The following is a 72,089-nucleotide window of genomic DNA, read 5'->3' on the forward strand; positions in this document are numbered from 1 at the left end:
AGTCGTTTGGTCTGAAGTGGATGCATTTAGCCTCGATGTGCTTTCACACACTCCCACACACTCCTTACGCCAACCTCTTATCGAGTTTCCCGCCAGGCACTTCAAACGCTCTGTATATTTTTTGTGGAGAGAGAGGAGTCACATTCAACTCTTCGGTTCAGAGTTCAGGGTCAGAGCGCTTTATTTATGTTTAGGCGAGATTCTTGTTGTAACGTGATGGATCTGTAGGGCTAGAGAGGTCTGCCATTTTAAAGAACTTTGAGATGAGAGTGCCAGAGGTGAGTCAGTTGTTTTGGGCATTTCGAGACTCTCTTATGTAACCACACGGATCTTCAACATTCTGGCACTGATCACACCGCAGGTTCGTCCCGTCCTGGGAAAGCCCAGAGTGTGGGGAATTGGCCCAGAGTATCAAGGTTAGAATGAGTCACTGTGTGAGGGAGACAAACGCAGGGCCTCCCTGCTTGGCTGTTGTGATGGGAAGATGGAAAAGAAGACTCGGAGAGCTGAGCCACGGCCTGTCAGATCTGTTTCAAAACGCTCGAGATGGGTTCACCCGGAGTGCCATGGACGGATCGTTCACATTAGCTTCCCTTTTCTGTTCCTCCACTGGGCCAAAATCAACCAAAAGCAAAATGGCAGATGCCACGATGCACATATAATACCTTTTTATTCCATAAAGTCTCCAAAAACACAGCTAGAGACACTTTGTCAAATGAACTTGAAATGATTGTGATTCAAAGCTCTATTTTAAAATGTATGTCCTGGAAAAGAACATCTAAAAGGTTGATTCTGCCTTGTGAAGTTTAGGGAATGAAACAACCTTGAATAAATATACTTCAGTTTTCCTCCAAAATATCAATCGTTTTGATTCGATTGTCTGTACAAATAAACAGACATACTGTAAAGCAGCTGTAAGGTCAACCAACTAATAAACAACACAGTAGTAATTTTTCTATGGACTAGTTAGCTTATTGCAAATCAAGTTCTAAAGAGCTTATGTTGCTCTGTACAAAAATATGTGTTCAAGTAATTTTTAGGTCATTTTAGCATACATTTAAATAAAAACGCAACACAAAGTTGTGCTCTCGCACAAATACTCATTTAGAGTACGCTACTGCTTTGTAGGGTGCTACAAAAGATTCTTTCATTTATTTATAGTCTAAATAACTTTTGTGAAACAGAAAGGTTCTTCTGATGTTAAAGGCGTTTAATGGAACTATTCAGCCAAAAATATTTCTTCACTAATTGAAGTGCTTCACGATGCTGTAGGTCTACAAAAGTTGTTAACTATTAAGCAAGACAGTATGAGACTTTATTAAAACTATATGGAGGTCACTATATGTGGTCCTTGACTTCTAGTGTGTGAATGAGGAGAACATCCACGCAGCTGTGAAGATCTGGGTGAGAAACAAGCTCACACATTGACAGATTCATGCGGTCTGCATTGTCAAAAACTCGTCGTGCAGCACTCACTTATAGTTTTTTGGTAAGCCTCTGGCTCAATAAAGCGTGATTCGCTCATAAAGTTTATTTATGAGCTACTTAATTTTTTGTTAGACATAATTCCAAGTATATCCACATACAAACGCAAAATATTTTGAGTACAGTCATGTGATCCATGACAAGTTGACCCGGACCCTACATATAGCGCCAAAACTAGCGGAGTAGTCATGCAAGCCCTAACACAAAGCATCCTTTTAGATAGGCTAACCAGAAAAAAATACATAGCTGTATACATATATATATATATATATATATATATATATATATATATATGTGTGTGTGTGTGTGTGTGTGTGTTTAAAACTGCATTAGAGGTGAGAAATTGTAGCCTGGACCGCATATGGAAAAGTTCAAATATGATTTATCATATTGTGTCTACACGAAAAGCCTGCGATTCTGGTGTTTATCTTAACAAAAAAGGCTTTTATTGGCAAGCTGATACTGTGCTGATAATCTAGTTTGATTTACACCGCCTATATTAAGTTTAACACAACGACCAAAGACATTTGGGGGGGGGTGAATAAAACTCAGTTTCAGGAACAAGTGTTTGCTATTAGCAACAGTTCTTTGATTAGAAAATAGCTTAATGGCATCTGCCGTAGCACAGATGCCAAACTCAAAGTACAAAAGAAGCTCACAATTAAATTTGAAGGGAGAACAGAAAGGTCTGATATGAACCTCTCCTTTGTAAGATGTATGTTTAATTCAGATATTAAACCAAATATTACTCTCTTTCAATATCCCAAAGTGACTCCATAAATGAATTTGGTAAGAGCAAACTGTAATTAATAAAGACAAGAACACAGTTACATCTTGTGCGAGGGGCTCCAGCTGATGAGCCTCTCATGGGACAGATGGGTACTTACAGCTCCAGCTTTAGGATTTGGAAACCCCTCACAAGCAACTCAAATAACTGAAGGCTTTCTTTACGCTCAAAACTTGTCCAATTGGCAAAAGAAAAGACGGAACAAATATGGAGGAAAGGAGACCATGTGTGTTTGATACAGATGTAATCTGTTAGGTCTCGTTTTTTGTCTGTGCGTTAATAGGAGGAAATAGCGTCTCTTATTAGAGTTTTGACCCTTGGAGGGTTGGATCGCTCTTACTGTTTGGTTTTTGCTATAGTGACACTTCTTTGAGGCAGTAACTCAAAGGCAATGCCGTCAGTGCAAACGCACCTTGGTGTGGTCTGCAGCTGGTGACCTCCCAGTCTCCGCATCAGGGAGGCGGAAGGAATCAAACAACACAGCATCGAGGCGCAACAGCTGTGTGTGTGTGTAGGCATATTCCTGTTGTTTAATTTCTCTCAGTTCTTTGGCAAAAAAATTACACTTGCTATAGTAACTAATGGAATTAAGAATCTACGAATGCAAATGAGACCAAACAAAAAACAGAAAATGAGAAATAGCTAAAAAAAAAGTGAAACGGCGTTATAAAGTTCGAGACCAAACCAATAAAGCTGATAAAAAATTTGAGACCAAAAATACGAAATAAAAATACCAGAAATAAAGTCCTGTCATGGATATATGAAAATATAGCTGTCCATGCCTTATCCCTACAGTAAAAATGTGTTTGTTTGTCTTTGAAAGAACAAAAAAATCCTTGTATACTTCTTTTAATAGTAGTTTTTGTCCGGGGCCACATACATATACCATTTAAATTAACTCCTTAAAATTATTACATTGTGATATCTAGACAACAATCGAATGGAATGCAGTATAATAATACATTTAAATCAAAAACTAAATACCTAAAATGGCCTTCACATGCCAGAAAATGTGTGTAGTTGTTTCTCAACACATCATTGTCCTGCTGGAAACTGAACATGACATCACGAGATGAAAACATTTTCATGCTTGCTTCCCTATCTATCCATGCTTTCTCTTTCAACTTTAAATATTTTCTCCTCTTTCCTCTCTTTCTTGTTATCGTTCATCAAACAAGCTACAACAACAAAAAGTGGTGCACTCTGTCTGAACTGGGTCTCAATCAGACACATGAACATAAACTACGCCATCGGTGTTAAAGGTCAACTTTCAACCCCACATTACCGTCTCAAAATGGCCGACCTCTGTCTGGCCCCTTTACCTTTAATCATAACCACAGGGAAAACTATTACACGACTTTCTGCTCAGAAACATCCCTAATATGTCAGTAATTGTGTGAAACAGTTCAAAAAGGCCGGTGGGTTTGTGAAAGAATGGAATGTGGTTTATTTTCATCACTGAGAACACTTGCTCAATTCTGCGGCTTTAAAAGGTCACCCAAAAATAAAATTTGGTTATCATTTACTCAACCTCTTCTCATCTTAAACGTGTATGACTTTCTTTCTCCCGTAGAATTCAAAAGAAGATTTTGAAGAATGTGGTTAACTTGCCCCCATTCACTTGCATTGGTTTTGTGTCCCTACAATAGAAGTGAATGGGGTCCAGTGCTGTTAAGTTACCAACTTTCTTCAAAATATCTTCTTTTGTGTTCTGCAGAAAAAAGAAAGTTATAAAAGTTGAAAATGACAAGAGGGTGAGTAAATGATGATTTTTGGGTGAACTATCACTTTAATGTGTAACAAAGCTCTCTCTCTCTGTCGTTCTTACAAAGGAATGGGACTCCCAAAATGTAATATTTTGTTATTATTTTCCCACATGGAATTTCAACTCTCTACGGCTTCAGGGGCGGACTTACCATTAGGCAAAGGTAGGCAATCCTGGGGCCCCGAGCTACCAGGGGCCCCCAAAAGGAAGGGGTGGACTTAACCAATAAGCCATGTCAGCAGCCACGTAGAGCCCCAAGTAATCATCAAAATAGTCGGGCTATCCCTGTTAACGTTTTACGTTATTACATCTGTACGAAGGCACTCCCCCCATTATAGATTAGAGTGGACCATTCCATTAGCACCGTATATGCATGAGACGAGTTCGACACCAGCTAGAGAAAGTTAACGCAGCGGCGGAATTAGTAGAACTGCCCACAGCAAGAGTGTCTTTGTGTGGTACATTAGCTGCAAAACGAAGTTAAAGTCGCAGGGAAATAAAACAACAAAGAACACAGCTACACCAGCAGAGAGGAAAAAAGACGATTTACAAAAGATTGTTGCCAAAGTCTCTCCTTTTATCCCCACACAAACTCCACCGCTGCTCCTACAGCAGTAGCGCCTCTCTCTCCCGCCAGACACAGCACTCTCCCGGCCAGGAGCAATGATAATGTGCCGGTGAGTATTTCTCCATGAACACCGACAACAGTTATAATGACTGACGACCAAAACATCTGTCAAACAAAGAGCGCTGTGCGCTTGGTAGGAGAGGGCCAGTTCAAAGGTAGAAAGGTTGTTTGATCCTGCTGCGCAGACCGATGGGCACATAAAGACATAATATAATAACGTCAGTACATTGCTAACGATTCATACTGTACGGACTAGTACAGAAATTTGGTCACATTTAAATGCATGAAAGCGCCTCAATCAAATTTCGTGCCGCCTTAGACTCTCGTCAAAAATATGTCGAGTGTCTTCACAAAAAACACTGCGTGCATTATTAAACAGATTGTCATTTGTAACTGCAGTTACGAAACAATGGAGGCGCTGTTTCGTTACCAGCAGTGAGACGCTGAAAAGTTCAGTAAAAGAGCTATTAGGAGCTGTATTAGCTGTGTTTCACGGCTGTTCAGGAGTTTTACGTTCAATTTACATTTTCTTGAATTTCTTGAAAAGATTTCCTAAATTAACTTGCTGTACATCATTATAATGTTTTTAGCTGTGAAGTTGGCTCGTTGAATCAGCGTTATTCTGTACACAGCGAGTTCGCCAGTATGAACGCACATTGCGATCAGAACGACTCGCAAACAAATGACTCCTTTGAACCAATTCGTTTACACAGAATGTAAGAGATCAGTGAATCGTTCAAAGCTCAGTGAACTACAAGAGAACGCAGGGTGTGAATGAGCTTTGCTCATTTAGTTAGACTGGTTACTTATGCGCTAAAAAGTCTTATAAAAAAGGCTTATATTAAAATTTTCAACTTTTCTGTTTGATTGAATAAATTTAATGCTTTATGTAACTTATTAGTTTTCATTTCATCAAATTTTTTTAGAACTTTAATATAAGTGTTTTGTTAAGACACTTATCCCATGTTTTTCATTTGGGAATTCATTATTATATATTTTTTAATTAGTCAGTATCTGTGTTTATTAAGCTTAGTTTTCCCCTGTCACTTTGACAGGGGGTGAAAAGTTGTGTGCTTTGAGGAGGAAGAAAAATAAGGGTTGCAGTAAAGTAAAATGGTGCATAGTTGGGGCCCCCATACATGGATTTGCCTAGGGCCCCCAATTCACTAAATCCGCCCCTGTACGGCTTACTTCTGTGGAATTAAAATGTTTTTTTTTTTAATAAACACACAAACGGCATTAGACGTCCCAGATGTGTACCTTTGAATTTATATTTTAGTTTTGTGCAAGAAACAGAAATGACCTGTTTCTTTCACCTTAATGTTTTGGAGCTAAACAGATGTTTTTGGCATTCCACTCAAAAAAATACAGGATTAGACCAACACGAGAGTAAAAAAATGATTTATTATTTTCAAAAGTCTAAAAAAAGTTTAAAATAGTAACCAATATATTAACAGGCCCAGCATGAAGGTAGCAATGATTACTTGGCAGTGGCCCCCGCTGTCTATGTGTGTATGGTGTTTAGTGCTCCTACAGGACCCCACGACTCTTAAACATATTTCAAAGGGATTTAGAGACCCGATAACAACACTCTGACATTTTACACTGAAAACCAAATAAGAAATCTGACGCAGTGGCTTGTGAATGCTGTTGTTTTAACGGCGCATTCCACCTCTGTGTTTTCAGAGCAAACATCTTTACAGGTTCTCAAGCTATTTAGGTGGGAAAAAGGAAAATACATTATACGCCGGGTTTGTTCGAATGCCATTTTGCTGAGTTGTACTGCCCTGTCCACAGAAAATCTGACTGCTTCTGAAGAACTTTCCAGAAACCCAGGCCCCCGCATAGAAAGGCGCACCGTCCAAATTGATCCCGTCGTTGCTAAAACAAGTGTGATTTATCATGTTAAACGTTTCCATTTTAAACCCGGTGGTCTTGTGGATGCCTTGGTTGCCTTGGCGATGGTGGCCATACCGTGTCACATCTTCGCTCATCATTTAAAAAAAGCAACACCTCCGGAAATGCAGGAAGGAAACAGTGAATGTGTGCGAGATGTCTGGGCAGTAAAACCCCTCTGCAGTGGGCCAGAAGAACCATCTGCATCAGATCAAAGCCAGATCCTGTGTGTTCTTCTCCGCTCGGCCTCTAAACCTGGCATACAAACACACCAACCACCAGACAGACGCGAGCGTTTCTAAAAACCCTCGCTGCATGCGTGCAATGCGGATTGGATGACAGAAACGCGTGTTTGTACGGACACCGGAAAAGATGGACCGGAGCGGTAAACGAATCCTGCAGTCTGCGGTTTAGAAGATTTAGATTCTCCTAAACAGGTGTGCGGGTGGACGGTCTGCGTTTCGACCGTTTACAGCACACTTTCACGAGCGAGACGGGCTTTGATTAAGACGGGTTGCACGCTTCACTGGACGGTGCTGCGTAATGTCCGGCTTTATCAAACAATGACTTCCTCACAATTCTGTATTTGGGCATATGCAGCATTTTCAGGACGACCTGCTAACTTGTTTTTCAAAGTCATGTTGCCACACACACACATAAATTTCAAGGTAATGCAGAAGAGGTAACTGAATAAGGTTTTATAAACACATTTTTTTACTCTCAACGGTGAGTTTTTCGGTTTAATTAACTTTCCATTACACAGGGCCGAGAGAAACTATGGAAACTGAGATCGGGCCTGATAATTTCAGGGTGGCAACAACAAGAGCGAGCAGATAGAGATCTGTCCACGGCTTTTCGCCGTGAATTTTGCACACTGCCGGGTGGGATTTCCTTTCATTGGGAACAAGCAAGCACGAAACCATGACTAATCATAAAATTTCTTGAAACTGCAGCAGCAATAACTCGAAATCTGGTTATGAGGAAACGGCAGACGCCAGAGTGGTTATGGTACATTTTTATCCCGTTTAGATTAAAGGTATGGTTCACCAACCACCCACTGCAGGAATAATTGTGAAATTCATGAGTTTTGAGTTGATGGCTACAGGGAGACCCCACACAAGTCACAGAATGCCTTATTATGTATAATTTGACACATTCTCCTCTAGGGGGCAGTACTGTACAGTTTCATTGTAGTTTTCTTGCTGTAGGCTTCCGTTCCATTCTTTTCTTATTAATCCTATAACCTTTAAAGAGCTTTTGAAGAAAGAACAGACAAGAAAACAGGATACCACAGCCCATGTCCTCCATGTCTCGTGATTCTGTCCAGCAGATGAGGGGAAAGAGAGAAAAACAGGAGGGTGAGCTAAATTCTCCCATGCGGTAATTTAAGCAATGAACAGATACCAGATTTATAATCACCCTGCAAAAAACAATACAGAGCTCAGGTCTTTGATCACACAGTTCACAAATGGCTTCCTACTGTGGATCTGCCAGAAAATGAGGTATTCTGAATATAATAAACTAACAACAATTTCCTGATAGATGATGGATGAACAGATGAATAGATGGATTTACAAAATGATTATCTGCTAAACAAGCTCTGTGGTTAAACTCTGTTTCCGTCTATCTTCACTTGACCAACACATCAGCACAGTCTTAACCCAGGGTCCTAGAATCTGGTCGTTTTAGACTCCGAGCCATTAAATCATGTACTTCATTCCTCTAAAGGTTTGGCAAGTGGAATGACATGGAACGTGAATGAGCATTTGTCTGGGTCAAACGAATGGGTCCAGCTCCAAGTAAAACAAATGCACGGCAAGGTGAATCTACTCACAGCATTATAGAAGGAGAAAAATCTGTCTGCATATTTCACCCCACAAATCCGCTGAGCCTGGGCATCTACCCAAGGATCACATGGCACACTGCACCAGGTTTGGGCACGGCAGGGCTCCAAGATGACCCCATCACAGGGGTTTAAATGTGTTACCTAATACAAACATTTGCATTATTGTGTAGTTATTCTTGACCAAACATGAAACACAAAGACTAATATCAATTCATGTAAATGGTTTTCCTGAATACCGCAACCGAGCCCGTATGCAAATACGACATAACCCGACCAAAGCCAATGGCATGGATTTGATCCGGGCCATCCAAAGGAAAATCCTTTAATGAAAATCTGAGGTAAACTGCACTGCACTACATCATCCTGTCAATTACATAATTCAACCACAGAAACCACCACCAACGTTGCATTTGCTCCATTCCACCGTTTTCTCTGAAAAAGTGACACATTGGTCAGACGTCAGACGTAAAAATAAATGGTGTGGTCACGTTTAATCAATTAGATCTCATAAAAGCCTATGATAGGTGCTCGGGGCCTGTCAAAGGCCGCGGGGTTAAGAGAAGCAAAACCCAATCGGAAAACCCCAAGTCTCACGGCCTGCCAGCACTAGGACAGGATTATGGAAGGTTTGGTTACCATTTGGCTCGTCTTGCGCTTTCATCAACTGAACTTGTCAATTCTCTCTCTTCTACTCTATCTCACACTTTCCACTGGAATTTCCATTTGCTAATCTGACACATTACTAGAGATTCCTGCGCCCGACCGCCCGTATCCATCCCCCCCCAATTGCACTTCGGGTGAAGCTCTTGCAGATGTAGCGGCACATTTTCAATCAATGTAATGCTAAGGTGCTTTTACGGAACTTAGTAACTGAGCACACTGTGTTTGCTGGAGGGATAAATATGTACAGTTGAGCTTTAGCTGTATTTGTAATGTTTCAGCTGCAGTTTTATGAAGCTGACAGGGTGAGCGCTGTGTGAGAAGGGGTCAGTCTTAAACAGGAAATGCTGGTGCGTGGCAGCTGTACCTGACAGATGAATCACAGAACATTAAACTGCGTTAGGGGGAAAAGGGTTACTTCTGTTTGTCTGACTTTGCTCGTTGCTATGAAAGATCTTTCTGCCAGTATGATATTTGTATATGTTGGTTGACTTCATGTATACCCGAAAGAAACCTATATGTTTGAAAAACGCACAGTAATATTGGCACTAGAATTTGCGAACGTAAACGGCAGAAAGTCACTGTTTGTAAAACAAGCCTACAGTTAAAATCACCAATGTATTTTTCATTCCGTATATCTATCGGTTACTCGTTCTGGGGGTCACAGACTCAATTCTTTTTCTCTTAAAAATACTCAAAAAAACGCAACTAAAAATATCAGTCCCTAGCCTGAAAGTATTATGAGGTAAAACAACACAATCCTTTGAACTATCAATGACCCCCACCCCAATCCTCTATGAAGGATGAAAGTAGCGTGTTTTTAAACATTTGAGGTATGTATGTCATTTCTGTTGCGAGCATGCTGTGGTTTGGGTTTGTGGGCTGACAGGTCTCCACGTGTCTTCTGTATGACTGAATGTTTAGTTTGGTTCGTACACATCCTCGAAACATCTACTTCAGTGTTTCCTGTCTCAAATATAAGCCAGGTGCCGTGCCAGAGCAGGAGAGCACAACTCCCTGCACTCATTCACCAACATTACCACCTCCCATGTTTCTGTCTGCTTACACACACACACACAGCTGCACATGGGACAGGGGGTGGGAGCTTTAAGATAAAACATTTTAGTGTTTATTATGAGAGGAGAGCTGGAAAGAGGGAAGAGACGAGAGGGCAAGATAAAAGATGTGAGGATTGACAACAGAAGAGAAAAGACACTCGGTTTGCAATATTAGAATGGAGAGAACTAATGAAGATGAAGACAACATCAGAGTGTGTTTCTGTGTGTCTGTGTGCGCGTGTGTGTGCGTGCGTGTGTGTGTGTGTCTGCTGAAGACCAATCAGAAGGCATAAACTGTGAAGTGTCTGTCGAGAGACAGATGGTGTAAAACAATGTCTTATTTCTGACCTCTGACCTCTAAACTTCAGCCGTACCGTAGTGACGTGAATCTCTATTATAACACTCCTGTACTCAATTGAGCTTCTGACCTCAGCAGATCTGTGATCTCTCAACAAACAGATGTATCTTTACACACACTCGCAAAATAATAAAAGCAATAATTCATCTCACTCCATAACCAAATAGCATAGTGATGACGTACGGGTTAATCTTGATCAACAGGGCTCCGAGCAAGTGCTTACAGAGGAAATGATGTTCTGAAGTTGATATGCCTTCTAACAACTCCCAGACATCTTACAAAACCCAGATTCCTAGACTTCAATTAAACACTTATGTTTAATAAGTGTTGGTTTCTAAACCGTTCCAATCAGCATCTCTGGTCCACAGCATGCACTACCGGTCAAAAGTTTAGGATCACTTGCTTAATCTTCATTAATATTTTAGAAATACATTTTGGAATAATAGCAAACACATCAAAACCATGGAAAAACACAATTCAAACACAAACTCACCCGCTTGTCATTTCAAACCTGTATGACTTTCATTCTTCTGCAGAACACAAAAGATATTCTGAAGAATGTTGGTAACAGAACAATGGCGGTACCCACTGTCTTGCATTGGTTTTGTGTCCTTGTACAATAGAAGTGAATGGGTATCGCCGTTGTTCGGTTACCAACATTCTTCAGAATATCTTTTGTGTTCTGCAGAAGAATGAAAGTCATACAGGTTTGAAATGACAAGCGGGTGAGTAAATGTTAACACAATGTTTAATTTTTGGGTGAACAATCACTTTACTTTTGTAGACAAAAATATAATTATGCCAACATATTAATTTCAAACATTGAAACATACACCTTCAGGTTAAACGACTGTGTCAAGTGATCCTAAACATTTGTAGTTTTCCTGTAGCTCACCAACCTTGGGTTCAATTCTCAGGGAACACTGATAAAATGTATAGGAATGCACTGTAAAACAGTAAATTAACTTAGATTAGGCTATTAATTTGAACATTTATTCTGAAAAACACATGAATATAAAGTTAGATATAAAGAATTAAGGCTATGATAGTAACCGCAAAAAAATCTCTAGTTTAAAGTATTATCTGTTTTTTCCCTGATAAACCCCATAGATTTTCTGCTTTACCACTTAAACAAGCACTCACCAGCATTAACTAGCATAAAACGGTCTGAACCATTACTGAAATTCAAAATCTGTGTCCTCGGATCTATTCTCATCATTCAGCATTGGCCACACTACAACAAATGTAGAGTTTGTCGCCCTCCTGTGGCTAAAGGTATGAATTAGCAGTTTACACAGTTCATGTACAACACTGACAATGATGGCTTTTCTCAGAGACTTTGATAAGAATAGACCTGCTTGTTAAATCAACGTTTATTGGCACAATCCAGCCAGTATAAGAATACAACATTTTCCAACAAAATAAACACAGGTCTAGTTTAGTTATAGGTACATGATTTGCCAGCAAGCGTTGTTTTACAGGGTTGTGAGGGGCATGAATGTTTCCCCTCTTACTTGCGCAGCTACTCAGATCACTTACATCACTGTTTTGGCTGCGACTTGCACAGTAGGGGATCATGGGATGGTGAAATGTTGGCTACATCAAGCCTGCTTAAATTCATCCGCTCTATCTCTCTATCATTCTTCAACACAAACAATTAGAGTAAAGCACACCACACTTGTTACCCCAAGCCCTGCAGCCAGAGAGTAGAAATAAACATGAATTCTGGACTGTTTGGACTGAAATAAGATGAGCAAGAATCAGAGCTGCTGCATAAAATACCTCAGCGCTACTCTGCTTGGATCATCTATCAAACCCACTAAAGCTGGGAAAATAAAGGGATGTTGATGTTGGAGAGAGAGAGAGAACGAGAGAGAGAGAAAGCTGAGTGTGCAGGTGTAGCATTATGTCAGAGATAAAGAAAAATGAGGAAAGCAGACATGTGATTGAGAAGAGTTTTTTTCTCACTATTACTCATTCACATTTTTTTCCAGTCTTCCAGTTAAATCCACACAAATACAAAGCATTTTCTCCGTTTAATTCTGACGATTAAACATTGAAATCCTTTCGCTTTTTACTATAGCATGCAACAGTTGCCAGTTTAGGAAACATACTGACAAATTACACTGTTCTAATATTAATTGTATAACTGACTTATATAATAAAAAAATAATTGATCTAATCTGTGGGATTTTAAGATTTCCTCTGCTGTTTCAGGTTAGTTTACAATATACATTGTTTTGGTGCTAGCCTATCTAGTAAAACTGCTTGGACAGCGAAGTCATGCTAGATAAAAGGTCTGACGGAAACATTCCATGCTGGGGACCAACATCAACAACACAACATCTGTTAATCACCAAATCTTGTCTTTTCAGCAGGGTTACTTCTGACACAGTAGTTCTTTACATCAATCTCAGGCTTCCGTGATAAAAAAGCAGGGCGGAAATAAATACGGTTTCAGCGGCAAACATTTACATGGCCCACACTTAACTTCCGGTTAAAATTTATTTTAAATTTAAATTTAATTTAATTTAATTTAGTACAATTATTATACAATTAAACATGAATATAAATGAATGTTAATATAAATTAAATATAAAATGAATTGTTTTATTATAGCCACTACAGCCAGACCGATAACCAAACACAGACTAGAAGTTAACTTCAGGCCAGGCGTGTCCAATGAAACCGTCTATACTCCAAATCTAGCTAGTAGTATATATAGCAACAGATTTTACTAGGCTGCATTTCACCAGCTCACATTTAAGCATCCTGGTACTATAAAAACATTCGACACCAGTTTTAGTCTCAGTGGACATGAAAGACAACTGAGGATGGAATGCTAAGGGTCACTGTTGTTCGTCATCTGTACTGAGCTTGTACCTGTCAAGCGGTCCCACTGGATCTGAAATCAGCTCCCAGTTGTCTGTATGATTATATTTGTCAGGACGTGTACTGAAAAGCAATGATACCAGACCAGCATTCTTCAACATGAGAAGTTACATAGGAGAACAAAAGTGTTAGCAGAAGTGAGGAGAGGGTTAGCAAACCACCAAACACCATCATTAATCACAGCTCAGCTCCGGCCAGAGTCACTGACATTCCATGACCGTTTCAGTCAGGCAAGGCATTTGTTAACTCCACTAAAGCTGCTTTTTATTAGCTACGTGACAAACCGACTTTTATCTGTTTAACATTTTTTTACGTTCTTCACACTCATGGGAGAAGATTGGGGGATCGTGGGAATTATGCAGATTTTAAATGTTCAGTTTAGTTGAATTTTAATGCTGAATAAATAATCAATCTGGTTGTTCTAATAAATTAAGGTGGAAAACATTACAAAGCTTTTGATGCAGCCCAGCTACGTGCTCTGAATAGGATCTCACAGGGATTTGGATGAGACTTAGAAATCTGACCATCCTGTAAAACACTGTAAAAATAAAGACATTTTTGGCAAATAACAATAACTTCTATGGCTCATTTGGTTAATACGAGTTGTGAAGTATACTTATTCTGAGAAGGTCAGAGTTTGAATTTTACATGAACTTTCTATCAACCATACTTTGCTCTGGACTTAAAAAGTTAAATAAAAAAAAAACATTCAGAGAGAAAGAACGACACGTTCCATAGTTTTAGACTTACAACCATCCTCCAAGTAAATATTAAAACACCACTCCACCTGCCATACTCTGTGAAAATCATGTTCCCTCTTTACAAAAACAAAGACTTTTCTCAGCCTCATTTTTACAGTAGGTAAGAGCAGTTTGAAGAACAGCTTTTCTCTCTCTGTATCTAGAAACCTTCATTTCTTTGGCCTTAGTCACAAGTTAAATAAACAGCAGTTGCTGGCTGTGGCACAGAGGGTGTTATGTAGCGGGAAAGAGAATCAGGACTGATGACAGATATCTGCCCCCATTCACATGTAAGAGAACCCCAGGTGTGCCTCTGTGTGTGTGAAGTGAGAGATGCCCCTTAGGATTATGGGTAATTACACCATCGATCTGAGTCAAAGCATTCTCTCATTTTTATCAGAGTAAAGCTTCAATTCCCTCCATTCACACACACATACAGTACACATACAGACATGTACACAATCACCAACCACCAATGATGCAAAACAGTCTATTTACTTATGAAGATAGTAACCAGACTTACTTGCACTTCTGCTTCATTAACACTGCATGCATATTATCGAAAAATACACACCTATACCTGCAAAACGTGCTATAGAAATATGTGTTGCATTGTATTTTCTGGTTGGTAAGGTATTAAACCCAGATATAAACGCATCTGTATGCAAGATCTATGCAAGGCCCGCGCTCGAACGCACCAATGGTAACGTATGCCAATAATTTCTGTGTTAATGTAAAATCTTTTAAATAAAAGGCTACAAATACCAATCCTTATCGCAACTGTCATTTTTATTACACTTATATTTGTCACAGTGATGTGCACTACTGCTGGTGGCAGTTCACCACCGCCATGACACTTTACCACCGCGGTGGTGCGGTTGTCATTTCCACCGTCACAGCCCTGATTACAGTATGTGGAATAACTTGTTGGTTTACTCTTAACAAACAAAACAAAAAAATAAATGCCATTCATTTAAAGGTCAGATATGAAAAGACTTTTGCTTCTTTCACTTCCATTCTCTAATGCAAATCATTTAAACAAATTCAAAACATACTGTGAATCATTGTTTGCTGCCATTGAACACCAAGACTTCAATGAACACATCTGACGTGAGGTTCAGAGGTAAGCTTTCTAATATCTGTCACTTAAATTTGTATCAAGAATCATTGGAAAGTAACTGAAACTACTGCAATTTTGCTGTTGTAACAACTATTTAAAATAACCTGACCATGTTAAAAACTTGCCCCATGGAGTATTTTTGACCCATGCTTGGTTGCCAAGACACCAAGACAACACTGAACTTATCTAAATCAAATGTATGTTTTTATTAACTTCAGAGCTCCTTTTTATAAATCAAGGCTTATAAATTAAGTTATGATGTAATAAAAAACTCTTACCTATAAAAAGCCTATTATTTTATGTCCATCAAATTTTCATGTTACAATAATTACAGACTGTATTAGGCCTATCTGTGTTAAATTACACTCGACACAGGTTGAAAAGATAAACAAACATCAGTGTTATTGTTATCAATAACAAGTTGAATTGCTTTTTCACTGAAAAGTAAAGCTTACGGAATAAAAGGAAAGCAAAGCTTATTGATAATATAATATGTCAGGTGTTTTTGCTTGTTTGTTTGATTAACTATGATCAATAAATACATCTTTCATTCCATAGTAGATTATAGTAAGGGAACACATGTATGTGATGATTGTACTAAAGCCCACTTTAATCAACATACATAGCCAACACACAAGTAGCATTAAATTTATGGCTTGATTTTTAAATGGTCATTATTACTGACATCACTTTATTATAAATAATTACATGTCAGTGATTTTCCGGATGGTACACAGGATAGCTAATATAACTAACTTAAATAGACATTTCAAAACAGCACTGTGTGGCAAGATGCGATAGTGTTGCGTTGCCATTTTGCATTTAAAACCAAAATAATTGCTCTGCTACATTGACATTATTAACTACACAACACACTCGTAGCGGTTAACTGTTGTGTAGTCTATTTTAGTTGTTAAATTACGCGACGCGATCTTTAGCGTAGCTAGCGGACGTCTAAATTAGTGTAGCCTATATGGTAATAATCCATGTTGTTTTGGCATCTTTCGGCTGTTTGTTCCTAAATGGTATTTAGAAACACGCGAATACAAAAAGTGCGTCGTCATAACACATAGCCTAATCTAACTTAAATCGGCAGCGCCACTCCTTCCACCATTCTCCACGTGCACGTGATACTGTTTACATCAAGATGCGCATGCGTATGACGCAGCATGCACGCAGTGTAATTTTAAAGGTAAGAATAATGCATATTCTTCCTAAGTGCCGCAATACCGTGCATTTTTACTACCATGATGTGCCGTATTACCGAACATCGTCACATCGTCACTTTGGAATTATAAGGTTCTATCTGACATTTTTGTCCAAATTGAGTTATTCACATATTTTTATTCTCTGACAATTTATTTACATTAGCCTATGTGATGTTTTTTTTTAAGTTGTGTACATATTGTATTATTTTTTTAGAAAACAAAACTTTGTTTTTTGTTTTAACTACAAAGTTAAATAGAATGCAAAACCTTTAAAGCTCTCTCAAAACTGCTCAAAATGCAGATATAACCTAATTCCAAACATTCTATTAACAGAGAAAACATCAGTCAAACATTGTTGTTATCTTGTTACCTAAAAACTACATTTGGACTTATCAGTCAATTAAGTTAGTTCTAGCCCTTCTTAACCATCTTTACTTTTTAGATGACATCATTCACCATTGCTGTGACATCATGTGCATTATTTAACCAGGAGAGAGGAGGTAGAGGAGTAGCTTTTCCATTTGTCAAGGTAACAGAATTTGAATTATAATGTGCTTTTTTAAGTAAGGACTATATGTAATGTACAGTAAACTGGTTAATATCACAGAATAAACTTTGACAGGGTTTAACACAAAGCGGAAGAGTTTGGTATCTGACTGAAGGGGGTTATTTTCCAATAATAAACAGTTGGATGTACATTTATCTTGCTTACATGACTACCTGACCATTTAAAACTTAAGGTTTTAGGTTTGTGGCTTAATTTCAGAGGCAAAGCGATAACAATGATGTTGATGACTTAATAAATGTGTTGCTTTTTGTACCTGCAAAAACACATTGGCCAACCTCTGTTGTTTTTATTTTGCTATAGAAATAAGTTTGTATTGCATATTGTTGACTAATTATTATTATATCAGATATAAATTAATAAATATTTGCATGTGGAGATCAATTTTCACTGAGACTTTCTTTTTCTTCAAGTTTTTTAAACTACAAAAATGTTAAAAAGTCAACCAGAATTAAAGGGATACTTCACCCAAAAATGAAAATTCTGTCATCATTTACTCACCTTCGAGTTGTTCCAAATCTGTATAAATTTCTTTGTTTCTTTGTCAAAATAGATTTTGCCCCCTATTAACTACCATAGTAGGAAAAAATACAATGGTAGTCAAAAGTGCCCCAGAACTATTTGCTGTCCTACATTCATCCAAATGTCTTTTTTTGTGTTCAACAGAACAAAAAAAAGGATTAAGTATTTTTTCCTACTATGGGAGTTAATGGGGGGCAAGATCTGTTTGGTTATTAGCATTCTTCCAAATATCTTTCTCTGTGTTCATCAGAACAAAGAAATGTGTACAGATTTGGAACAACTCGAGGGTGAGTAACTGATGACAGAATTTTCAGTTTTGGGTGAAGTATTTAATTAAAATTAAATCATAATAAAAATAAAGACAGGAAGAGCCTCTGGACCAGCATTGTTTATTTGTTGTAAAACAGTCTATAGCATTACTAACAATATTATGGTCATTCTAGGCTATAAATATGGTGAATCAACATATGGATCAGGGACAAGCCAATGAAGGGCGGTTTAAAATTGTATTGATAACTACAAGCTGTCCGAAAAATGTTTATGGTAAGGACTAGAAAAGTCTTTGTGTGATTTTTCCTTTCAATGGCATCAAGAAATAGTTAACAAAAATGAAAACTGACTACGTTTATTTCTATGTACTATAAAACATTCATTCTGAAAGATGATAATATCATTGATATCAATACATTTCCAATACTATTATACTGTTGTAATGGTGTTTGTGCAGATCTGGAAATTGACCATATCTGTGAGATTACTGCCAAGAAAACACTTCTTGAGCATCTTAATGACCTCAAGCCTGTTCTCTACCTGTCGACGGACTCAGAGAGTGTAAGAGAGGCCATCAAAGCAGGTGAGAGATAAAATCATTTTGCAATTAAATTCTAAAAGTATCATTAAAGTAAACTACATTTACGTCACAAAGCAGCTTCATTGAGTTACCTTTAGCCATATCAAAGAGGGGTCCTTGTTAATGTTCATTGACAGCATCGGATTGGAAATATTGGCGGATTATTAATAAATTATTTAAACAGGATTACTACTTTTATAAAATACAATAATGGCACAGTTTAGGTAATTACACTAACTACATTAAACTAAAAACAAAAGCCTAAAAGCACAAAATAACCAGACTAACCGCAACTCAAATTCAAGAGCAAAATGGCAACAATGACAATTTCTGGGTCACATGATATGGGGATTCAGACTTTAGGTTCCAAGGTTGCAATCACACCACATACTGCTTCTGTGTCATAAACAGAATTTAAGAATTAGCTGCAATTTTTTAAGAAAGGTTTTACAGCTGTTAACCCGAACCAAAGAGAATTGCAAAATGGGAGCTACAGGATTACATCAATCCAATGCTGCACTGAGAATGTGTCTATAAAGTGCACCAGCATAATAAAACAACAAAAAATAAATAAAAATAGTTAAAAATGCTGCATTTTTTCAGGATATGGAGCAGCCATCATGTTCCAGACCAATTACACTGAGCTCAGTGATGACAAGTTACGTGTGGCCTTTGATGGCGATGGAGTCCTGTTTTCAGATGAATCGGAGAGAGTCTACAGAGAGAGAGGTCTAGATGCTTTCTTGCAAAATGAGAAGGATTTAGAAAACACAGTTCTGAAAGTGGTAAAACTGTTAGTCTAAAATATGTTATTAGTATTTTGGGTGGTAAATATTATCTTTAAAAATGATCTAAAATTGGATGTTTGTGTGTGGAATTATTTTGCAGGGCCCTCTAGGAGAGTTTGCTAAAGCATTACTCTTCATTCAAAAGAGATTTTCAAAAAACTGTCCAGTCCGTACCTACTTAGTAACATCTCGCAACGCAGGCAGTCCTGGAATAAGAGGCTTCAAGACTCTACAGGAGCATGGATTGGGCATAGATGAGGCATTCTTTCTCTGTGGTTCTCATAAAGGGCCCATATTAAAAGCTATTAAACCTCACATCTTCTTTGATGACCAAAAATCACATGTTAAAGGAGCCCTAGAACATGGTGTTGTTGGTGCTTGTGTACCTTTTGGGGTATGCAGTGATTAAGAATTAACCATGATGACCTGTTCTGCTGGTGTGATTTCTATTATGAGGGAAGATAATTTGGTGATCATTTCAGCTGTTGTGTTTTATGGCTTTATGAGTGCAGGAAATTAAGGCAAAAAAAATTGTTGGCAATATCGTCTCTGTCAGGCTCAAACCTCATAACTCCAAAACTGCAACATTTCAGGAAATGGAACAAAAGACTTAAATAATGTTAAATAATTAAACATTGTGTTGACAAGCTCTTTTTTAATACTTACTTTGGTTTAATATTTGCAAAACCCACAGATATTGGATGACCAATATTAATGATTTATGAAAAAAATGAAAACCATGAAATATGGAGATAAAAGTATTCTGCTTGACAGCGACAATATATAAATGGTCAAATAAAACAATAAATTGATCATAACCTAAATTTTATAAATGTTTTAGTATTTTACCTAAATCACTCTCTGTACCTTTTTGTTTTCTCATAATAAACATGAGCCTTGCTATTCCTCGCTATTCCACGTGTCCAGAGGTTGTTTATTCTGAATATGCGCAAAAGGAAATGAATAGTTAGACTTATGGATAATGATGATAATAATATGATGATATTTTTCTCAAAAGTATACCCTAAAGGTAAATATGATCAAGGCTGTGAAAATAAATCTGCATTGTTAATCCTTTTGATCTTTTATTTAAAAAAATTACAACAAAAAAAACCTTTCATCAGAGAATAAGAATTGGGGGAATTCACACTGCTCATAATTAATTAAACCTTCTTTTTAACAAGATAACAATAAGAGTCTTCACCTATAATGCCTGATGAGTTTGGAGAGCACTTGACAGGAATTCGAGACCATTCCTTTATACAGAATCTCTCCAGACCCTCCGATTTGCTCATGGCCGTCGGAAGCACATAAGGTGGGTCCTATGGAAGATCCAACCTTGGCCCCTTTATATGATTTAGGGGGGAGAGTCAGGTTTTGATTTTCATTTTTATCTGTTGATATTTACTAGAATCCATGATGCATTCTATATAAACAACATGGATCTCTAGCAGAAAATTAGGACCAAAATATTAAAGCTAAAGCAGTATCCTATACTTAATTTTACATATGGGGTACTTTTTATCTCTGTGTGTGCCAAATCTTTAAAAAGCTAATTTTATAGTTTAATCTGACCAAAGAACCTATCCCATTTGAAGTTCCAGTAGTGTCAGACGAAGCTTCTGCCATGGCCATCCCAGTACCTTGACCTGAACCCTATAGAAACTAAGCGGTGTGTGTTACTCCAGGGGTTCTGCAAAACCATCAGGAATTGTAGCTGTTATCTTGGCAAAAGAAAGTTGCAAAAGGTATTAAATGAAAGGGTATGATTAATTATGTTATTATATGTTATATAGTTATCCAGACACTTAAGTAAAAAAATCCTGTCAAAGCTACGTCTGCCGCGACGCCGCCACGCACTTCGAGCGCAGTTCTATGGAAAGCCGTTTGGGTCATATTTCGCCATCAACCAGATGCCTGGTGTTCAGAAGACGCCTGGTTTTACGCCGTTTAAGACTTACAGACGCCGCAAAGTACGGCGTTTTGTAGCGCATGCGCCGTAAATTATGGCGTTTTCGCCGTAGAAACGGCGTTAATAACGGCGTTTTAAGTGCAATGCGAAACGCCATTCATTTCGCCGTTTGGACTTCCATAGTACGGCGTAAACGACGGCGCTTCCGTGTATGAAAGACGCCGTAAAAGTGGCGTTTTCTATAATATTAAAATCAGCCCCGCCTTTTCTACACAGTCCAGCCCAATGAACAGAAAGACCTGTGTAGTAGAATGTCGATCTGAATAACGTTTCCTATTTTTAACTTTAATGCGAATAATGTTTAGACTTTCATTATGTAATATTTCTACATTGGGCACGTTTTTCCTCCTTTTCGTTTATCATAATGTGCACAAACGGCATATTTTTTAGAGTGTGTACGTTCATGACTCTGTGTACAACTCATGTTTGTAAAATGCATCGACTTCTCTCATGAAGGTGTCAGCCTCGGTAGCGCAATGGACCGCGGCAGCAGCATAGTATCGCAGGAGTTCGACTCCGCGGTCCGACCATATTCTTCGTTCCTTTTGAGTTGGTTTATTGGGTCATGTTTTTAAATGTCGGAACACTTCCCTGTTGCTGACAACTGATTAAATGACAAGAAACGCTTATTAACAAGCCAACCGGTATAAGGCCTTAATGCATGTAACAGCTTCGGGCTAAGTCTGCTTACTGTACAGTGGCTGTTGTGAGTATGTTTTTATTGATTATAAATTATTTCCCATACGAGCGCGTTTGTTTTTCTATTTACATATAGACTGTACATGCTGCATGCATTCAGTATAAAACGCAATAAGCTTTTGATGATCAAAAATCTAAAAATGATGGAGACTGTTCACATACAGAAACAATAAGGGAAATGCTGACAAAAAAAGCTGTTGTTGAGTTATTATTATATAGATTTTTTTAGATGACAAAAACGGCATTTTAAAAGGAAAATATAGTCCTGTTTTTATAACTTATTTATTGGTAATTACAGAACAACAAGCAGCAAAGATGCAATTAGAACGAAACGTTTTTCCCTTCATGATAAAAGGATAGCCTATAGCCTACATACAGCCATCTTAAGCTAAATTGTATAATGAAAATAAAAGCCAATTGATTAGGCTGTTTAATGCACATTTACGGATTCTCAATTACAATGAAACTCACACAGTCGGCTAACTGTGCAGAACGTATACGGTATATGCAACACAAAAGCACTGGATATACGTAGGTTATAATATGCTCCATCCACATCGAGCTGAGTTTCTTTATTGAAAAAACATGTGCTTTGTCATGTAAAATAAATCATATCGAAATGAAAGTTTGTTTCTCAGTCTGCTGAGGCCGGCTGCGGAGAAACGCGCTCCTCCGAGGCACGCTGCTTCGGGTATAGCCTATACCATATAAATACTGCCTTCTTTTAGAGGGACTGTGGATGTTAGCCTGCTGGTTAGCGTGATTGATTTGTCATCGCTGACTGAATCATTCGACGGTTCAAGGCCCTCTCGGACCACCGGCCAGTTTAGAACGATTCAGTCCGATTTGGTGAACTGGATCACTGAAAAGAACCGGTTCAAAAGAACGAATAGTTTGTGAACCGGCCATCACTAGTTAGCTCTACCATCTTCCTATTGGCTGTCCACTGTTCACGTTAGCTCTACCATCTTCCTATTGGCTGTCGCTTCTGAAAGTCGCTCTTTATTTGCATGAAGTTGAAGATTTCTCAACTTTGTCGCGTGGCTAGACACGCCCATCCGGTCGCCAATGGTTGGGACTGCTCGTGTTGCCGGAAGTCGCCAGCTCTCCATTGAAATGAATGGGATCATGTCGCTTTGTCGCTTGTAATGTGAACGATGCTTTACGGTGAATTTCCACTACAGAAGAGCGTGCTGCTGGCAATGCTGAGACACGATTGCTTTGAGGCAAGTCATTAATTTTACGCTAACACGCCTCCGAAATGAATCCACCATTTGCAAGCAGTCGGAAACATACATCATAATCTTGGCTTGCCTACTGTTTACAGCGGTTGGCTGTTGCCCGGCGTTTGTTGCTTGATATTTGCATAAAGTTAAGAAGAGCCTAACTTTTTGATGCTCCCAATGCCTTCTCCGCCCCGCTGTCGGTCCCATAATGCAACACGTGAGCGTCAAGCTCAGCTCTCATACAAATGAATTGAAAACGCTTGCTCTGCTCCGCGCCAGTGGAAAACGCACCGTTAAGCGTGCGATGTGAAACGGTATGGGATTCCTTTTGTGCCAATAAAAATGAACGCAAACTTTTAAAAAACGAACAAATATATACAATGAGAAAGAAAAAAAAACACTTTGATAGTGAAAACAATAAACTCAATTGCAAGAATGTGACATTATTTTCAAATAAACTGCAATTTTTCTTAACAATTTTCTAAGTTTCGTTTTTGCAAATAATAGATTTTTCATTTGCGCTTTCCGAGTTTTCGTTTACGCTTCTCAATTTTTCGTTCGCCTTTCTGGCACAAAACTCACATGTGGGCGGGACTTATGGCCACTTTACTCTCATTGGTTAGTGAGATTTGGATTGACAGCTCCCTGACCAGGAAGTCGATACTGAAGACAGTGCAGCGGATTAGAGAGCAATCTGCTTGCGGTTTTCTGTATTGTATTGTTTTAGTGTTTGAACTTAAATTACTTTCTTATTTTGTTAGTATATTAGCAGGGTTGCCAACTTTCACACACTTAAAAGTAGGACACGCTTCCAGGCTCTATCACGCCGTAACAACAAGCCAACGTCGAGTAAAGACAGGATAGATAGCCATATTCACATGCAACTTTACGTGGGTTTAGAGGCCGTCAAGACAGCAGTCTATAATTATAATTACAATGATACCAGGAAAACGAGATGCCTAGTGAGTTTTGAGGAGATATACAATAAAGTGTTATGCTTCCAGTTCATATTTCTAATTTATAGATTATAATCGTGGTGGCATTTTATGTATTGTTTCTATCTTTAAATGTTTGTTTATAGTTTAAGAAGTCTCTCTTCTGCTTTTCTTTAACCTGTTTTATGTAGGTGTGTAAATACATAATGAAATTGTTGTTTGCAAGAGGCAGACTATATTAATAAATCATTCTAAAGGCCTCTAATTGTGTCACCTTATGAATTTGTTTTGTTGTAGCGTTTAAAAAACATAAACGTCATTTGAATGTATTGGTAGTGTTTTATGAGGTGTACTTTCTGTGAATGTAAAGAAAGGGGTTTAATACTGTACATTCACCATGATGAGTTATACTTGACTTATAAGTGGACTTAATTCTTTAAAAAGAGACTGTATGCAAGAGCGACATGGTCATCCTCCTCCTCAGCTGGACACAAGTCACCCTCAGGTATTGTAACCGAGATAATAAAATTGTAACCGAGATAATAAAATCGTTAAAAGTTTCTCTGTACAGTAGCTATGCAGCAATGTTTTCATTTAGCACGTTAATTTCTCACAACCCAATAATCTGTAATGTGTCTTTATTGGATGTTATAATGCAAGTTGTTCGTTCCTTTTTAAGAAAATAATCTTAATAGTCCATAAAATAATACCTGACAAAAAATATAAAGCACACAATGAACGAGCTAAGTAAAGACAGAATTGCTACTGTACAGGAATAAAACTTTTAGTGATTTTCTTTATTATCTGAATTACATTAATTTATCTGAGGATGAGGAGGATGCTTGGATCCACACCGCGCGTGACTTACCAACTTCAAATACCAATTACTAATATACTAACTAAATAAGAAAGTAGTTTTAAGTACAAACAATAAAGATAACAGCGTGCAGATCGTTCTCTAAGATTCGTTGCACTGTACTGTCTTCAGTATCGACTTCCTTGTCATGGAGCTATCAATCAAAAACTCACTAGCCAATCAGCGTAAAGCGGCCATAAGTCCCGCCCACACGTGAGGTTTGTGCCAGAAAGGCGAACGAAAAATTGAGAAGCGTAAACGAAAACTCGGAAAGCGCAAATGAAAAATCTAGCAGCGAATTCAAAACTATTATTTGCAAAAACGAAACTTAGAAAATTGTTAAGAAAAATAGCAGTTTATTTGAAAATCATGTCACATTCTTGCAATTGAGTTTATTGTTTTCATTATCAAAGTGTTTTTTTTCTTTCTCATTGTATATTTTTGTACGTTTTTTAAAAGTTTGCGTTCATTTTTATTGGCACAAAAGGAATCCCATAAAACGGGCGTTAGTTCAGCTCGCGCAGGGACGCAAAGACACTCTAATTCAGCGCTTAACCAGAAATGATGTTTTATTAACAAAGTTCGGGAGAAGCCGGAGCACATAATCAAACTCGGCCGGTTCACCATTGGCAACCACGTCATCTATCCAAACGAGTTTCGTTAACAAAATTCAGGTGAAGCCGGAGCTCATAATCAAACCCGGCTGGTTCGCTACCAGCAATCACGATTTTCACCCTATCAGCTCAAGCGAGCCTCCGCATAAATAAGACCAGAATTCTTACATGCGCCTTCTCTACAGTAATGCAACATCCCTCCACCTCCCCGGCCGATCTCCCCGAACTCGCTTTCCACAGCAGGACCCCGGGGGGTGAGCTCTGGGTTCGGGCCATTTCCGAGCTCGGCGCACTCGCCCCCATCAGGGGGGGAGTGTTCCGGGGTCGGAAGGAATCGGCGAGCTCGGAGCCCGCCCCCTGGACAGCACGCCAAATACGCATATCTTACCTACCCCTGCTATCAGCATTTTCCTGACACCATTATTATTATTTGCCTAGGCGAACTCGTGAATACAAATATGAGCAGACATGAACGGGTTCAAAAAGGAGGACAGCCAAACTCCGACAACAGCGATGAAAAAGACTGGGCAGCTGTCAAAGCTTTATATGACGATTTGAAAACAACCAAGAAGCCCCGTCCGGTAAGCGATGTTTTTCCGGATACTGTGACATACTGTACGGTCTTCCGTGTGCGAATGACAGCGCCCCCAGTAAATAAAAGCACGAATCGCCTTGTTTATCATTTACTGATGTGGTGAATATTTGCCTTGATGCACAGCCCAAACCCAGCAACGCTGTAACGATTGCTGTGTCCTCTCGTACGCTGTTTAACATGGTGAAGGAGAGGAAGGTGTTTGAAGATGAGGGGCTGGAAAGGTACGTTATGCATCAGCTGGAGCTCGAGGATCAGCCGTTCACACCGGGGATCGCTTTCCCTTTCGTAAAGGTAACAGGTTTAGCTTAATAGCTTTTACAAAACGATTTTCAACGTTCACAAAACTGCTTGATCTTCAACCACTACCACCGTCACCACCTGTTAGGAACCTGATGCTATTCTGTAACGCGATACTATACAGTACAGCTCCAATCCCTGCTACAAATACTCAAATATGTACAGTAGGTGACACAACATAGTTTCAAGGTCATAGCATTGCTAGGCAATATACAGTATATGCATCTCCAGCAGAACTGACTGAATATCTGTTAAACATTGTGATGGAAAATAAATTTGTGCCACCACTAGTTTTCATACAGGGACTTTTTACTGTGAAGGCATTACACTGTAGGGCAGGTCTCAAACACAGACCATTGTCATTTTTCTTCTATGAGGAACTCACGTTTGTTTCTAATTAACAGGCACTGATGAATGTAAACGCTCGCTTGCGGGAACTGTACCCAGACAGCGAGGAGTTGTTTGATATTGTGCTGGTGACTAATAACCACGCCCAGGTCGGAGTTCGCCTCATCAACAGCATCAATTACTACGGTATTGACAGACAACATCAAGGTCCATACAATGTGGAATTCTGTTCACGGTGACTCAGAGCAATAATCCCTATCCGGTTGAGACTGATATCATTCACTATAATTTAACCTATAAACATCATTTATATTCTGGCTTAACAAACACGATCATCATCATCAAACTAGTTTCTTATTTTAAAATATTTAATAAATACCTGTATATTATATACAGTAAACAAAAATGATTTCAATTCTCTCCGTAGATTTAACTATTGAGAGATTTTGCATGACGGGTGGGGAGAGTCCAATTGGTTACCTAAAGGCCTACATGACCAATCTCTACCTGTCTAAAGATTCAAAAAAGGTGCAAGAAGCCATCGAAGAAGGTATTTTACATTCGCACGACATGCATTTTACATTTCCATCATGCCAGAATCTTTACATTCTGTAAATGCGAAGCTAAATCCTCCTTACATTTTCACAGGAATAGCAGCCGCTACAATGTTCACCTGTGACAATGAGAACGAGCTCATTGACACACAATTACGTGTAGCCTTCGATGGAGATGCTGTTCTGTTTTCAGACGAGTCTGAGATTATTGTGAAGGAACATGGATTGGACACCTTTTTTGAGCATGAGAAAGAGTTCGAGAACAAGCCTCTCGCTCAGGTAGACTAAGGCTGAAAATATAAAACAGATACTTCTGTTAACTAATTATGCAGAGTATATGAAATTGACTCGATATTTGCTGGTGTTGCTTTATAAGCGTTTATATTATTGTCCTCTAGGGTCCACTGAAATGCTTCCTGGAGGCACTGGGTAAACTTCAGCGCAAGTTCTATGTGAAAAACCAGCGTATTAACTGCCCAGTCCGCACTTACCTGGTCACAGCTCGAAGCGCTGCCAGTGCTGGAGTCCGTGTCCTGAAGACGTTACGGAGCTGGGGCTTGGAGGTAGATGAGGCCCTCTTTTTGGCTGGCGCTCCTAAGGGACCTCTCCTTAAAAAGATCAGGCCTCACATCTTCTTTGATGATCAGATGTTTCATGTTGAGGGAGCCCAGGAGCTTGGGACCATCGCCGCCCATGTGCCTTATGGGATTGGACAAAAATACCATAAAGGAAAACGCATAGACACAAGTGACGTGGAAAAATAAGGAAAAGATTTGATGGCAAAAGTTTACATCTCATCTCTTTACAGTACATACCTAAACATTCAGTGTCAACTGTTTATTTTATCTCTAAAATACCTCAAATATACCTATAAATTTACTTCTATTAATAATTAATTTGAGATCCTAGAAAGTATAATTTAATTTTACCTTTTAAGGGTATTTTAAACCTTTACAGATTGTTAAATATGTTTTCCTGGTTTGGTTTTAATCCTAAACATTATCATACAGTATCATGAACCCATAATATGCACAAAATCCACATACCAAGTGGATTACCCAGATTGTGTACTGTACTAATCCATCGGAACTGTGAGGTTATTAACTACATACAGCCTTTGTTTTTAAGAAAATGTGCAATTAGATATTTTTAACCTGTTTAATCAAGTTTGCTGTACAATATTTATTTAAATCTATTAATGAACTCAGGAAAAATACAGTTTGGCTGTATATACTGTTTAATTATATAGTTATTATATATATTATTATTGTTATATATAGTTATTATATATGGTTTTATTGTATAGTTTAAGACTTTCACTGCTCAATGCACTTTTTTGTTTGTAGCATGTGCACTGCTGAATTTGTGACCCTTGTGTGGCCTACCAGACTTCCCCACAGACCTTGCAACATGACCCCTATGTAAATGCTTTAATAGCGAGGAATGTAAAGAATTACTTAGCATGTGTTACTCCCAAGACATTTTAGACAAAAAACTTTTTATTTACCATATGGTGTGAAATATTGCTTCAGCATTTTCACATTTGTTTTGTCTGCATAACTTTCAAATGTCTTGCAATAAACACTAGATTGATTCTTGATTATAAACCATTGCCTAATGATTTATTATGTATCGTTTACATTTGATTCATTATTTGATTTGCGACCACGGCTCTTTAATGAAGATATCGATGTATATGTATCAATGCAATACACATAATAAAATAATATACACAGAAAAAGAAACGAGAAACGTTTGCGTCCACAAAGCTCAGTGCGCATGCGTTTAACTCGCCGCAATGCGCCTATGGGTAGTGTAGTTTTTAATCACTTCCACACTGACGAATGTTTACAACTACAAACCTGTTCGCGAACTCGTTGTAGATGGACTCAGAACGATCGGAATCGGATGTGAAGCATTCCCTTTCACATACAGTTTGACAAAAGCGTCGACATGTTGCTTGGCAAAACTATTATCGTCACGGGGGCAAACTGTGGCATTGGCAAAGCCACGGCCACGGAACTGCTGCGGCGTCAGGGCCGGGTGATCATGGCATGTAGAGACCGAGATCGGGCAGAGAAAGCAGCGCAGGAGATCCAGCAGGAGGCCGGGCCCGACTGCGGGGAGCTCGTGATCAAACTCTTGGACCTGGCATCGCTTAAATCTGTTCGTAGCTTTTGCGAAGAGATTCTCAAGGTATTTTACTGTGTTCAGCCTCGTAACCAGTGCTCAGTTTATCATATTAGACAACTAAACCAATGTAATAGGCTACACGTTTTATAGTACGAGGTAACGTTAATTGTTTACAACTAGAGGTCAGATGAACACCAAGGAAGGGTGCGAGAAAGCCACTCGGTCCAACTTTACCGTGAATGCGCGCGCTCTCTCGAACTTCATTAAATGCACGTGATAGGTGTAGGGATGGAAATAACTGAACTACGGTGCGGGGAAACGAGGCGTTGTGCTACTAGCTTTAAATGTACATACCAGGAGACTGAATATATTATATTCCCAACAAATTCTGCGTGTTTTTTTGTGCCACCACTTTATCATTGTCATCATATGCCTCAAATAGTAAAAAAAGCAATTAACATGATTATATACAGTCTGGTAACAAAATACCAGGTAAGGCCTACAGCCATCCACTGATACTTAGTTTTGTTTTACAAATCACCATGGTTTAATTGTAGTAAAATAAGTAACTATGAATTGATTGCCATGTGTATTACCATAATTTTACCACAAATGTCATGTTAAATAAGGGTGAATTCGTGGTTACCATGGTTTTACTAAAAATTATATCGTTACCATAGTAAAACCATGGTTAATTTTTGTTGGTAGTTCTTCCTCGGACGACCAATGTTGTTTACAAAATAATTTCAAAATATTTTTGTCATTTAATGATTAAATTAACACTGTATAAAGTTTCAGAGATACTTAGGGCTACGCTTTTTCATTCCACCGTTATTGCTGCACAGTGCACATGAAAAAAACTCTTTCTATTTTTCTCTATAATCTTAATCTTTACAATTTGCCACTTCTGTTGTTTCTCAAACAGGAAGAGCACAGACTTGATGTGCTGATCAACAATGCTGGAATCTACCAGTGCCCTTACACCAAAACAGAAGATGGTTATGAGATGCAGTTTGCTGTCAATCATCTGGGCCACTTCTTGCTCACTAACCTCCTGTTGGACCTCCTCAAACGCTCTGCCCCAAGCCGCATCATAGTGGTGTCCTCAAAGCTCTACAAATATAGCGATATTAACTTTGATGACCTGAACAGTGAGCAGAGCTACGACAAAGCCTTCGCTTATTCGCGGAGTAAGCTAGCCAATCTCCTCTTTACGCTAGAGCTCTCCCACAAACTAGAAGAGACAGGAGTGACTGTAAATGCTCTGACCCCTGGGATTGTGAGAACTAATCTCGGCAGGCATGTCTACATCCCTCTGCTGGTGAAGCCTCTGTTTAATCTGCTTTCCTGGGCTTTCTTCAAGTCCCCAGAGCAGGGAGCGGAGACTTCTATCTACCTGGCCTGCTCACCAGATGTGGAGGGTGTTCAAGGGAAGTGCTTTGCTAACTGCCAGGAGGAGCAACTGTTGGAGAAGGCCACAGATGAGGAGGTGGCCAAGAAACTCTGGGACATTAGTGAAGTGATGGTGGGTCTCACAGGCTGAAAGAATTTAAGCATTAGTCTAACGGCAGTCACTTACTAATGCACGCTGCTCCTCTCCATCTTAAAGAACTACAACTATTTCGCAGTGTTGATAGTGCTTTCAAAATACAAAGTAATAAAATCACCTTTTTTTACATTTGCCATCAAGTGTTTTGGGAAGAATGGTCCATTCAACACAAGCAAAATGTACTTAACCTAACAACCACAAGAGAGAGCTTGTTTTGCCATAATTATACACTTTAAATAATAATCCTACAGTGTTATTTGCATTTGTTCCTTAAGATGCCTTAAAGCACTGTAGCAAACTTACAGTATACATTTCAAATATATAAGAGTTTTGCTTTGCTTTTTATCTTGAGAGTAATAACTAAATTTAGAGTTACTTTACACTCAAAAAGGTTATAACCCAAATTTGTTGTTGTGTGCACAATTAACACCATTCTTTTTTCCCATGACAAAATATAAAATAAAATACTTAACCTTTGTGTCTTTTTCGACAGTATTTTTGAGCTCCAGCTGCTTTCCTGTTAAACATTGTTAATTCTTGTAATCACGGTAATCTCCTCTGTACCTTTAGATTTGTTTGTTTTTCTTTGAAAACAGAAATGCTTTTAGGAGCCTTCTTGGCCCTATAAATACATCGTTCAGATTTTAAATAGAGCTCAGCCACGGTTATATAATTGAAAAATAGTCTGATGGTTGTTATGGAGGGGCTCATTAGCAAAACAATTTTGGAATTAGATCAATAACCCGCTCTGCTTTCAGTTCACTTATCATCTAATTAACCGTTCTAGGAGTTGTTACACTACAATTCAACTACTTGCCTTCACGTAGACCCACATACAAAGAAAGTACACACTTCCCTCACACGTGTCTCTCATGATTGCCTTGAATGTTTTGCCTTAGCAGTCTCGACGGGCACCTAATGCTTTTCCCTGTGTTTGCCATTAGGACTGTTTCGGGATCATTTAGAGAATGTTCCGATTGGCCAAAAAGCCCCTGAGATATCCCAGCATTCATCTGATAGCTCCCCGTGAAACGGGAGGTCTCGGAGCGCTTGGCCGTAGAAGCTGGAGACTGTTTGTATTTGAAATAAAGAAAATTGGGGAAATTACTAAAGTTAATGGCTTTAATGACGCGTTTAGAAACGGTGCCACATCAGCGACAGTGTGCCAAGCTGCCAAACAAGTGAAGCTTTGATTAGAGTCATGTTTTTTCTATTTCATCCTATTTTTTCCTACATCAGGGAGAAGAGCCGTATAGGTTTTGGAATTCATGGGAAAGCCCTTGTATCTTATCTTGTGGTTTGGCATGATGTGAAGTATTTCTCCTGTTGGGCTTTGCTCACCTCACCTCGGTTCTGAGTGCAAACCAGCGGCCAGCATCTTTTCCCACCATTTTTGCTAGACATCACATCCAAGTCAAACACAAGAACTCCCCTCTCGTTTATTATCCTTCGTGTTTGTTTTCTGTGATAGGGGGATGGAAGGGAGATACGAACACATTATTTTTTCATAGTAAAAAGAGGTTTTACTGATTGATTCTGAGCACGATGAAGGCACCAGAACCCAAGTCCCATTTAAAAATTATCATGTGGCTTTTGTTTTGTCCGGTTCTCACCTGTTCACACAGCATTTCTGTAATGAAAACTGATTTTAATCTGATATGAACAATACATATAAATAAAATGAATGACGATGCTAAATGTGATCTATTTCAAACAATAAACAGACTGGATAGATTAAGGCTAAAAGACATCCTAAGAAACTATAACACCAGCCATACTGACTGCTTGGCAACATGTGAATAAGACCTTACCTGGGATGCAATGATAATTTAAAAATATATATTTTGGTAATTCCCGTGTCAGGTTAACCCCAACCTCAGATCAAACCTGTAACCTTTCAGGCCAGCCTGAAACGTTCCTCAGAGAAACTTAAAGTGATAGTTCACCCAAACATGAAAATTCTGTCATCATTTACTCACCCTCTTGTCAGTTCAAACTTTTATGAATTTCTTTCATCCGCAGAACACAAAAGAAGATATTTTGAAGAAAGTTGGTAACCAAACAACACTGGCACCCATTCACTTATATTGTACAGACACAAAACCAATGCAAGTGACCCAGCTAACAAAAATTTGTTAAGAGAACGTTCCTTGGAGGTTTTTCATGTTTTTGAAAACGTTTTAAAAACATTCAAAATGTCCAGTTTTTAATGTTTTAAGAACGTTTTCAGCTAACAAAAGTCACCATCATGGTGATCAGTGTTTCCTTGAGTTGAGTTCTTGTTCCTTGACTCTCATGTGTTAGGTTTTTTGGCGTGTTGTAACTGTGTGCATGTGATGTGCTGTTGTTATGGCAATGCAATGAGATCCAATGAATTTGGTTGGTGGGCATTACAAGCACCATCATGTTGCATTTTGATTCACTCAATATAAATTTTTAATTGTGTTCTTAATCCTGAAAGAACAATATAATATCAGGGAGTTTGATTGCATTTTGATGTCTAGCAAAATTGTGAAAACACGATGCAAAAAAATCTACAGCAGAATTTAGACAAACGCAGACATCAAGAATCAGTGTATGAGTCTCAACAATGGCGACAATCAACAAACTAATTCTGATAAACAGATCAACTGTAATGCATGCTGGGAATCATGAATGAGTTTTGTACTAAGATGTTACACAGCATGCATTGCAGCATTAAGTTTTCTTTTGATGATTGTCACCATTGTTGAGATTCATACACTGATTCTTGATTGTCTGTGTTTGTCTAAATCCTGCTGCGGATTAAGTTTATATTTACATCCAGATTTCACAGATCTTTTTAGACATCAAAATGCAAATAAAATTCCCTGATCTAACTATTTTCTTGCAGACTATTTTCAACAACACAGCAATCAGTCCAGATGAGATCTAACCACAAGATGATGGTGATTTTAATGACCACCAACCAACTCCATTGGATTAGATTCTCATTGCATTGCCATAACAACAGTACATAACATGCACATAGTTACGACACGCCAAAAAATCTAACACATGAGAATGAAGGGACAAGAACTCAACTCAAGGGAACACTGATCACCATGATAGTGACTTTTGTTAGCTGGGAACGTTCTTAAAACATTAAAAAAACTGGACATTTTGTATGTTTTTAAAACGTTTTCAAAAACATGAAAAACCTCTAAGGAACGTTCTTATAACAAACTTTTGTTAGCTAACATTCTTCAAAATGTGTGATGAAAAAAGTCATACAGGTTTGAAATGACAAGAGGGTGAGTAAATGACGATAGAATCTTTCTTTTGGGGTGAACTATCACTTTAACAAGAGCTTACAAAACTTGAGCGAAAACACTTTCAGGAGAACAAACACAGATCTGCTGGCACAGAAGCTGCGTGTGCACGAAACAAAAACATCTTTTCAATTTATTTATTATTCTTTATTTTAGCAGGTAAATTGATTGATTGCTTGGTCTTCTGGAGTAGTGACCTGGCCTTGGGTTGTGTGTGTACAGGGTTACGGTGAAGTTTTTCCCCTGAGGTGGATCTCTGTGTTTTGACACACTCTTCAAAACAAAACGAGTTTTTCTCCGGGTTTGAAGAAACATTTTGGTCTGTAGCAGGATAAGGAAAACATTTCAGCATTTTTCTGCATTATTCCATCACATTCACACATGGAAATGATTCTTGAGGTGTAAATCTCTTCATGGGAAATGTGTAGATTTCCCGAAGTATGAAAATGAATGTTGCCAAATTTAAGATGATAACTGAAGACTTTCGTAGACAAATCTCAGATTGTACTGGCAGCGCGTTCTGGACGGTTTCTTGGGACCTGAGTGTGTATTTATCTACATGTTAACCAGACTGGTAAATCCAAGAGTTGCTTAACATACGAACAATGTAAGGTTCAAATGGTCCCTTAGGAGGCAGCTGAGTTTCAACAACATTATTTTAAAGGCAGCTCCTGAATAAGGTGATCTGTTTGGCCTTAGCCTGCTGATTTACTGGGATGCCATGCAACAGATTCGAAGATCGCAAGCTATTTATTGTGAATTCTGATACTTTAGTTTTGTTGAATGCTTTAATGTATATGAATGGTATCCTGCACCTAAAATGTTGATCAAAAACATAAAGACACACAAATGAATCTACTACATAAAAGTTGAAAAGACCCGATTTATTGTTTTGTTATTGTCATAAACACACAAATGGATAGTTTACCCAAACGTAAAAACTCAGTCATTATTTTTGTGCCCTTCTTAACTCTTTAGGTAACTTTGAATAGCCCTTTAAAGGGATAGTTCACCCCAAAATGAAAATTCTGTCATCATTTACTCAACATCTTGTCGTTTCAAACCTGTATGACTTTCTTCTGCAGAACACAAAAGAAGATATGTTGAAGAATGTTAGTAAACGAACAACGGCGGTACCCATTGACTTGCATTGGTTTTGTGTCTGTACAATAGAAGTCAATGGGTAAACCATTGTTAGGTAACCAACATTCTTTAAATATATTTTGTGTTCTGCAGAAGAAAGTAAGTCATTCAGGTTTGAAATGACAAGAGGGTGAGTAAATGATGAAAGAATATTAATTTCTGGGTGAACTGTAATGTAATTTATGCATCAATGACGTCAGGTGTCAAGTTCAAAACAAACAGAAACTCGAAAGCAAAAACATGAATAGTAGGCTATAATAAGAGACATACCTGTTTAGTTTTCTAAATGAATGCATATCAGCATCCAAACCTCTTCTCAGAATAGCTTGGAGATACTTACAATCCAATATGGTGTGCACATCATAAAAATAGAGCGCAATTGATGGAAACCTCTAATCTGAGAGCGTGTGTGAGGGAAGAGTGTAGAAGATCAAATCATTTTACAGGAAACTCTTCAAAACGGTCTATAAAGTGCTCTTAAGTGAGATGTAAGCCATTAATATAAACTCTGGGGCACCATTTTGTCATGATTTACAAATCCTCAACATTGGTGTAGATAGAAATGGAGGGATGATTCTTGTCCAAGTGCTCATCTAAGAGCAAAAACATACGACGCCTCCAACACAAACACAACTTTAGTTTTAAATCTCAGTCTGAGAGGTGCTTATAGCAGGCCGTGAGGAAGAAAGAATGAATTTAGGGTTTTGTACGTGGTTTTGGTTGAGTGCATGACCACGATTAAAGTACAGATAACAGAATAGATGGACTGGCTGTAGAGAGCACCAAGACTTTTCCGGTGGCCCGGTCAACATGTGAGCCGGCTATCAAAATGTAGATATACAGTATTGTAGAGCAGCCCCAAAAAGCATTTATTTCTGGCATAATGTACTGCCATTGCATTGAATTCATATTTTAAAAATAATTTTGTTGGTTGTTGGTGGTTTCGTTAATTTATACTTGTAATGAGAATATATTTACAGTTTCAGCATCCAGCCAGGATTCCCCTAATTTATTAATATATATTTTTATATAGTTTGGAACCAGAATTGCACCAATATTGCAAATCAGCATCTCAAAATAACTGTTCAATAATAGACTTATAGACCAACAGTCTCCTTTGAAAACCGCAGAATCTCTGAAAAGGAGCAATATCTAAAAGCAACTCTCTGCATGCGGCTTAACATACTGTGAGCTGTTGCATACTGCCAGACAGAATCCACGTTCCACTGAAATCATGAATTACACCATCAGAAAAGCCAGAGGTGGCCAGAGCCGCAGATTAGGAGCAAAATTGGTAGCAGGTTTGAGGAAATGCTCCCAAATACCAGCAATTGTACAACTGTGGGTGGTCTCGGCTTCTTCGTTGAGTTCCACTGCTGCATTGTGAACAAAACTGTCAGGTATTTTTGTAAACAGGGGTCATTTGTTATGATTATTCCAGCTTCTGTTGTCCTAGATGGACCAGATCTTGGTTATTCCAGAAGAATCTCTCCCATCTCCGTCATTCACACCTTTCCTTGCTTGACCACTCTTTCATTTGGCCTCTCTCTGTTTCTCTTTATGATTAATGTGCGGGTTATTTATCTCTGTCTGTCATCATCTCACTTAATGTGTACTGGCCGTATGCCAGATCCACCATGAGCAGAGCGAGAGAGAGAGAGAGACAGCCGAGCATGTTTGGTTTGGCCCCCTGTCCTCCTCTTGTCCACCATCTCTCTCCGGAGTGCCCAGAAGATTCTCCCGTCTGAACTCCTCAACCTTTGGCCTTGTTCGCAACAAATTACTCCTCTCTGCCGTTTCTCATGCACTTATTGCAGCTCAGTGTTGGGTGGCCATTAATAACAGGGAGGGTTAAAGTAGACCTCTTGCTGAGTGATAGGAGCGCTAAAGCGCAGATCAGCTTCCCATCCTACAGATGCACGCAGAAACAAACGCACGTGCGCGCTTCCTGCCCTAAACACACACGCTCGTTCACACAGGGATGCACACAAGCACTACTATCCCAATGAAAACTTATAGAAAACCTTATGCAATATTTTTTTAATATTTACAGAAAGCTGCCAGTAGCATCATAGACACAATTTAACCAAGGGTATTATAGTTTATTAAAACTAAAACTATTTGGCACCGATAGCCCCGTGGTTATGATGGTGACCTGAGTTCGACATGTCTCGATGGTCATTTGCCGATCTCGCTGCCCTGTCTCTACACAACTCTTTCCTGTCTGCTTTCTGTCCTGTCCCATTAGAAGCATAAAAATCCCAGTCCCAGTGAAATAAAAAATCACTATTTTTATTTTTTCATGAAATATTGCATGGTTGATTGAAAATAGCTTATCAGTGTGGGTAATTCTTTTTTTTAAATTCATTATTGAAATTTTAAATTTTCCTCCCTCTAGTGACTATCCATTTCAATTGAGTAGTTAGGCGGCTTGGGCGGAGCATCCATTAACTCCTCCCCTTTAACTGTCAAAATGTGTAATGGCTACTTTTATACAGCCCATCAATTAGCAGTGAAAACAAATGCCACGCTCACTATTTTCTCATTCAAAATTCCGTTTTACGGAAGTAAAAACGATTGCAACTTCCGGTTCACAGGGACTTTAAAAGCCCCTAAAATATAACTTAATAAAATAAAAATTGAAGCATTTCTGTTCATTTAAATTAAATTAAATATAACCCAAATATCATATGAAAACCTTAAAGCGAAACCAAACGTCCTGATCGCTTCATGTCACCTAAATGATGTCTTTTAAGATCTGCACAAGATCTGCACACATGTCCTCCCTCTACGTGGTAAACAAACAGGTGTCCATTCACTTTTGAGACTGTGCATACGTCATTTATGCGACATAAAGTGCGATCGGGACGTTTGGCAGAAGCTGTAAACCGCTTATAATTTTATAAATGACGTTCAGTTTATTGCAAATAAAAATCGATTCGCTTCAAAAGACGTTAAGGTGTGACCAGGAACTGTGGGGATCATGCTTGTGTTGGATGCATGTGCTTTTAGAACTCTAGAACGCATAGACCCCATTTACATCCTGTATATGAAGCACAGAGAGCTGCGGATTTACCTAAAAATCTTCTTTATTGTTCTACTCTAAAATGTCACCTACATCTTGGATGGCCTGAGGGTGAGTAAATAAACAACAAATTTGAAATGTTGCCCTAATAAACTGAAATAAGTTTGGCACAAGTTGAGACACTAAAATTATTAAAATAAATAAATAAAAAATATAAATAAACTAAAACAGCATTTTATTTTAATTTTTATTATATAGCAACATAAAAAATAAATAAATACTAAAATGACCTAAGCATATATGAAAAGCTAAAATATGAACATGAAACCTAAAGAAAAAGCTAACTCAATCCCAGAATGCACTGTGACAAGCACAGTCAAAGAAATCCAACATGGCTGACAAAAGCAAGATAAACAATGAAAAATTGCTTATAATTTAGTAAAATATATCAATGAAAAATACTTGTATATTTTAAAATTTGTATGTTTGTGCTTTGTAAATTTATGTTAATATTAGTATCACGTCAATACCTAACCAACATACTAAAATTGAACTCTACTGAAATCTGTTGAGTCATGCGTGTTCTGTGCTTTTTGTAAAACTCATTACTTTTCGGTTAATCATCTCTCATTCTTCCTCATTCATTCACTACTTCTATTTTTCTTTTAAAGAACATATATGTGCAGGCGTCCGTTCTGAAACACACACTTACACATACATCATATGCTGTGTCTTCTGTACTCTCCAGAAACATCAACACACATTAATCTTCATCTGCCTGCTGTAGGGTCCTCTCACCGTTCTGATAGCCTAATGTTCTAAGGAAGCCCAGAAGAGAGAGCGAGTCTCCTTCACTGATCACTGGAATTAATCAGCTGAAGCAAACAGAAAACAGAAAACACACAAGAGCCCTCTGGGAACAGAACAACAGACCAGATGCCATCAGAGTCACTTATGATGGGACTCAGAGGTTCTGAGAACAGCAGGATGGGGGAATGTGTGTGTGTTTGGGGAGGATGTCTTTGATCCCTGACATCAGCAGAAACAAGCGTCTGTCTGTATCTCCTGTACATTGAAACCACAGGATAAATAGGTTCTTCTGCCTCTCAGGGAGCAAGACACAGCTGTTAGCTGCAGGTCTCGCCGTTTCAAACAGAGATGCACTTGCTGCTTATTTATCAATAATAGTTTCATTCTCTCTGTAGATGCTCACACTGAGCATCATCGAAACGCTATTTATTATTATTCGCAGTCAGATCGAGTCTGTCAGGGGGCCTGACTTCACTAAACCAGAGCAGCCTGCTTAGTATCTCTGTCCCCAGAACACTCCACAAAGGAGCCAGGACTCCATACATCACAGGAGCCAGACATGTAGGGTGGGAGGGGTGATCGCTTTAAACGTTTAACTAATAGTTTTTTCTTTGTCCTTGTGGTTTATGTAAGTCTGAACACACTTTCTCATTCTTCATATTGCTTCTTTTAACAGTATAGCGCGTAACAGTGTATTATAACTAAAATAACACAAATGCAGTATTGGAATTAAGTTCAAGTGATGCTTTTAAAACAGGTTTAAAGTTCCTGGGGACTCATTGGAAGTTTTTCTTCACTATCTATTCATTCCATGCATATACGCACAAATCTTGAAATAACAAAGCAAACATAGAAGAGTCATGGCACTGAACAATGAATCCAAACTCAAATGCAAACCACCTGAAATCTTGAATAAATCTAAGCTAAACATAACCTTAATTATCCTGTAAATCTACAAGATACTACAGACCAAAGGTAATTTATTGATACAATCTGTCAACATCTGAATGAATACACTGTTATCGGTCTTACGTTATTTTTTTTACCTGCAATCACCGTGTTTAATCCTCAAAATCACTCTTATTGACAACTGTGTATCCTAAATCACAGACACCTGAGTTCAAGGCAAGCACCTTTCCTATAAAAACACACTGGATCCCGCTGCAGCCGAAGTCAATGAGGTCACAAACCACTTAGAAAACGAGTGGAGAGACTAGAGGTACCTCTCCTCTGGTTTGCTTATCTTTAAAGATTTATGTCATGTTCTTTTTCCTTCTCTCCCTGTAACGCTCCTCTGTTGTCTCCTGCAGATGTTTCCAGTTTACAGAGCAGAGGGTGGGCACAGTGTCGGGCAGCAGGCTGACCTCCCACCTGCGACTCTGACCTTTGCCCCTCGCAGCTCTCGGAGAGAGCCGGAACACCTGATGACCTGACCTCTGTGCGAGTAGCGTGACAGACTGTGGCGTTGTGATTACGGTAGAAGCAGAAGGGAGCAGCTGAGGTCTATTTGATCTCTTGAGAGCAAATGTATAGCACATACATGCTTTGACTCTCATTAAATCTAGGCATGGGGCGCCCTCTGCAGGTCAGAAAAAATGAACATCTGAATATGAGTAAAAAGAATATGAGAGGAAAAGGGTATAGGGAGGGTATGGCATTTATGATTTAGGTTTGAAATTAATAAAATAAGATAATGAATGTGGGAAGAACAGGTGGAGAAAATAAAATAATAATAATAATAATATGCTTTGATAATATGTTGTGCATCTTTCAATAACCCAAAATTATAAAAATGACTACAGTACCACTTCTCAGAAACAAATATGAAAAAGAACATCAAGAAGGATCCTTTATGTCTTAAAACAATAAACATGTATGGGACATGCATTTATTATGACAATGTTTTTGGCCACCAACTAAAGTGAAATTCTAGCTAACACATTTTATCATGTACCGAAAATCAACACATAAAATTTCAAAGTAAAAAAAAAAGATGTCTGGGCCTGTTTATAACCAAGACCTATTAAAACAGATAACACTATTCATGCACACACAGCTGACAGTAAAAACACAGAACACCTCTTAAGTGAAGCCCGAGGGATTATAGGGAAAAACCTCGTTTCTGCCTGAGGAATGAAAATCCGATCGTGCAGATGGAAAGAAACACCTCATTTTTTCCATGCAATCATCACTCAAAGACGTGCCAGAGAATTCTGATTATTTGTTTATGACAAGAACAAGACCAAAAAAAGGGTCTTGGCGTGTTGTCGAGTAAATATGTGGTCTAATAAAGAACAGAATGAGTCTGAATTTGGACTTGGCCGTAATGCCATGTCTAATGGTTTGACATCAGTTTAACGGTCTGTGATGTCACGGTAAATATTCACATTACATCAAGAGGATGTGTTCCTACACCAGTGTAAACATTCCTGTTTCTCTAAACAAGTCGGAATGGGCTCAGAGCCAAGAGTATTAGCATTAAAGTGGCTGTAAAAGATCAGGCTAGTCTAATGACCTGGATTTGGACCAGTGCCCCTGCAAAAGTGTACAGAAAAATACACACACTTAGATTTAATTAATGTAAACACACCGAATCTAAACACATTCTGACACTTCTTTGACAAACTTGGTTTAATGGTGTTGTCTGGTTCTGTCTTGCAATATGAAAGAACACACACACCAAGTTGACAACAAATGCTATATGTATGTCTATGTACATACACACACAATTACTGTAGTATATACTCAACAGCCCTCAAATTTAATTTTTTAGTTTGACACAACATGTTCATTCAAGTTATGATGGAGTTTGGGCTACGTGATTCTAGCATGCATTGCATACTGTAGGACTGGATAATGAGAGTATATGAAGAAAAGGTGTTGTTTTTTTAAGATAAAAAAGTGATGTTATATTTAGTATTTTGTTGGTATACTTTAGGTTTGTGGTTTCAGAGGTCACCACTGTGCTGAAGACTATAAAGCATTTCTCAGTGAGAACAGGCTCATTAAAAATCGTATAGGCCTACGTTGCTTTGGTCAGAGGGCATTACTGTACATTGTAAATGCAAATGCTTCTATCAGCTTTTTCGTAAAAGTTATGTATAGCATGCTTGTGTGTAAAGTTGCTTGATAGTTAACCACAGATTAAATCAGTCTGTTTAGACATTTTTTAGATTGCTCAATTCATTTAGATTCATTCCAGTAGAATTTACATGTTCATTTTATGTTAAGAACTTGATTCAAATGTGTGGAACCATTCTCAATGATTGAATCAAGTTCAGCCAAAGTGTTATTTTTTAAGTGCCCTCCCATTCATGCAAATACATCACTAATACATTTTCAGTATGTTCCCTGTTAGTCAAATGCTGTGTTTATTTTATTATTATCAGTTTAAAAAAATAAGTTCACACCAGCTGATTGTCTATCAGTCTCCATCTTTCTCCCTCCCTTTTTGTGTCTGATTTATTTTCCATTTCTTAGCCTGAAAATTTGGACCATCGGTTGCTACACTTTTCCACTGCCAAACATTTAAACTCACAACACATGGAGCTAAATAGAACTCTTCCCCATACTGTACAATACACACACACACAGGCTTACTGTATAAATATGGTAATATATAATATAACAGTAATTATAAAACGGTCAGTTCTGGTCCTTGATTCTGTTTGGTTGAGATGAGTTCAAAGGCTTTACAAAATACCCCCATTTATAATGGTTGACCGCATTATATAGCCTAAATATCACTATATTTACTTTATTTTATGAAACCTCGTGCCACAACGCCCTTAGCGGTTATAAAATGCACTGTAACCCACAGTTTTTGGGGGCTTGTTGCTTAAATACAATATATATGTATAAACACTTTTAACCTGAACATATACAACAAAGGAGTATTTATAGCAGGCAGATCTTTCATATGCAGGCAAAAAGGTTTTTGCCACTATGATTTATTTAATAATTTTTTATATTTCTGTCATTTTAAAACTGGAGATGTTCCAAGCCTGTCTGAGAGATGCATTATCAGACAGAGTGGTGTATTATAGCACAATCTTTGTAGGATTAGAGGGAAAGTCTGCATTATCAGACAAAGGCAGAAAAGAGTTTTGTATCACATTTTAGCAATTTTCTATATATAATCTCATTATAAGACAAATGGTATAGGTCTAGTACATTTTGTTCCTTACTGCAGGATAACAGTGCAATGATGAGACGGAACGACAGAACATCGACAGTGTTACTTTCTACACAGCAAAATTGCCAGTGTTAAAAAATGTCAAATTAACTCTCACAGTGTATATAATCCACATTTTGATAGTGTGGATTATATAAACACTGTCAGTGTTAATTTGACCTTTTTTAACACTGCTGATTTTGCTGTGTAGGTGATGCAGCCTTCTGATGTGTCTCCTCTGTCCTGTTTCACAGCACTGTACTGTCATCTAGTGGACATTCATGGTACTTTGGTCATATGTCAACGCAGGTCTTTATTCCTCTCCATTTTGGGAGAAACATTTTGGATATGTTTGCATGTGACCTATAATTTATAATTAACTACAGTTTCTGACACAAACATTTACAAAAAGACGGAAATCTATCCATTATAGACACTTGACTGAATTTACGCTTCTCATGTTTTCGATGACCACCAACCTGCCTAATCTTGCTTTTCCTCATTTGCAACTATCAATGTTTTCCCCCCATGGCTCTCAGATCACACCACACTCTTATTGGAGCAAAAACAATGCCTTCTTCTGCCTTGCCAAGCACTCAAGAGTTATTAAGTTCAGCATGACGCATTGCCCACTCATTCTTAATCCAGAAATGGTGATCCCTAATGCAAGATGGATGAAGCCATTTCTATCAAATCAGCATTTTCTAGAAGGGGTCATGGGTTCATTCTATCATTCCATCACCCCTCACAGACACTGACACTGAAGAGACTAGCTGCAGCTGTGTGGGACATTTAAAGGTACAGTCTGTGTGACAGATCAATAGCTGTCATGCACCAACATCCTGATTAAAGCCTTTATATGTGGACACATAAGATGTGATCCTTGTTTGAAACCAACAGAACTAACAAAAGTGTTTTTTATTATTACACGAATACGTGTTCTTCTGTGTCTTTGGTGTGTTATAAGTTGCCCATGCATGTATTAGACACATAAAATTGCAAAAATTAAAGTGTCGGAACAAAAGATGCATTCTATCTGAAAGTGAATGCTCACCCAGACCTGTCTGAAACGCCTCGTGTAACCACACCCCCACAAATCTACGTCAGTTCGTGGTATGACTTTACTAAGACCGCCCAAATGTATACGCAAGTAAGGTGGGCGTACCTGTCAGTACAATTGCTTGGGAACCTGATGTTCCAAATATGGTAAGTGGAGTTACATATCCGTCACACGCTTGCAGTATTCGACCAATCACTACGCACTGGTTAACTGGCCAATCATAGCACACCCCACTTTTCAGAGTGATGAGCTTTGTAAAAAATCTGTGCGTTTCCAAAGAGGAGACACAAACATCGCATTACATCTAAAACAAATGATAATATTCAATAATGTTCGTTTTCATATGACACGGCTTTAAACATTTTGTACTGAATTAAAAGTTATAGTCAATTTCTACACAGAAATCAATCCCAGTGTGAAAAAAGAAATATGCATGTTATCCATTAATACAAAACCACCAACCAGCCCGTAAACTCTTCTGTACTTATCAGAATTCAGATCTGCTGCCACATGAGGTTTCCTGTTAATAAAGCAGGAAAAATGAACAATTGTGAACATAAATCTGAACTCTGCTGTGCAGTTTTGTGTCCCCTTTAGAATTGATTTATCACTATCAGCAAAAACACATCTTGCAATTTGATCTTGCAACTTGATAACTGCAGTGTGTTGCTCTCCACACACACACACGCTTTGTGTTGTTTTATTATTGTGAACTATGACTACATTACAATAACTACATTTTTATAATACAAAATAAGGGTTGACCATGACGGCTTAACTGGTACAAATGCTTTACCAAGCAGTTTTGTTCTTTTCCTGTACTGTTTTTTATCTCTCCACTTTTCCTTCTTTCTTCAACTGAATTATTCACCAATATCGGTTTCCATTGTAGTTCATCCTTCCTTAGTCTTTTCTCTTGTTTTTTCGGTGATTTAGTAAGTTAAACGCCTCTCTTCGGGCTGCCAGAGTCATTCACCTGCACTACATAATAAAGTGTAGACTCAGCATGTCGGTTAATCTTTTCTGAACTAAAACACACCACAGAGATTAACTCATGCTAAAGTAGCTCTGGGGCTCATGCCACAGCATGAATATATTACACTCAAATGGTGTACTCACAGGAGACTAAATGCTGTTCAGGATAATCAAATGCAATTTAATGATTACATTACAGATACACTGAGACACAATAGTCTTTCCAAATGCTGAGTGTGTATGTTCATCCCTTGTCGTTTTCTTTCTTTTTAAGTAATGGAGAAAGAGTTAGAGTATCTGGATTTTGTATATCTTCAAAGAATCATCATATGAACAGTTCTCTCCTTTATCTATTCTTTCTCTTTTGCTTCTCCATTCATCTTCACCTCCTCCATTTCTCTCCTTCAACTCTCTCTTTCTCCATTTCCCTCATTTAACTCTCTTTATTCCATTTCTTTCCTATAATATTTCTTCATTCCTCTCCTTCATCTCTCTTTTTCTCCATTCCTCTCTTTTAATTATGCATCCATTAAAAGTCACAACCAACATTTCATCACTACTATTAACCCTTTATGGAGGTCCCAATAACCACAATACCCATTGACATTACATTTGGCAGACGCTTTTATCCAAAGCGACTTACATTGCATTTTATTATACATTTGTATCTGTGCAATCCCTTGGATCGAACACATGACCTTGGCGTTGCTAGCACCATGCTCTAACCACTGAGCTACAGGAAAGCTATCCTTAAAGGTAAGTTGTTTTTTATATTACATTTAGCACAGAATTAAAGCATAATCTAGTCCAGTCTCTGTTCCGGTACACTGTAATGACAGCTGTGTAATGGCCATTAAGGAAGGTCTGTCAGCCACGATCAATGTAAAACACACCCGTACCTGACAGATAATCATAGAGTGTGATGCAAACAGGGCAGAAGGGCAATATTTATCTTTAGAGTGCAGCAGTAATGTGCATTATACCGTGTCCTGCAAACACAAACACATACTTATAGTCTTTTCTGGATGTGAACGTCAGGGACACACACATACACATTTAGATCAATCAAAGAAAACCATCCCGACCCACCTTTAATATCACCCATTTTCTTTATTACAAAGTCTTTGTGTGTCATTGTCCATGACGCCCTCCATCGTTATATTAAATTTCAATTTGAATATACTGCTCAGGCATAATCACACAGAGGACACCTTTCTAATCTCAATTAGTCATCTATTGCATCAGAATAAGTGGGGCATTATTATAATCTGAATAAACACACTGGTATGATGTGGACACGAATGAACACCGTTAAAAAAAGTGTTTCTCCTAATTTATGATTAAAATGTAATCTCTTCCAACTGACATAACTCCCCTGATTTAGATATTAATTTAAGGTAGAGGTCCTTTATGTTATTAAGATGATGAAATACGCAGCGACACTTTAGACAAACTGCATTGTAACTGCTGTCAAGTGCGTTAAACGCATGCGACAGGCGGGGCCCCGTTTCAGCGGAGAGGTCGATGGAGTCATGACAGCGATCGTCATCGCCGGTTGAGCAGGAGCCGGAATGAGACGATCTGAGCGACTTCTGAGCATATTGCGCGCTGTTACTTCCCGGACGTCCGCGAGTAGATTTACTGCGCGCTGTTGCGCGTGACCTGCGCGCGATGAAATGAACAGCAGTCGATCATCTTTACATCTTCTCAATTTGGCAAAGGAGTGGAGAGAGCGAGGATGGGATGGAGGAGATAAAAGAGCAGGGGACAGTGAATGTCTTTTTTATTGGAGGCAAAATAAACAGTGCGCGTGTTTTTTGATGACCGAGCAGGTTTCCACAAGAATAATGCACTGCCATTATTTTGAGATATCGACTATCTCAGCGACTTTTTGCTGAGATCTGCAAGGATGTATCAACTCATCACATCTGTCTCCCTCTGGTCATTACTGTAACTGCAATGTCCCAGTGACAAATATCTGACAAACTCAAATGACATTTTTCTGTGCATCAAAACTATTCCTTTCGTGAATAAGGGAAGAAATAAAGATTATATACAGATTGTTAAGAATAATTTTATTTACCTCAAGGCTTAGTTAAAAATTTGAAAAAAGTTTAAAACCTTAAAAGTGGGGCCACATCCCCTAGTTGAGAACTGATTGAGTGTGGGTATGGCTCAGACAAAGTGGCTGGTGCTATCACAGAATACTAACGCTTGAAAACTGGCATTCTGATGTGATGGATTGAAGTGATGGATGTGGATGGATTAGACAGTTTTACTCTGAGATGACAGTATATGTTTATAAAAGACAGACGATGGGTGCTGTGCCCTCAATCCATCATTGATTTATCAAACTCAAGTAAATCATGATCTAAAACTCCTCTCCTACACTCTTAGAAGAGATTGAACCTTTTAGAGTTACAAAAAGAACTTTAAAGTTCAAATATGAACTTCTAATAATCAAAAAGGTTAAAAGTTGAACTTATAAGTTCTATAAGTAACCCTTTGTTATTTGGTATACTGTTAGAAGTTCTTTTTAGAACCTCTATTGCGGCAAGAGGGTTCGAATTAGAACCTGACCTGTTACCAAGGTTCCTTTTTGAACCTTTTCTAAAATGGACTATATGGATTTATATGTTTTAAAATATTTAATATTTTAGTATCTCTTTGCATCTGATAAACTTCAACCTGGATTAAAGCTTGGATTTAAACTGTATTCTTCTATTTGTCACTTGAGAATATGTGCAAGACTGCAAAACTTTTTAGGGTTTTTAGAATAATTTCCTGAAAACCAGTTTTGTGAAAGTACTCTGTCAATTCGGTACATTAGCAGGTCAACCCAACTGTCCTTTAATGTTCACAACAAAATCGACCAAGTCAGAGTTGATGGCTTGTACCAAGATTGGGTTTGCTTTTCGTAAACACAGGAGGAATGGGACATAAGAAGCACAAAAGTTTGACTAAACAGTCTGAACATGCAGTCTTTTTTGCATGAGATAAATGAAACTAGAAACTTCACTCATAATTAAATTTCTTTAAAAAGGCCAAATCACTAAGCTGTGGAAAAAGGATGCTGTTACAGGAAGAAGAGTTGAATGTGTACTCGTACTTGAAGTTCTGGCAGACCTTTTAAAGAAACAATGGTGGCATCTGCACACGTTTTGTTACCCTGGTGACCAAATGATGATAAGAAAGAAGCAGCTGCTTTTGGCAGATGTACAGACTATAGACTTAAGTGTTCCAACCTCAATGGATCTATAAACCGTGTAACAAACCATAATAAATGAACAAATGAATAAATATATATATTTTTAATTTCATTTAAAAAATTGTGACCAAAATTAATCATCCATAACCTAATCTTTGACACATGCATGTTATGATCAAAAGTACTTTAATTAATGAATTTAGCACAGATTAATTCAGTCATATAGCACTGTAATCTCAGAAATTGAGAATAACATCTCAGGCTTTACTAGAACTCTGCATACATTTTCCGCTCCATCATGAAATGGTTTAGTGATTCTAGTGTAAAACAACTTGAATGGCCTCGACTAGCCTCAAAGCCGGAACCTGAACCACAATCAATCCCTGCAGTCTTGTTCCAACATGGTGTTCAGGTGTCTACATACACTCAGTCATGCAATTCAACATGCAACAGAAGATACAAACTATATGAGAGTTGTCACCTGACGTCACAATAAAGTGCTTATATCCATCAGTGCTCTAGACATGGTAAATACTTAGCCACAGAGTAAGACAGGCTCTTAATTTTAAGCATTGTTCTTGAAACACTTTTCAAGCTGACTATTGAAAATCTATAATGTTTCATTAGAAGCAGTGCAGGGCTAATCAATCCGTCCCGCTGTTCTGCACTCAAGCATCTCCTGAGCAAATCTGTAACTGTAGAGGCCCTGCATCAGATCCTCCACACACAGGCTTATTCAGCAGATCCTTATGTAAGCTTGATGCACAAACAGATCAAAATGTTGCTCCAAAGACAGGTTACACATAAATTCAGATGTTTAAAACAACGTTTTAAAATGAATTCTTAACGCAAAAAAGGCGCGTTACTGCACTAACTATTTTTATAAAAGCGACATAAATATCTTAATTCAACAAAGATTAAGCTAAGCCATGTCTGTGAAACCGGGCCATAGGGTGTAATCTTTAAACTAAAAGAGTTGCGTCATGCGTTTTAATTTCTAAAAGTTTTGTCCTGGCTTATTTGGCGTCATAAACAAAAGGGACATTCATAATGTTGCTGTCCTTCAAAAACCTCGAATGTCCAAATTAATTTTTCAGGAAATGGAAAACACACCATACTTTTTAAATGATTAAATACTGTGTTGTCAAAGTTGACAAGCACTTTTTGATACTTTTTATTGGTCAAATATTAGCAAAACCCAGTGACAAACATAAAGGGTGCCAATAATAATAATAAATTATGGCAAATAAAAATCACGAAATATTAAGAATACAAGGTTTCTGAAGGACAACAGCGATAAGAATTAATAATAAAAAAAACAGTTTTAAGTAGATTTTCTACAGTAAGAACGACTTTGTAGGACAAAACAAATTAGATATGAGAACATTATATAAGTTTTTTAAATATTATCAAACCTCAAATACATTACAGTGTTAAGTGATGTCTTACTGACACTCACAGTCTTTACAAAGATGGACTATTAATGGATGGTTTGATGAACTTTTAAATTACGGGGACTTTGCCTTTATGTTTAAATCCATTTATCTCCTCTGGTCACGTACTAGCTCTCTAATCTTAATGAGGCTAGAAAATACTGAACCCAATTCTTTCTCACTCCTTCTCCCACTCTCACACACATTGTGTAGCACAGAGGCGCCATTTCTGTCACATTTACTATTTCTAATGTTCACTTATGCCACTAAAAGCCACTCTAATTGACACTGCAGAGCTTAGAAATTAAATGTTACATCTGATCTAAAACCCATCGAAAGCCACACTTTGTAGGGTCAATGGACTTATAAAACTTTTCTGGTTATGGGATTTTAGAAATGAAGAACGTATCCGTACTTGGGTTAATGACTTAATCAGGTTTAATATACTGTACTTTGCAGGCACATGGTTTAGCAGTGCGAAATGTCCAAGCTTCTCTGTGACGTTTCATCTCAAATCAGAACTCTATCTGTGGCAAACTCTGCATGCTGCTTTGCAATGATATTGAACAATTTACAAATTTCTTGTTTGATCCTCAAAAATTGAGCTTACCATATCACTCAGTCAGGACATGAATGTCTTAGTAGAATGTTATTTATGTGAAGCTCTTTATGCTTTATCTATGGTTCACCACATTTGCGTAATGAAAGAAAGTATTTTAATGAACTTGCTTTGTTAGTCAATGGCCATTCAAAGGTGAGGCTTAGTTTTGTTTTTGGACTTGATTTAAATCACTAGGGAAAAAACTTTAAAAGAGGATCATTAAAAGAGGATTGTTAAAATCCAAGAAATTCTGTAAGAAAAATAGCCTCTGTCTAAATCAGATCTTGTTTAATAGAACCCTTTTGTCTGTGCCTGGCATGTCATAAAACCTGTAAAATAGTTAAATGAATTGCACTTTCAACTTTTTAACTCCCAAAAATACTAATTAATTAATAAGTCTAAATCAATATGAATAATAATAAAAAAAAGAAGATAAAGATGTGTGTTAGATCATACTGCATAAGGAATCAAATTGACCACTCTAAACCAAAATGGGCATAATCTATATTACAGTATAGAGTCTTGACAACAATTAAGCCTAAAGAAATTATATTCTCAAAAATTGACTCAACTGTGCAAACTACAAGCATATCAATTACTGTCATATGCTAAGCCCAGTCACTAAAAGAAGGCAGCATATTTGAATAAATGTCACAGCAAGAGTTTTTTTAAGAGAATTTTTTTTTTTTTTGTAATACATGCAGCTCAAAATGTTCAAATCCAAATGTTAGTAAAATCACCATATTTGTTTTTATATCAGACTAACGGGCAATTACCATCGATTCTTCATCTACATCTGGCCTTTTTGTACAAATGACAGGTTGTTCAGCTTGAATGAAGATAAACATTTTGCTTTTTGCTGACAGACACTTAATCCCAAATGCAACATGACTAACAGCCTCTTATCTTCATAGTGTACAGTACAGAAAGACTTTGTGTAGAAATTGTCTTTTTATGCTGTCGGGCACATTCATCACTTCAAGCCATTTAGCCAGAATTCTACAAAAAAGTTACAAAGCCACAGACTTTATCTGGTCCATAACTTAATGTCTCATTGTTGTTGAGTTGGTAGAAATTGCTTCACCGTTCAGACAGAACTACATAAAAATTAGTGTTAATTATGGCCACAACCAAACAAAAAACGAAAGGGTTTGTTTTGTAATTGCATCTTTAAATCACCTTTCTGACCCAAATTACCCTCAAAACCTGTTAAAAAGGCCATCCAAATAACCCACGGCTGTTTGCACACCACATAGACAATTACGCTGAAGATAAATGCAGAGCTATAATGTTTGGTTGGGAATAAATACAAAATGAGGTGCAAGTTTAGTTTCCCCTCTGAGATAATAAAACAAACTAGATAGTACATTTTCTAAAGAAACTGTGAGTGATGCTTTCGTGGCAAACCGCGGAACTCGGCACTAGGGTGATGACACTTTAAGTACTAATGAATCTAACCAACCCCCATGACTCTAAGATGTTCTGATACAGAGATATAGGTCTTTCTAAACGGTTGCTAGGCTAATGTGTTTGGTTGCTATGGGCGTGGCTTGGCATCTGCCAACTGATGATGCTTCAAGCCTCAAGTGAAACAAACCAACTCCCATGTCTCTACGATGTTCCTATGCATAAATATAGGTTTTGCTAAACGGTTGCTAGGCTAACCTGTTTGGTTGCTATGGGCGTGGCTTAGCATGTGCTAATTGATGATGCTCTAACCTATGAGTGAAACGAACCAACCCCCGTGTCTCTATGATGTTCTGATGCAGAAGATATAGGTGTTTGCTAAAATGGTTGCTAGGCTAACCTGTTTGGTTGCTATGGGCGTGGCTTATGGCATCTGCAATTGATAATACTCTAAGCTATGAGTGAAAAACTGAAACCCCTGTCTCTACGATATCTGATGCAGAGATATAGGTTTTGCTAAAACGGTTGCTAGGCTAACCTGTTTGGTTGCTATGGGCGTGGCTTAGCATTGCAATTGATGATGCTCTAAGCTATGAGTGTAACGAAACCAACCCCCTTGTCTCTAGATTTCTGATGCAGAGATATAGGTTTGCTAAAGGTTGCTTTAGGCTGACATGTTGTTTGCTATGGGCGTGGCTTCGAAAGCTTCTGATGATCCTGGGACACGATTGGTTGCCTGAGTAAAACGAGCCCACCCTTGTCTCTATGACACTGTGTTGCATTGATATAATGGGAGTCTATGGGATCGGTTGCTAGGTTGCTGTAAATGGTTGCTATGGGCGTGGCTTAATAGCTTCAAGATGATCCTGTGACACTGATTGGTTGTGTGAGTGAAATGAGCCCACCCCCTTGTCTCTACGACATTGTGTTGCAAAGATATCAACATGGACTTTTTATAATGGGAGTCTATGGGATCGGTTGCTAGGTTGCTGTAAATGGTTGCTATGGGCGTGGCTTAATAACTTCATAATGATCATGTTACACTGATTGGTAGCCTGAGTAAAATGAGCCCACCCCCTTGTCTCTAAGTGGTTGTACTGCTAAGATATTCAACACGGGACATTTTATGCCTTATATGGGCATGCTTCCTGTGATTGGGAAATTTTGGGAGGCTCTTACACCCCAGGGGTACAACTTACACCCCATTGTGAGTGATTTTCTTACAGAGCCTAATAGCCTCTTCAAATCGTGTATTATTTTCATGTTTCTACGATATCCTCACTCGGAGCTACGACCCGCCAAAGTTGGGCGCAATGTTAAGTTAATGGGATTTTTCGGGTTTTTATTCGCCCCCCTTTCGCACCCCTTCCACCCGATCGCTTCCAAAAGTCTTCACACACCATTCCTCAATGGGCCGCTCGATTTGATGTAGTCATTCATGGGTCCAAAGCGGAAAAATAACACGTGAATATATAGGTATCTAGGTTTTGAATGGGAGTCTATGGGCGTCATTATAAGTATACGGAAATTTTGGGAGGCTCTTACACCCCAGGGGTACAACTTACACCCCATTGTGAGTGATTTTCTTACAGAGCCTGATAACCCCTTCAAATTGTGTCTTATTTTCATGTTTCTACGCTATCCTCACTCGGAGCTACGACCCCTCAAAGTTGGGCGCAATGTTAAGTCAATGGGATTTTTCGGGTGGTTTTTCGCCCCCCATCGCCCCCCCCCCCACCCGATCACTTATAAAAGTCATAGCACACCATTCCCGAATAGGCCCGTCGATGTGATGTATTCATTCATGGGTCTACGTAAAAAGCTGTGGGACAAGTAGCGTGCCAAACTTTTGGCGGAACAAGAATAATTATAAGAAGTATGTATGTTCGAATAACAATAGTTATGCTTTTTCAAAGCATCACTAACAAAGGCAAAGTGTGGCCACACAGGCAGAGGGTTTTGAGATGTAAGGCCTAGTCCACACGTACACGGTATTTTTATAAACTTGAGTTTTTCCTTCTTTGCTTAAAAAAATTGCGTCCACACGAAAACGCAAAAACACGCTATTGTGGGAATATTTTTTAGATAAACGTATGATTTAAATATCAATATAATCAATAAGTGTTTTCTTTCATTTGTTTCATTAAGCTGTGTGTTTTGGTCATGTGCTTTCTATTTCACTCAGTAGAAAGTTACTGGGGCAAACAAAGAAAACAGAGAAAGTTGGGGGTTGGAGTCGTAAATTATCTAGATAAACACACACACATATAAAGAGTCACAAAGAAAAATAAATGTTATGAATCAATCCACTGTATATGTTCTAAGTATAATCATGAGTTGTGATGTGTTTTAATGAATCATAGGATTAAGAAACAACGCTATATAATTAAAAACATTAGATGATTAAGTGTTTTCTTTTTACTAAAAGAATGTTAAGAATGTTGGTGTGTTGTCCGGCCACAATAAACTGTTTTTAGGAGACCACTCCTTGGGGGAGGGTGCCCCTGGAGAACATTCCTCAATACTAGAGACCGACCACAGGATGTATGTTTTGAGAAGGTTTTATTTTTCAGGAACTACGCAGATAAACGTGGCGTATGGTGATTGGTGGAAAGGGAGCAAAAAGCAGAGGAGGAGTCAGAAGATAGAGCGACGTCACATACTTTATAAATATGGGTGTATTTGAATATTTTGGTTGTTGGCTTGTGGTGGAGAGGTGGTGATTTACTGGCAACCCAAAGCTTTGTTACCTTTTTACATCTGATAATAAAACTTCTGCTTAATTTTGGAGAAACGTCTCTTGCAAATTTTTGAACATGCAGGACTGCCTTTAAAGTCCAACACAACGCTATGAAAGCGCTGTCAAGAGCATGGCCGAACCAACAGGTGATATAACCCTAACCATAAAGCTGTTGGCCAATCAGAAGCCTGGAATCTGACGTCAAACAAGGATATACGGACGCATTCCAACGTCATACGCCAAATCTCCGGTTTCACCACATACCACAACACTGAAACGGAGTTTCTAAAATCTTCACCCTGGCGGATCAAAAAAGTTCGTTTCAGTGACCGGGGTGACGAACGGCAAACCGCAAAAGCTGCTTTTGAAAATACCGTGTTCGTGTGGACAGGGCCTAATGATCCAACTCAACTGTTATTTTTATAGGCCAGTTAACTGCAAAAAAATAAAGTTAAATGTAACTTTAGTAAAAAACTAATGACACAGGTCGTGAACAAATTTGTTCTCTTGCACTTGTACAAAGTCATTGTGTAGCTAAGAAGATTACTTCCTTCTCGCGATACAGTGTCATGTTTGGCTCAGAGAACAATGACCTGTAAGCACTGGAAAGGCCTTGTTCCCTATTATTCAAGGGCTCTCCCTACTGCCCAAGCTCACTCAACTCAACTTTATTTATATAGTCGCTTTTACAATTTTCATTGTTACAAAGCAGCTGTACATGAGACACATTGACTACAAGCAAAACAATCAAAGTTGTACCTGCAAAAACAAGAAAAGGTTGAAAACACAGAAGACAGACACACCCACACACAAAACACTCCACACACACAATATGCACACGACTAACACACAAGACATAGAGACACACACACACACACGGATGCGCACCACACACACACACACACACACCGACACAACAGTACACACAAAAACCACACACACACACGCTCAGTGAGAGCACACATTTAGGATAAAGGAGAGAGAAGCACAGGTCAAATATAACAGATAATAAATTCCTATATGCAATATTAATTAAGTAAAACTTTAAATTCTAAAGCAGCCCCCCCGGTCAGGCAGATAGTGCAAAAACAGTATGCAAACGGTGGCGAGGAACCCAAAACTCTAATCGAGAAAAAAAAACCTCAGGAGAACCCAGGCCCAACCAGGGGATTCCAGTTCCCCTCTGGCAAAAGCTGCTGCCTCTGCACAAGCTCCAGAGAGCTTGCACAACAAGGCTAAATAAAATAAATAAACTTAATAATAAAATAAATTATAGTTTAAGATTATCATTAATATTCGAAGCCAGCGTTTCCCAACCCTGGTCCTCGGGGCACACCTTCCAGAATGTTTTAGTTCTCTCCCTATATGAAACACCTGATTGATGAGTTGAATCAGGTGTTTTATATAGGGAGAGATCTAAAACATTCTGGAAAGTGTGCCCTGAGGACCAGGGTTGGGAAACACTGCCCTAAGCCCTTCGAATGGTTTACCATCCGGAGTGAGAGCTCTGAAGGGTTAAATGGTGTATAGGGGACTCAATAACTGTTTCTTGAAGTGCCCTTCTGCGTCATCATCCCGCGCCCATAAGGAGGCGGCGTCACCACGCAAAGAATCTGTGCAAAGAATCACGGGAGCCCGAAGTGACCATCAGTTGTACCCTTCGAAATCATGTTTTTATGATGTTATCATGTTTTTATTAGTTAGCTGTATTTTTTGAGTTGTTATGGCTTAAATCAAAACAAACCAAATGCAGTTTGATTGATATTAATTGGAATGCACAATAAAAAAACATGAATTTTGAATAATTTTAAAAACCAATCCAAAATGAGAGTTATCTCATTTTGGAACCAAACTCTTCATTTATACTGTATATATTGTTTTCTTCTAATTCGGCTTTCTTCTGTACCATCTAAGAAAGATGAGGGCTTGTCTTTTTCCAAACTGGATTTTTAATACAGTTAAATTCTATTGGAACTTCCATATCAAACCTGTGATATTTTTTCTCAACTTTTTTCCAGTTGATTCCGTTGCTCCCTTCGACTGCTGTAAATTAGCAGTCAGATTAAAAAAAACAATTACAGAAACGGATTTTGTTTTGGGTGTGTTTTATTCCTGTTTCACCCGGTTACAATAAGATTAACTATTATATAAAAATAAAACATTGAATAAAATAACTTTTTAGCAAAAACTTTTTCTGAAGTTTTCTGAAAAAAAAGTTTCTGCAAAAAAAAACAGCTTCTGCTTTATAGTTTAGCAAAAAAGCAAATTTCCAATGCAAAACCATGCAAGTTCAAGAACTAAAATTGTCTTCAGTGCACAATGTGAAGTGCAAAACTTTAGTTAAAAAAAAACTCCCACTTACCCAAAACACCCGAATCACATAAAACCAAATGTGCTGACATTCGCAAAGTGCCTTTTAGAAATCACTGGGGAGATTTTTATGATGTAGTGAATTCAAAGCACACAACAGCCCCTTTTCATCACTGATGAATATTTCTGAAACACAAAGAGACATTAGGAATGTGCAAGTGAGCGTAAGTGTATTTAGAGTCTCTTGCAGGTGATTGTACTCCATTTTTAAATTCTAATGTGTGCAGCTGGAGAGGTTGAGGCATTGTGTTCTGCACTAGCTGCAATATACTTTGATACAGACATATAGTTTAATAGGCTAAGGGGGAATTTCCAAGACCACCCTTTCGAATAATGACAGGATGGAAAAGTTGTAGATGGAATGTTAATGCCCCTTTACTCCCCACAGGAAGAGCACACACTATTCAAGCTTTGATTTTGCACCCGAAATGGCCACGGAGTCAAAGCGGCGCAGTAAAACAAGAATTTTCTGTCTCAATTCTGGTCCATTGGGTCCATTTCATTTCTGTTTATGGCTTCTGTCATTGCAAAGGTGGTCTATCATGTGTGCGAGTGAATACAGAAGAGGCTGTGTTGGAACTGAGCAAAAGAGCAGTTTGGGTAAACGTGTGCCTGTGTGTGTGTAAAGGCCTGATGATGGAGCTTGACTTGTATCAATATGCAAGGGCTGACACCTCTTTCAAAGCAAAGACCTAGAGAACTTCACACATCTAATTCACCTGCCATTATATCCACCTCATAAGTCTTACTGCTCACACTTCATCACACACACAGATAGAGAGATACAGATTGAAAGAGAGACAAATGAGCACCGAGAGAGAAAGAGGAGTAAGGTATACCGATAAAGGGAGAGAGGATTATATGATTATAATATCATATAATATTCTAAAGAATGAGAACGGAAAGGCATGAAATGGGAAAAATTTATGGAGAAAAGCCACAATGCTAGTGGATAAATAATAGAGTTCACATGCTGCAAATCAGATATAGAGAATTTAATAACAAGACTGATTTAGTGAGTTGCCTACAAACCTATAAGCTAAGTGATTACGTTTAACTGGATTTCTATTTCAATTCCAGTTGAATCAAGCAAGATCAAGTTTTATTCTTTTGCTGTTGTGTCGAAGGTAAGACGTTTCCTTCTCCGATTTTAAATTTTGGTTGTCCCAAAGCAGATATTGAAAATGGTGTTTAACTAATGAGGCATATAATAGAACAAAAGAACATGTCCACAAAGACACATTACCAATTAAGCCTGACATTTTACTCGGGAGAACTGATCTGTCATCGATCACATCAACTCAGCACTTTTCTTGTAAAACTTTGTCACTGTACAACACTGTTAGAACGTTCACTACGCTCGGAGCAAGAGCATGTGCACCCTAAAAAATTGTGACCTACACAGCTGTCAGTTTATTACAAAAAATGTAATATCCTGTCAAAGCACTTCCTTCAGGTCTTTAGACAAAACAAGAGAAAAAAGTATTTCATTTACACACTGAAACTAAAATGAATGTCATGGTGATTTTAAACAACAGTAAGACAAAGACAGTAAGTCCCAGAGACATATATATAAACAGACTTTTTATCATTTGTATATATTTGTATAGAGAAATATGTATTTGTATTGATGCCTCTCATTTTCCCATGATTTGTTTGTTTTAATAGATTAAACTCTCCCTGGGTAAAACCAGAGCAGCAAGATTAAAGCTATAAATTCCTAAAACAATCAACCGATCAAAGAGCAAAACTACTGGGGAGCTTTCATTACGTGCTTGTTAAGTCTGATGTCACACACCACCGCTTCTGGGTCCAACCGCTCTATTAGATGCCAAATACAAACAACAAAAATGCTAATAAACAAAAAACACTTTTGGTGTGCTGTAAAATGAAGATTCTGTGAGCCTGGACATTGTAGTGTACCGCGTGACTTTCTAAAAAATGTAACTAAAATGTGTGATATGACTAAGCAGTGCTCATAAACAGCTGTTTAAATAGTATCCTACATGAAACTACTGGAGGATGGGACCCTCCGCTCACCTTACTTGACATCATTTCATCAGCCCATCCATTAATACAACGCCCAGCACATTTAACCATTTTGTGTCTATTAAGTTTTGCTATTCAGTCAGCCAGCCTGCAGCCCAGCCCAGCTGCTATTCTATAGTTTAGATCAGGAAATTGAAGATAAAAAGACTACATCCACAGAGAGAAAAGTTATAACACTTTTAGACTAGAATCATGATATTTAGCCATGTCAGATGAGGTTATCTTCAAAAATCCATGGAAGCTTTGACAGCCTTTTGACTGGTCGATACCTTGTACACTAGGGACCTGACCTGGAATGCACTGAAGAACAGAGCAGCCCAGCAACTGACTTTAGGTAGAGAGAGAGCGAGAGAGAGAGAGAGAGAGGATAAAGAGAGATACATTATAAATATATTTTTTTTTTCTTAACTTGAAAAGAGGAAAGAAAGAAAGAAAGAAAGAAAGAAAGAAAGAAAGAAAGAAAGAAAGAAAGAAAGAAAGAAAGAAAGAAAGAAAGAAAGAAAGAAAGAAAGAAAGAAAGAAAGAAAGAAAGAAAGAAAGAAAGAAAGAAAGAAAGAAATGTTTCCTTAGCAGTCTTCATGCAAAAAACTTTGTCTGCTGAGTCCTTGACTAACTATGTAGTGAGGCAGCAAGCCAGAAGCTTCCCGTTTCCAACACAGCCAATGTAAATGTGTACGAATGCCTCGTTCTCTTTTGCTCAACATGATTTCCAGTAAAGATGCAGTCTCATCCTGACATCCCACTCAGCTTACAGTTCTCAGGTTTACAGCCAGAAGGTTGATATTTCAGTCAGCTATTTGATTGCTGGACTAAACGTATTATTTAAAGCAAGCAAATAAGGTCACTATCTCTTTATGAAATGCTGATAAAGCTTTCTTATTTCATACAGTATGTGGACTGCCAAGTACATAAATATGTACATGAAATCACTGACTTCTATGAAAACCTCTCAACCACAACTATGTATTTCGACAAAAAGAAAAGTAAATTGGTGGTCCTTTTGCATTGATTGTATTTATTACGCTTTGACAGACGAAAAATCATCTGACGACGAAGTCCACACACATTCATTATAATCTACAATGTTGTTAGTAGTACAACACTCAGATTCTCTGAGATCACTGCAGCATTATTTGAATAAGCTACAGTACCGCTTTGTTGGATGTCGGTATGATATTTAATTATCATTGATTTCAGATTTACTCATCCATAAATGTGTTGGCCAGAATAAGCTCCACTGACTGATGATCAAATGTATGCTCTAAACAATTATTGCATCTGTAGTCTGACAACACACAGGCAGTTCCAGCCATTCTCCAAACAACATTACCTACATTACAAAGTCTTTAGATACATGACACAAAAGCCAAGACTGCATTACTCTAGGTTTATTACCTCATTTAACAGTGACTGCGAAAAACCTCTCTTGCACACACACGCACAATTTTTATGACTCTAATAAAAACCTTCATCTTAATTCCAAACAATCTTTCACTGTAGTCCTCATTCATTGCACACCTGTGTAAGATTAATCAGTACAATTAATTTCTAATCCATTTCAATATCTTGCTATTTGGCTGCGGTCAGTGAGGCAGAAAAGGGGTTTTAAATTTCTGCTGCTTTTGCGCAAATGCCTATAAAATCAAATGTGAAAATTACAAAGCTGGTTATAATAAAAGTGTTGTTACAGAAACAGCAGTGTCACTAATGCTCGCTCATGAACACACAGAAAAAGACCTGAATCAAGAATATTTCTATTTTTAAAATGATCATTCCACTGTAAAATCGAGTAAGAGTTTGTGTAACTTAATACAGGATGTGCTGTGTGAATTACTCTGATTCCGTCATCATATTCATCATCATCTGCAGAAGAGAGGCTCCTACTGAATAATGAATAAGACGTTGTACATTTTCAATTTTGGTGCTGTTTACATTGAGTTATGAAAGTGCAGCAGGAAAATTAAAGGACATGATTTGGTGCTGTATCACTCACTGCCTAAATTTATGATTCATATTTCCTGAAGAAAAAGAGAGGAAAAGAATGACTATCCAACCTGCTGCTCCTGAATTAACATATTAAATCAGAGTAATGATCCTCTGTATCAGGAAGGGAACTCAGATTATTAAATATCCATCGGAGCATCACTCTCATATATAACATACATTAATCATTAAGCAACAGTCTCACAAGTTGTCACAACGGACCTTCCAAAAACACTTTCTGTTCTGCTATCATCTCAAAAGAGGCCGATGCCAATACAGATCTTACATAACTGCTAATAACTTACCCAGTATTAATTGTTTTAACCATTTTTGCAAATACGTTTTTTAAAATACGTTCACTCTTAGAAATAACAATTCAATTTATTGAGTCTCTTTGTATTAATATCAGCAATATTTGTTTGGCATACCCTTTCATATAGTCGACAGCAGCCAAATTCCTGCATTATCATTCAAATGCTATAAAAATATATTTAGAAAAAAATGAGAATGTCTGGTGCGAATCAAACTGAAACACAAATCTGGTCCCCTTAGTGCATACGTGACAGACAGAACCGTAGCAATGGCGAATTAATCTAACTAATTAGTGTTTGTTTTGGTGATAATAAATGTGATAAATCACATCCGTGACACTGATTAAAACAGACCTTTATTATCAGCCCTGAGAAAGAACAATGTGTCTTTTATTCCCAACTTGCATTCAAGCTGTGATGGTACTTTAACCAACCTTGGCATTTCAATGTGAAACAATTCACTGTCTCTTATAATTTAAGAGTAACTCTAAACGACAACATGTTATCAAAATGATGTTTGCAGACAGTGCACTCTGTCCAAAGTGCTCTGCAGTTATTCTAGGTCAATTTACAGTACAATGCTTTGTATTAGTATTATGGACCTCTGCATCCACTCTAGTCCACTCCCCATTTGTCCAAAGCCACAGCCGCTGGCTTTCATTTCTTTAAAGGATCTCAATATACTGTTGTAAATGCATCAGGAAAATAATTGCTTTCAAGACACAGGCTTTAATGTTTAACACAAACACTTTACAGGCCTCATTCTTTAAAGGGGCATAATGCTTTTACTGTGCATGCAGGGATACCAGGTTCCAAAAGTCTAAAACTACATTGAATTTTATTTTTATTTTATTTGAACAATTTTAGGATGTGACATTTTTTATCAAAATGTTGTGAAGATAAAAAGTAGAGTTAGAACGTTTATGTATGCTTAAAAAGTCACTAATCAAATGTAATAGAACTGGTTACAGTTACGGTTACTGTTTTGCATACGGTACATTTTACATGAACTTGTCCATACTCACTAAAACGCATAACAATAAAGCAAAAGTGAGGCCTATCTAATAAGTTTGTAATTGAATGTTTTACACATTTACTCATACTTATTTCTATTTCTAAAGTTTTGTAATTAAATGATTTAGTTCTAAACCCTTCTGTGTATGTACAGCAGCGAGTCAAACTATGAAAATTTGTATCAGCTTGAGTAGGGTGTCCTAGTAATAAAGGACATGTGCTACCAAAGAAAGGCCTAACATTAACCGTACGTAAGTGCAATTTAAGGTCATTGTTTCTACATCAGCAGAAATTATTTCATCTACACATTAAAGTTGGCCATACGCTCCCATTCTAAACTCATTAAACATTCAATTCAACCAAGGGCAACGTAATTGGAAAAGTGCTGGCTAGCTGGATGAAACAAATGCAATATAAGAAAATATTTCATACAATGAAGCTTTATATAAGGTCAATGATTTAATATGCGGCTTTGAATTAGCTAAATTAAAGAGCGAAGGGAATAAAGTTGGGATTTCGAATGTTTCTAAATCTTTGCAGAAGATTCCACCCTATTTGCATTATAACATCTCTTTCCAAAGATGCAGTTCCTTGCAGTACGCTAACACCAACAAAGAAATTGTATTGCATACTGTACATGTTGCTGTTTCAATGCTCAAAACAACTAATGGCATTTCCTGCCATGTCTTATTTTATCTTAACTATACTGTAGGTACAGAACAACAATTGTGGATATTAGAAAATTCTTTGCTATATCCACACCAATGATAACTGTAATGTTTAAAAAAGTAGTTCATAGTGCCACTGGACTTATTTTATGTTGACATTACTTTAAAGATTCCAGCCATTTATGTAGAAACAACTAAAACCACATCTAAAACATATCCTCGGCTGTAAAAGCGACACTTTCATCATTGCATAACTGCCGGAAGCTCAGAGACATCTATAGACATAAAAGCAATCCCACTGAGGGAAAAGTGTGTGTACTGTGTATGTGTGTGCTTGGTGTTACAACTACTGCAATGCAGCTATCCCTGACCCCAACTGACCAATCACAATCTAAAGCTTTCACAGAGAAAGCGAAGCGCAACAGTATTGCTGAAACTCTGAGTAACACCATTAAACTTCATGGAAGTACATTACAGGACTAGATGCTAATTACAAGGGGCAATATCTTTCTCTCTCTCTCCAACCTCGCTGACTGAGAAACAAGCTCATTCCCCACTGGGCAATAAAACTTATTTGTGACCCTGCCTGTGAAAACAAAAATCAAGAACATTCTGTAAAAATATATGACTATAAGACCAATCAAAGATTGAAATCACAGTGAAATTAAAGATTGAAATCACAGTGAAATTAAAGGTCGAAATCAAATTTGATTATCTCAAAACTTGATTACAAGACAATAGCCTGGTTTTCACAGACAGGGTCACATTTCAGCACTAACTGCTGATCCTAATACCAGCAAATATACTCAAATACGATTGGTCAATTATGCAATCCAATGGTCTGTTTTTTTTTAATAACCAATGCAAATCCATATTCTTTATCACAACCGTGATGACCCTTCAGGGTAAAACAACACCCCTCAGCTCAACATCATGATCCTGATCACCCTGTCTGGGTTTATTATGCAATTTAATAAAAGATGATGGTACTGTACATTGCACCTGCAAAACCCTGGCACAATAAAAAGCAAGGCCGTTGGTAATTATTTTGAAATGCTAGTTATCTCTGCACTGAAAAACAATGTACAGAGATTTGCTTTTACAAGAACAAATGCTGAATTCATGCCAGAATGAAATGTATTCATATGAAAGCCACTCAGCTATATTGCATTCCACTGTGTGGCCATTAAAATTTGGATAGGTAAATGTTAAGTACATTACTGAATATATTTGAGTTATGCCATCCTTCGCATTGCATTTCGATCTAAACAGTGCAGGAACCATGTCTCCAGGAATTGCAAACTGAAGTAAGTGGGATATAGGTTGCAAAGAATAAGCCTATACATTCAATCTGAACATCTATGAATTGTCTATTAATGTTGTTGATTTTATAGAATACAGATGTAGAGGCTCAAATGTACCATAAATGCTGTCCACAAAACGCATATGCACAACACTAAAGCGTTCTAAAGCTACACATGTAATAATATGCCGTCCACACAGGCAACAGTAGAGCTACTAAATGTCACCGATAGACCTGCAGATTGACCAACGGGGGGAAGCAACACTAATTTGTGTTTAAAACGCTGAGGTGGCTGAAAGACTGGCATCATGCCAATTACATTATAACAATATACGGCACACTCAGAGAGTGAGAGAGTGCCATTTACTGCACATGGCCAATCTGTTATCCAGAGTCATCTTTCAATAAAAACTGAAACGTATTTGAGTGGCACTGGTATTCTAGGGTGACTGCATTGGTAGTGATGTATTTTACACTGAAATAGGAAAGAGAAGTAACAAGTTATTATTAAAACGATAGTTCACCCAAAAAAGGAAATTCTGCCATGAATTACTCACTCTCTAGTTGTTCCAAACCTGTATAAATTTCTTTGGTTGAACACAGAGAAAGATATTTGGACGAATACTTGTAACCAAACAGTTCTTGGACCCCATTGACTACAATAATAAGAAAAAATATCTTCTTTTGTGTTCAACAGAACAAAAAAATTATAAAAGTACATTTTTCTTACTATGGTATTGTCAATGGGGTCCAAGAACTGTCTGGTTATAAGCATTCTTTCTCCGTGTTCATCAGAACAAAGAAATTTATACAGATTTGGAACAACTCGAAGGTAAGTAAATGATGACAGAATTTTTATTTTTGGGTGAACTGTCCCTTTAATGTAGTGTGGTGGGCGGAGTGGGGGTCCTGAGCAACGGGCTGGATAATTATAATTATTTCTCAGTACAGGACAATCATGAATGATTACAAAAGATGACACAATTTATTAGATAATTTACTTCAACCTTTTTTCCAGTATAACAAAAAAATGTAACATTTGAATGCGGTCTCAAGGCTCTCAGCCTCTCACCTTCTGTTTCTCCATAGAAACCTATTAGCTGACAGCATTTTCCACCCAATAGTTCATCCAGACGATTAGGCAGAAATTGATCGGTCTGTCTTGACTTCAGTACATCTTTGACATATCTGACTATTCTGCTGGTCATGGTGAAGACCAACGATCAAAACAGTCAATTTTGATAAACCCAGACATTTACACCTTCGATAAACGTCTTTCTTTTTCAATACAGAGGAAGTGATCATAATGCTTTGACATGCTTACAAATGACAAGAAATCGCTGCTGCCTTTGTAGGATGTGTGTGTGTTGTTAATCCTGCTGATTCATGTGTACTTTTCTCCACTTCATTACTGAGGTCTTATTTTAAAGCCTGCGAAGAAGCTGTTTACACAGATCAGCTTGATTGTTTCCATCTTAATCCAGTCTCTTGAAGTCCAGTCATGTTTCAGATGGTATGCACGGGCAGGTCTGTCTGTCAGGCTGTGAATGCATATGCTTGCAGTGTGTGGTAATGAGGTTGACAGTTTGATGGTGAGTGTAAGTGTTTCAGAGACCGAATCCTAATGGCGCTCAGTGGGTGCTGTGCTAGTGTGTGTGGCAGAAAATGCTAATTTCAGTGTGTTTTGGATCTCTTGAGGGTTTCGAGTCGAATTCCAAATGATGACCATCTCCCTGCTGCTCATCAGAACAAACACAACAGAACAGAATATAATTACACCAGGCACCCTCAAACAAAACATTGCAATGAAGAGAGAGACAGCAAGAGAAAGAGGTGTGAACCTTGCTGTTATCCGCTCTGAACATAACTCCACTGACAGATGACAGTTGATGTTCAGTTTACAATGACTACAGGCTCAAACTCTTCAGTACTCCACACACTCTGAAGCATCACACGACTTATTAATTATACACCAAACTAGCATATAAACAACAACCTGAGCTCGACAATCATTGCTTAAAAGTTTCACACGAAGAACGTTTGACAAAAAATAAGCAATGAAACAAACTACAGTGACCCTCAGCATCCCCGGCACACAGAAAGGACAAACTGAGGGACCTCAAGAGACAGACACACCAGCAGCAATGTGCACAACTTTGCCTGGATATAAAGGGATAATTCACCCAAAAATGAACATTCTGTCATCATTTACTTTCTCTCTTGTCATTTCAAACCTGTCTGATTTTCTCCAACAGAACACAAAAGATATTTTAAAGAAAGCTGGTAACCGAACACCGCTGGCACTCATTCACTTCTATTGTACGGACACAAAACCAATGCAAGTGAATGGGTGCCATCACTGTTTGGTTAACAACATTCTTCAAAATATCTTCTTTTGTGTTCTGCGGAAGAAAGAAAATCATAGAGGTTTGACATGAAAAGAGGGTGAGTAAATGATGACAGAATTGAAAATGAAATCTGTAACAGAAATGTTACAGATCCACACCAATAAGTGTCAGAACAATGTTCACCACCACTGGGACCATCGTCAGGTGTATAATGTTACACTTTTTCCACATATAAAACATCTTACTGTACACTAAAGGGGTCATATGGTGCGAATACGTGTGTGGCAAGGGGTGTGTGATTTAGCAAGGTCTGCAGCGGGAGAGAAGGCTGAGAGAAGAGTGGTGAGTAAATGGGGTGCGAAGTGCAAATGATGATCAGCTGTCCTCTATTCCAGTGATTGGTGTGGGGATGCATATAAACAGCTCGGAGACAGGAGCCGGGTGTGTGAGAGCCAGCAGAGACTACTGCGGAGACAGAGCGAGAGAGAGAAAGCCTGAGAGAGGAGTGCTTCACGAGAGGATCGTCAGCTCCAGTGGAATACGGAGGCTGGAAACAGAGACGCGCTGCGTCAGCATTGAACTGTGATATATTATTTGTTAATAAACCATACTTCTCCTCTGCAGTAGTCAACCTGTCCCCGATCTCTTCCTTCTCACCTACACGAACCTTGCTACAACGTGTTTTTATGTGTTTTTGGTGTGTTATAAGTTGTCCATCCATGTATTAGACACGTAAAATTGCAAAGATTAAAGTGTCGGAACAAAAGATGCATTCTATTTAAAAGCGAATGCTCACCCAGACCTGTCTGAAACGCCTCGTGTAACCACACCCCCACAAATCCACGTCAGTTCGTGGTATGATTTGACAAAGACCGCCCAAATGCAAGTAAGGCGTACCTGTCAGTATAATTGCTTTGGATTGCTTTGGCCTGATGTTCCAAATATTGTAAGAGGCGTTACATTTCCATCACACACTTGCAGTTTTCGACCAATCACTACGCACTGGTTAACTGGCCAATCATAGCACACCTCGCTTTTCAGAGCGATGAGCTTTGTAAAAAATCTGCTCGTTTCAGAGAGGCGGGGCAAAGAGGAGATACAAACACGGTATGTGGAAAATACAGCGTTTTTAACCTTAAATCGTGTAGATATATTGCATTACATCTAAAACAAATGATAATATTCATTTTAGCCGTCTCATATGACCCCTTTAATGTGGGCATTCCAAAACACAGGTAAACCCCCTAATAATTATTATAGTGTACAGCAAATTAATATTATTGAAAGACAAAAAAAGAGACTGTTAATGCTTCTAAACTGTGCTGCTGTTTGAATCTTAAAGGAATTTGTTTGATCTGGCTGATCTTATATGTACAGCAGACAGCTTCACCACCCACCACTGAATCACATTTATTGATCTTTTTACCAACAGAATATCACACACATCCAGATTAACACAAAATGCTAATGCGTGACAACACATGCCATCCACAAAAAGAGCAGCAAAACACAGATATCTATTGTATAATTTAGTTCAAGTTCAGATGAATACAATATGTTGTAGAAACACACACAAATACAGTTCGTACATCTCTATCAGGGCAGCTTTATGCAGATAGTGTTTCAGGAGCAAGCACAGAGCAGCTGTTTCTGCACACTCTGCACTTTTTTTCTACTGAAGGTTAATGTGTGATTTATAGAGCTGCTTGACCACCAGTACAGCATCACTCATGCAGAAGGCCATTAAGTTACGACCAATTTATGTAGACATGTATGGTATAGCTACGGTATGTATGCACAGTGGGTTTTTTAAATGGCCGCAACCCTGCTGGCTGTCAGGTGTGGCCTGATGAAAAACACAGAGACAAACCATTGATCTGTCACACATCAAGCACAGGCTTCACTTCATTCTGAAGTGACCGATGCTGGACCACTTATCTGCTTTAGTACTTTTTCAAAGCAATTCACAGTACTTATGGGGAGCAATTTTCTATTTTCTTTTCTCTTTATAGAATCAACTATACAACAAACCAAAACTGGAAAAACGCAAAACAGTGAGGATGATTCAACACATTCAGGTGCTACAAAAAATCCAAACCATCTAATCCTAAATATTCATATTTCCCATCTATTATTATGATCTATTTTCTTTGAAAACAAAGACATGCCACATGACGGTGTGATATCTTTCTTACCATACCACTGAACTGGGTGTGTTGTTCAGTTAGCAATTGACATGTTTACAATTTTACAAATGTTACCATGCGCCACAAGATTTACTCACTAAAACCCCTTGCCTATTTAACCAAGATTTACTCACAAAAACCATTTGCCTATATAACCAATGTTAGCGTTATTAGATTTTTCTTATTAGATTTGTTCCCCCAAAATCATTTTACACAGTGTCACACTTGATTGGTGTTTCTGCTGTAGTCGTCCAAACATGCATAATAACCACAGGATGTTTCTGGGTTCTCAGTCACTCAGGCTGCTCTCTGACACTATGGTTTTAAAAGCACCAAATAGCCCATTAATGTATCCCTCTACTCTCATTCTCTGACATCTCTGAAAGCATCCATTTATACTGCATACGATCGCTGAGAAGGAGAGAGAGAACATGCAAGAAAGTTATTTTTCGGCGGTCAGAAATCAGGGTTAAAAGCATTGTCTCAAATCAGTCACATTAACATTCAGACGCTTTTATCCAAAGCGACTTACATTGCATTATACTATACATTTGTTTCTGAGTATGTGCAATCCCTGGGATCGAACCCATGACCTTCGTGTTGCCAACGCCATGCTCTAACCACTGAGCTTCAGGAAAGCAGCATGACCAATACTTGAATCCAAACTTCTAAAAATGAACATACTGTAAAACTGGAGAGAAACTCACTGTCTTGGATAACTACTAAATGATTCACCCATAAAATGAAAATTATTAAAACACTCTCAAGTCATTCCTAACCTGAATGTTGTTATTTGTTTCTGTGGAACACAGAAGCAGTAGTATTAAAGACATTTTATTCTACAGATTTGTGTAAGGAACATGCAAAAATGTAAGTCGTTATGGATAATCTTACGGCTACTTTCTCTCAAATCTCCGATTCAGATACGGCAAGGAAATATGTCTTACAATGTTTCACATCACTGAAGCCAAAAGCCATTAGATCAAGCATGTGTTGTAACCAAATGTGGCATGCCAGAAATTAAGGGGAAGTGAAGGGGAAGATTTTCAGCGAATATCGAGTCCGCTATCATTCTATTCTAAGTTATAGCTTGGATTCAGCTCTTGATGTTAAGCAGACAAGTCATACAGAACACTTTCATGGTTCTTTTATCCTTTTTGGAGCAGGTAATTTCACATGGATGTCATTCACTGCCAATACAAAGCCTGACTTAAAGTACAATACACGTAAGCGGACCGACAAAGTATGGAATTTACAATGCATTAAAATGTGCAAAATGTAACACCATCTGACACATGCATTCAAAGATCTACGAGATCCATACACACAAGTGTTTTACCTCCAGAGACATGATTTGCACTCTTAATTAAAGCCAAGCCATCCGGGTAACATGGGATTATAAAACGCCTCACACGGTCGGTAAATTACATGCTATTCAATAAAGGCAGCCGATCGCACAGCTGCAAAAGTGACGCGGCCGTAAAGATAAAGAAAGTGTTAGTCATCAGTAACCGTTTCACGTGTGTGCACTACACAGTGAGCGTCAACAACTTTCAGACCCTAATTAAATGGAAATTGATCTCGGGAGGGCAAGGGAATGAGGAAGAGGTGTGAAACGTATTCTGTCTTTGTATGGCCCACAGGGACATATTGTGCATTAGACATTCGAGAAAACCATTGACCTTTCTTCCTAACTTACTCAAGAGAGAACATACTCATGCACACACACCTTGTAATTATATCAACCGAATGGCATTTACTGTTCACCTTTAATAAAAAATTGATATGTCATTTTAAGAACCTTGCTGTGTGTGTATAAAAGTGACAGTGATCAACTAATAATGCAGTTCACACACACCTGCTGACAGACACTTTGGAACATTCTGAGAAAGGCCAGCACACACATTCACACTAATTTCCATCCCTAAATGTTGAATGAAAATGCCTTCACATTCAAGAAAAATGCTTACTGTGTATTCATTTCACAGGCCATTACCTGTTTAAAATGGAGTAAACTTCAGAACCCCCCCATCTGGAGCAGCCCAGTTTTTCCTCTCACAGACTTTACCATTACCCCTCATACCTTGCTCTGGAGGTTATGTGGGAAACTCTTGAAATTACTGTGAAAGAGACACGGAAGTTAGTGTGAACGGCTTATACACACAGTTCCCTAATTCTCACTTTTTAAAACAAGGTGCAGAAAGCACAGTCACACACGCCTCACTTTCCAACTTGTGAATCTCCTCAGGAACCGTTCTGTACGTTTTTGATTTGATTCTCACATACACTTTTAGGAATTTTGTGTCCTCTACAACGTTCTTCTTATCAAACATTGGCTGACATTGTTGATGTTTGGCTCCAATCAGCCATTCTCTGATCTTTGACTCCGATAAACAAACAAGAACAATCTGCTGATAGAGCAAATGTTGTCTCTGACTCATCATCTTCCTCACCTTCACTGAAACAGCAGGAAAGAGTCTGCGATCATTAACCTTATTGGACAGCCAACAGCATGCACCTTCATTCAAGTGTTATGATTGTGTTTACATTAGTAATTTCTGTGTAAAACCAACTATTAGTCATTAGCAAAAAGAAAAGTTTGGGTGCCTTTGGCTTTGTCCATGTCTCTAAAATAGATACACTGAAAGGTTTTTGTGAATCTCAAAGCAAAGAAATTACAGATTTGAGCTTTAAGTACATTTATATATTCTTTGATAACCACTAAACAACTGGCAAGTTAATAGAAAATCATTTTAAACCACAATACAGAAATGGACGCAAGAAAAAGATGCTTACTGTATATCACCATCCACTTTTATTACATGAAGAGGAGTCGCTCAGGCCTAACATCAACTTCTGGGTCACTGAGAAAATAAAATAACACAGGTTTGGAAGAAACCTGTTATGTTTAAATAATGACAATGTTTGGGTGACATGTGCCTAAAAAATTAAAGAAAGGATATACCACAATTTGCTGTAACAAAAATCAATATATCATATGTATAGGAGGGTGACCTCCAGCTGATGAGAACTGCGAATTACAGA

The 72,089-nt window shown here is 38.1% G+C and overlaps 3 protein-coding genes and 1 long non-coding RNA gene across 5 annotated transcripts; all 4 read left to right on the top strand.

Moving 5' to 3' along the window:
- Nucleotides 1–15,075: 15,075 nt before the first annotated feature.
- LOC130559346 (cytosolic 5'-nucleotidase 1A-like) lies at nucleotides 15,076–20,099 on the top strand. 2 transcript variants are annotated; one of them, XM_057342355.1, is made up of 6 exons: nucleotides 15,076–15,238; nucleotides 16,886–16,972; nucleotides 17,974–18,073; nucleotides 18,258–18,383; nucleotides 18,984–19,109; nucleotides 19,269–20,099. In XM_057342355.1, the coding sequence occupies exons 2-6, from the start codon at nucleotides 16,886–16,888 to the stop codon at nucleotides 19,289–19,291; spliced, it is 462 nt and encodes a 153-aa protein (XP_057198338.1). In that variant the 5' UTR covers nucleotides 15,076–15,238; the 3' UTR covers nucleotides 19,292–20,099. The 2 variants fall into 2 exon arrangements, with proteins under 2 accessions (XP_057198338.1, XP_057198337.1); XM_057342354.1 differs by having other exon boundaries at nucleotides 15,077–15,238; nucleotides 18,984–19,165.
- A 5,283-nt stretch (nucleotides 20,100–25,382) lies between these two features.
- Nucleotides 25,383–28,857, top strand: LOC130559507 (cytosolic 5'-nucleotidase 1A-like). Its single transcript, XM_057342625.1, has 6 exons — nucleotides 25,383–26,051; nucleotides 26,189–26,356; nucleotides 26,767–26,896; nucleotides 27,138–27,260; nucleotides 27,359–27,543; nucleotides 27,663–28,857. The coding sequence occupies exons 1-6, from the start codon at nucleotides 25,929–25,931 to the stop codon at nucleotides 28,026–28,028; spliced, it is 1,095 nt and encodes a 364-aa protein (XP_057198608.1). The 5' UTR covers nucleotides 25,383–25,928; the 3' UTR covers nucleotides 28,029–28,857.
- A 325-nt stretch (nucleotides 28,858–29,182) lies between these two features.
- Nucleotides 29,183–31,436, top strand: rdh14a (retinol dehydrogenase 14a). The gene is made up of 2 exons (XM_057342627.1): nucleotides 29,183–29,460; nucleotides 30,323–31,436. Exons 1-2 carry the CDS (start codon nucleotides 29,218–29,220, stop codon nucleotides 30,938–30,940), a joined length of 861 nt encoding a protein of 286 aa, XP_057198610.1. The 5' UTR covers nucleotides 29,183–29,217; the 3' UTR covers nucleotides 30,941–31,436.
- A 6,822-nt stretch (nucleotides 31,437–38,258) lies between these two features.
- Nucleotides 38,259–41,023, top strand: LOC130559736 (uncharacterized). Its single transcript, XR_008963610.1, has 3 exons — nucleotides 38,259–38,515; nucleotides 40,325–40,433; nucleotides 40,525–41,023. It is a non-coding gene; the product is annotated as an uncharacterized LOC130559736 (long non-coding RNA).
- Nucleotides 41,024–72,089: the final 31,066 nt, after the last annotated feature.

This window comes from Triplophysa rosa, linkage group LG9, assembly GCF_024868665.1.
Source record: "Triplophysa rosa linkage group LG9, Trosa_1v2, whole genome shotgun sequence".
Taxonomy (NCBI): Eukaryota; Metazoa; Chordata; class Actinopteri; order Cypriniformes; family Nemacheilidae; genus Triplophysa; species Triplophysa rosa.

Excerpts from the sequence above, each read along its gene's own strand:
- LOC130559346 (XM_057342354.1), top strand. The coding sequence starts at position 16,886 with ATGACATCATTCACCATTGCTGTGACATCATGTGCATTATTTAACCAG. Across the intron at positions 16,973-17,973 it reads TAGCTTTTCCATTTGTCAAG|GCTATAAATATGGTGAATCA; the intron begins GTAACAGAATTT and ends TGGTCATTCTAG. Across the intron at positions 18,074-18,257 it reads CTGTCCGAAAAATGTTTATG|ATCTGGAAATTGACCATATC; the intron begins GTAAGGACTAGA and ends GTGTTTGTGCAG.
- LOC130559507 (XM_057342625.1), top strand. The coding sequence starts at position 25,929 with ATGAGCAGACATGAACGGGTTCAAAAAGGAGGACAGCCAAACTCCGAC. Across the intron at positions 27,261-27,358 it reads GCAAGAAGCCATCGAAGAAG|GAATAGCAGCCGCTACAATG; the intron begins GTATTTTACATT and ends ACATTTTCACAG. Across the intron at positions 27,544-27,662 it reads AGAACAAGCCTCTCGCTCAG|GGTCCACTGAAATGCTTCCT; the intron begins GTAGACTAAGGC and ends ATTGTCCTCTAG.
- rdh14a (XM_057342627.1), top strand. The coding sequence starts at position 29,218 with ATGTTGCTTGGCAAAACTATTATCGTCACGGGGGCAAACTGTGGCATT. Across the intron at positions 29,461-30,322 it reads TTTGCGAAGAGATTCTCAAG|GAAGAGCACAGACTTGATGT; the intron begins GTATTTTACTGT and ends TTTCTCAAACAG.